At 35.3% G+C, this 72,089-nt stretch overlaps 1 protein-coding gene across 4 annotated transcripts; it reads left to right on the forward strand.

Moving 5' to 3' along the window:
- Nucleotides 1–7,745: 7,745 nt before the first annotated feature.
- Nucleotides 7,746–57,820, forward strand: LOC149551570 (ceramide synthase 1 LOH3-like). 4 transcript variants are annotated; one of them, XM_089787073.1, is made up of 7 exons: nt 7,746–7,991; nt 35,220–35,449; nt 35,583–35,738; nt 38,631–38,816; nt 54,360–54,541; nt 54,635–54,725; nt 56,503–57,021. In XM_089787073.1, exons 1-6 carry the CDS (start codon nt 7,878–7,880, stop codon nt 54,664–54,666), a joined length of 900 nt encoding a protein of 299 aa, XP_089643199.1. In that variant the 5' UTR covers nt 7,746–7,877; the 3' UTR covers nt 54,667–54,725; nt 56,503–57,021. The 4 variants fall into 4 exon arrangements, with proteins under 4 accessions (XP_089643199.1, XP_089643200.1, XP_089643198.1 ...); XM_089787074.1 differs by having other exon boundaries at nt 56,561–56,757; XM_089787072.1 differs by lacking the exon at nt 56,503–57,021 and adding an exon at nt 57,683–57,820 and having other exon boundaries at nt 7,747–7,991.
- The last annotated feature ends 14,269 nt before the right edge of the window (nt 57,821–72,089 follow it).

The following is a 72,089-nucleotide window of genomic DNA, read 5'->3' on the forward strand; positions in this document are numbered from 1 at the left end:
AGTATTGTACTAGTACTTTGGATATTATCATACAATATTCAAAGAGTATCATACCAGTATAATGAAGTCTATCATACAATAGTTATGGAAAGTATCATATTGGGTTTGTGGGAAAACCTTCTCAACCAAAGAACGTGTACTTTCTGACTTGACTAGAATGTTTTGAGACATGTTTTGGATACAATTTTGGGAGTTCTTTCTCCCTATATCTTGATCATTCAATTTTTTGGGGTATAAAATATTGTTTAAGTATACTCAAGATATATTTTACATATGTGACGATTCATTTGAGATAGGTTCCAACCCTCTAGGATCTAAGGAAAACAATTCTAGATTTCTTTAGCTGATAGGATTTTAGACTTAGCCAAATTTCAGGGCTTCAAGATTTCAGACTTAGTATTTCAACACTTATCTTTCAACACGGTGTCTAGTATATGAGTAGTTGTAACCTCAAGCCTTTTCCTTGTGCATGATTGTTTGAGGGTCTCTACTTAATATTCTTGATTATGTTATGGTTAGTTGGAAATGGACATGTATATTTAACCATGCTAGGAACTTTTACTTTGGGTTTAAAAAGATCACCTCCTTTGGGTATTCTCATGATTCATGTGTTCTTGATTCTAAGTTGGTAAGCAATGACACTTGGGGATCTTTGGTGCTGGTTTACGTTAGTCTTCCATTTCTTTCTGATGTAAGTTGTTGTTTTTGTATCTTACATTCAAAAACAATATTAGCCTTTGCTTATCCTTGTTTCAAGGATCTCTAGGCAGGGATTACAATCGTGCCAAAATAAAAATAAGATGATAAAAATACAACAACACACAATTAGAATTGAAATTGCACAAATTTCAAATAGGCTCAAAATCTCTAATTTGCTACTTAGTTTCAAATGCATGAAAATGATCCCCCTTTATAGGTAATTAATGGTTTTAATCCTAGGTGGAAGCAATCAATGACTAGAAATAAGACTTGAAGAAATGAATGGCCAAGATTTAGAGAGTTGAATGGTGAGTGAGAAAGTAGTAAGATGACTAGTTTATGAGAGAAATGTTAGGAGGATATTCCTCCTACATTGACAAGTTGGAGGGATATGAGGAAGGAGAGAAAACTTGTCATTATCCTCTCCATGTGTGTGAGAGAAATGAGGGAGAAACATTCCAAATTGTTGGAATGTGAGAGAGATACTAGGGTCTATGAGGTAAGTGTCTCATGAATCACCTTTGACTGAGGTGAACTATAGAGACCAATGTCTAGATAATTGGGAACACGGAGGAAGACTAGGGAATGTAGGACACATAAGCTTCTCCCTCCTTATGACTAGGGTTAATGGGTGATGATAATAAAGCAATTAAATATTGATTTTTCTTGCCACATGTGGATGAGGTAAAAAAAAGATGGTAGAAAATGTGGACTTTATAGGAATTTGTGTTAGGATTAATAGTAGACAAATAACCAATATTAGAAAATAATAAATCACATAGAAGAGAACACAAGACGCCAAGATTTAGCGTGGTTCAGCTAATCCTTGGGCTATGTCCACCAAACAATGAATCCAATATTATTACCATGCAATGATTACAACCTTATTACAATTTGTAATCCCTTACAACTCAATATCGCCACAAGAAGCAATTTTCACATCACACAATATGAAATCCCTAACCCTGCCCCTTTTTTATACAAGATTTTTGTCGCTTTAGGGTTATAATTAATTACAACATGTTTGCCCAAAATTATCGATAAAATAGGGCCCAATTTTTTAAAAACAGTTATGGAAAGTGTATAGTACATTCTTGATCAGTCACCACATATCAACAATCTCCCACTTGGGGATTGATTAGGCTCCACACTAAATAACAATCTCCCACTTGGAGACTAATCTTGTAGCAACACTGCTACCACATGGGGCTCCCACTAGATTGAACCACCCTGGACTTTGTTGTTCTTTTATTTTGTTCAGTATAGAAGACCAACCAAAGCTAAAGAGGAGTTCAACTTCTCCCTTGCCACTACCTTTGTAAACATATATGTTGGATTTTAATTTGTATGTATCTTGTCCAACTTTAACTCTCCATCATTCAAAACTGACTGAATGAAATGGTATCACAACTGTATGTGTGTTGTCTTTGAATGTAGAGTAGTTTTTTTGGAAGATGAATGGCAGTTTGGCTATTTGTAAGCAAATAATCATCCCTCTGAGGGCGTCCCAATTCTTTTAGGAAGAACTAAAGCCATATCATCTTCTTGGTTGCCTCTGTAGGAACAATAGACTCTGCCTCTATAGTGGACAAAGCATTAACCTTTTGTAATTGAGAAATCTAACTCATTGTTGCCCCACCAACAATAAATACATAACCTGTAGTACTCCACTTGGTATTAATATCCCTTGCCAAGTATGAGTCATATCCCTATAAATCAGCAATAGAGCCCCCAAAGTGTAAACACTTACTATATGTTCCTCTCAAATATCCAAGAATCCATTTTACTGCATTTTAATGCTCAATTTATGGATGACTCATATACCTACTAATGACTTCCACTACATGTGCAATATTTGGCCTTGTACATACCATAGCATACATCAAGCTTCCCATAGCTAAAGCATAAGGTACCTTTGACATCTTATCCTCCTCTTCTTGTGTCTTTGGACACATATCCTTAGTCAACTTCAAATGACCAAGTAAAGGTGTGCTAATAGCTTTAGCATTCTCCATAGAGAAACGTTGCAACAACTTCTCAATATAGTTAGCTTGAGATAATGTCAATTTTTTGTTCTTCCTATCTCTGCAAATTTTCATACCAAGGATTTCTTTTGCTGCCCACAAATCCTTCATAGAAAATGAATGTGCTAGTTGTTATTTTAACCCCTTAATGTGATCCATGTTAGACCTAGCTACAAGCATATCATCAATATACAAACATAAAATAATGTATTTGTCATCATCCAACCTCTTAAAATAAACACAATCATTTGAATGACACCTATTATATCCATGCTCATGCATAAAACTATCAAATTTTAGATACCATTGCTGAGGTGCTTGCTTCAAGCCATAAAGACTTTTCTTCAATTTTCACACTAAGTTCTCCTTACCTTTGACCTCAAATTCCTGTGGTTGTGTCATATATATATCTATTCATCCAAATCACCGTGAAGAAAGGTTGTTTTAACATCAAGTTGCTCCAAATGAAAATCTTTAGTAGCCACGATACTTAAAACAGTACAAATAGAATTCATTTTAACAACAAGAGATAATATATCATCAAAATCAATACCCTTTTTCTATGCAAATCCTTTTGCAACTAACCTGGGTTAATAATAATATTATTTGGTTATTTCATATTCAATTAATTTAGTGTTATATCTTAATTTAATTTGGCTTAGCCATAGTTTAGCTTACTTTACTACCCCCTGCCCTTGCCCCCACTCCATGCTCCCTCCCCCCCGCCTCTCTCTCTCTCTCTCTCTCTCTCTCTCACTCACACACACACACACACACACACACATGTACACATATTAACCCGGGTTAATAAAATTATTATTTCATTCTTTCATGTGCAATTAATTTAGTGTTATATCTTAATTTAATTTGGCTTAGCCATAGTTTAGCTTACTTTACTTCCCCTTGCCCCGCCTCTCTCTCTCTCTCTCTCACACACACACACACACACACATGCCTCTCCTATAATTACTATATTTCATATCATATCTCTCCTCCCCTACCTACTCTCACCATATCTGCCAACACCCTCCCCCTCCCCCCTCCTCTCACTCTCTCTATATATCTATCTAGCCCTAGTTATCTTGTTTCTCTCTCTTTACCGCATCTCCTTCCCCTTTTATACACACATACCCCTCCCCCTAGTTACAACCTTATTCAAGTTTTAGTTTCTTATTTTAAAGCATTGTCTTAACATCAAGTTTGACTTTACTTTAAACTATTAATTATTAAACTACATTTCTCCCATGCAAGAATGCCCAGCTTTAAAAATGAATAATTTTGAAAAGAACAAAAAATTTACTATAATATTTTATTAGAAATAAAAACAACTTTATATTTTTAATCTTTTTAAAACTTGCACCATTTCACTAACTTTGCCTTTTTGTAACTTTAAATCATTATGCTCTTATACTATTGGCAAGAACTATGACGCTTTGAGTCTGTTGCTTAAAATGTAATAATATTATAATCTCAATATAGTAATAGTGAGAATAGGAAATGTTGAAATATTATATGTTATATAGAAATGATATATTTATAATTAATTCTAGAGTGGTCATACATTTAATTCAAAACTCATTAGTAGTTTAGCTTAGAAGGACCTAATTTAAAGCCTCTTTGTATATATGTTCCTTGTCAATCTTTACTTTATCAAATGGAGAAATTTTTCAAATTTGTTTTCCTATCTCATATAGAACATTACAATGAGAGTAGTAACATTTAAAGGCACCTATTGCCAAAAATGTAGGATATTACTTTGATCTCAACTTTTGTATAATTATTCTAATTAAACACTACATTATATTTTAATATTTGTGAATGGGATGAAATAAGCCTTAAGATTAGAGCAATCAATATTAAAAAAATATGTACAAATCTTAGTCAAACATATTGTAAATCTAATGAATTTTAAATTCAAACCAACCAACCTTGAATATTGTTAAAGAGTAAGATGAAATATTTTGACAAAGCAAATATTGATGCATTTGTTAACTAGCATAGCTTATATTAATCAATATGTTTGTAATTATTTATTTTATTTTATAGAAATATGATATATTGGGTGCATTTCAAAAGTCTAGGTCATTTCATATAAGAGGGTAGGGGCATATGGGGGGATAAGGGGAAAGAGGTCAAAATAAGATGAATAATATGAAGAGAGAAGAGAGATATAGAAGTGAAAAGTTTGGTATTGATAAAAAAATAGGGAGGAAAAAATAGTGAGAGTGAAAGAGAGAGTGTATGTATGAGGGAGATAAATATGAAGGGAACAACAACGAAGAAGAAAGTGGGAGGGTGTAATAACCCCAACTAATTATAACTTTGACAAACATCAAATTCTTTTATAATTTAGTTGTTTGACATTTTGTCAAACACTTTGCAAGCAAGCTCTGATACCAATGTAATATCCCTTGCCCAAGCTGACTGATTTTAGCTCAAGGAATATTATCAAACACTTGTATGCTACCTTTCTCTTTTCTATTTTTTTTTTGTGTTTTCAGATTGTTTGATATAGTTTGAATGATGCTAAGAAATTTAAAATATTCACAAATGATATTACAATACCTCTTTCAATGAACTAATATGCAAGTGCAATTCTTTTTGGTATTTTCAATGCATATACATGGAAATTAGATATGGAATGCATACCTATAGCCAGCTGACATTTTGACAAACAATTGGCATACAACTATTATGCTGATCATATATGCTATTAGATGGACATTTCATCAAACAAATTGTATGCAACACATGTCTCCTTATTTGAATTCATTCCCATGTGCGATGTTGTTATGAATTTGCCAAGACAAATGGGTTTACAATAATGACTACAATAATGCCAAATCTGATTCTGAATTATCACTTACAACAATAAAATTTTATACCTAAAATTACAATGCTAACTACTAATAGTTACAAGGAAAAAAAAAAGATTACTACTAGCTGCCGAAGATGAATTTTTAGGTCTACACTCGATAGTCCTTCAATATTCTTCAAACCCTTTGGTTATTCCTTGACTTTAAGCAAAAATAGAACTCAAGAATGAAACTCTCCCCAATGCCAAATTCAGTGGACATTTCACTACTTCAAATGGTTGGAACACTGAAGAATTGACATTCTCCAATGGCTAATTGAAATCAGAAACTCTTAATTTCTTCTCCCAAGTTCATATAAAATGCAATGGACAATAATCAAATGCCTAGCAATGAAGCCTTCACCTCTATTTATTCTTTTCCCTCACCCTTCTAGAAGGAAATAAAATATTCTTTAATCATACTCTCCAAAAGCATCCCCCTTTCCAAGACAATAATTAGTTTTACTTCTAGAAAATGCACTCTCTAGAAGCTTCCCCCTTTTCAATACAATAATTAGTTGTGCTTCTAGAAAATTAAATTAATTAAATATAAAGTCACTTTTTACTTTTAATTTATTTAATGATTTTATAAGAAATTAATTTAATCAATTTCTCCTTATTTCTTCACTTAGCCTTCGGAGAATGTGAAGGCTAAGAACTCCACTGAGATGCTAAAAAGATGAGAACATTACAAAGGGAGAGGAATATGAAGAAGAGAGAGGAGAGTGGGGGATTGAAGAGATAAAGTAAAGATATTTGAGGTGATAGATGATATATAGATAGATACATATAGAGATCAAAAAGAAATAGAGAAAGTAAAATATAGACAGTGAGAGGTGCACCATAAAAAGAAGGGTATGATAAGATAGAGGTAGGGCAAGAGAAAAGAGTGTATGGGTGTATAAGAAAGATATAAAGGATAGGGAGGTAGATAGGGAGAATGTGTGAATTAGAGAGACATATGGATATAAAAATCTAGAGAGATAAATAAATATAGAGAAAGATGGAGAACAAGAGATATAGACAATGAGATAGAGATAATTTTAAATTGTCAATTTCAAATAGCTAGGTTATCCATTTCGTATAAGAAATAATAGTTAGAAGTATAGAGAATTATAATGGGAGATACAAAGAAAGTGAGGGGGTGGGGGATAACAAGTAAGATGAATAATATAAAGATAAAAGAGGGGTAAAGAGGTGAAAAGATTGACAGTGACAAAAAATAAATAAAGAAACATAGGGAGAGATAATGTATATACAGATGGATCAAAATCGAATTTCAAAGTGTAGGATGAATATGACGGGAGAGAAAAGGGGAGAGTAGTGGTAGGTAGAGAAATAGGAAGAGAAAATGAGGGAGATAAAGAGAGAATGTTAAAGATATATGAGACAATAAATGGATAATGGATAGATAGATAGATAAAGCACATAATTATAAGCCAATGCTAAAGAGGGATAAGATAGAATACAAATAGGGAGGGAGAAATGAGTGTCTATGTTTATAAATAAGAGATATAAAGATGGAGTAGGAAAGTAGACAGGGAGATTTTATAAATAACTATTCAAGAACATCATCAAAAGTATATAAGACTATCAACTAAACTTTTGCACTCTTCAAAGATGTAAATGCTAGTATTATTATACTCTAAAAATGATAGAAAGGAAATGTCATTACATTATGAAGTGTCCAACTTATAAAGATATTCATCAATTAAATTGAGATTCTAAATATAAATTGCTAAATGAAATTGAATTATCCCAACTTATAAAGATATTCATCAATTGAAGTGAGATTCAAAATATAAATTGCTGAATCAAACTGAATTATCCCTATTGCTAACTCTCCATAAGGTCATAATTTTTTTTTAGTTGATAGAAGATTCAGAACTGCAAGACAATCCAGTGAGACTCAAAATCACGCAGAGTATGATCTTGGCCTCATCCTTTATGATGTTGAGACTTGATCCCTGGTGGGCTCTTTGTGAGCCATTCAACTTCCCTAGTAGACCAAAGACCCATTGACTTTATTATTTGAAACATTCTTTCATTGTCTCATTTTAAAATGTATGCAATAAATGAAAGGTTATTTAGCCGTACAGATATCTTAGCGGATCTGGCATTGTAAAAATACCGAAAAATAAACCCTATAATGGATGATGTAAGAGCAAACTATACTTTTAGTCTCGTATTAGTATTTTTAATTCATAAATCAGGTCCTTGGGAGTGCTTCAATCACCGTAATGCGGCCGTCCTAAATTGTTCAGTCTGCAAATTCCATATTGAAATTTTGAACAGCAAGCATGATCAATTGGGAATTTGAGGCTTATCCCGTCATGGGCGACCTTGTTCTGGTGCCCATCATGGCTCTCATGTTCCCAATTGTACGCTTTCTACTTGACAGACTACTGCTAGAGGTAATCCTAAATCATTAACTCTTGCAGTTTATATTTCCATTTTGTCAGCATTCATCAATTAGTTAATTGTAAGCTGAAAAAGAAAGAATGACCAAATCCAATGCTGGATGGTTTAAGGCTCTCTATGTTGATTTAGTTCTTTACAAAATCCAACAACAGTGTTTGACCTCTCCACCGTAGATGAAAGCTCTCTTGAAATTAAGAGTAATTTAGACAGAGGTAGCAATCTACGTGAAGCCACAAAATAGGTTTTGTAACAATTAGGGAAGTTCTTCTTCAGTTTCTACCAGGAAATGATAATTTTTAAAATAGAAACTGAAGTGATTAACCCTGGAACTAAAAATTCCTGTTGTGACACAAAACTGACGAATACATAAAGTCATATATATATGTTTTGACATTTTTTGAGCCCTCTGGAGCATTTATGAAACCCTATACCCTTAGCCAGAATGGAATGGGTTAAATCTTAGGCTTTTTTTTTGAAAATTCACCTGTTCCTCGGTCCATGGGACTCAAATGGATGACCACGACCACGAGTAGTGTGTTCTTCTCATTATTTATTATGGCATAGGTTGACAATTATGTTTTCAGCATTCGGAGAGTGTATCCGTGTGTCTTGAGCCTAAATTCTTTTGGGCTGTATTTTCATCATGTAGGCTATGACAGATTCCAGCCATTAATTTTTATTTTTATCAGGTGAAGGTCTATTAAATATATATGTATTCTTTATGGAGGGTTCAGACCTGCGAGGCAACCTAGCAAAGTTTCGCCTGTGAGTTATCAACCAAGGCCACCACTGAAACGATTTAAGAACCTGATACAAGCCCACTTGTGCCTGAAAACTCTTTGGTTAGCCAAGGACTGTGGGGCATCCACACCATCAAAATCACCCGGGGCACGATCCCGGCCTCATCCCTTATGATGTCAGGGTCTTGAACTCAGGAAGATTTGATCCATGGTGGGCTCTTTGTGAACCATTCAACTTTACCAGTAGACCAAGGGTCCATTGATAGGTCTATTAAATATTGAGCAGCAGGTCTCTTTAGCTAAATGCAATAATCTGTCGCTGAGAAACTTATCACACCTCCATTGGAACACTGAATCATGAGAAGTTGACTCTACCACCAGTCTACACTGAGCTGCACTAGCATGGGAACAAACCTGTTGTTTAAATATTAGTTACTGTGCTTACAATTCCCTCATCTTGGAGCTCAACAGGCAGCAGAAGGCCATAAGTTTTTGTCAATTACTGAAAATTATTGTAAAATGGGAATGGAGATTAGGTTCAGCCCAATTAAGCTTTGCTTACCAATTAAAAAAAATGATGCAAGAAACATTTTAAGTTGATGTTGTTGTAGTCTGAGGTAGCTGCAAGACAGATCTTACCTATGCTAATTGTCTCTGCTTTTGTTAGTTCCCTTATGATACTACTGTGTGAAGTTCGTATTCTCTGTTCTCAGTTTGGTCTTACGAAGAGTTTCATATTTGTCTAGAGATTTGAGTGCTTCTCTTTCATTTCTGTTGAAGTGTTGCATATATGACTTCAAATGTCAAAGTCTTCATTCTCCTTTTGGCATTGGGTTTCTCCTCTCTTTTATATTGTTCTTATTCAGCCTACTTGTCTCATCACATATGCTGATTTATCTATTGTCTCTGCTGGACTCCACGTGGATGCTGATTTGGCTTCATCTCCGCTGGCATATTGTCTTCACTGTCTTCCTTTCTGGATTTGCATTTGTTTTGGTTATATCAATGAGTTAACGATATTTCTATTTACCTCGACTCATCTATTCTTTGGCACCGGTTATGAAAGTGTCACTTCTTAATTGCTGGAAGCTGTTCGTATTCTAAACGGCAGCATTGTATGCGCATATTAAATTTTGTGGTTACCATTTGCATGCACGTCTGTTTTCTTGCATAGACGGTGTTAGTCTATTTCCTGCATATCTGTGATAACTGCAAGAAGTCAGTAACCTTGGGGTTTTGTCTATGGAGATGTATATGAATTGAAGGGAATTCTGAAAATAGATATATTTTTATTGTATTGTGATTATTGTCTCAGGTCAGTGTACTGGCTACTGTTCTATGTGTCTTTCTTGTGTGTATAAAAGTTACATTCTGAGACTTTAGTAATTTGTATATTGTGTGTTTTTCATAGCAATACTTTGGCTTAGTATAAACTATGATCAATGCATGATCATCAAGTATTGAAGGCCCTGAAAGGAGTAGAGATTTTGTAATTTTGTGTTGAGAAATTTAATAAAGGAACTATCTTTTGGTGGGCTGGGTTGTTTCCCTCAGTGAGGAGGGTTTTTCCCAGGATAAATGCATTGTGTGATCTGATTGTTTTGAATTTGTGATTTCAATTGTTGCTATATTTATTTCTTGTTCCTAAATTTAACATGCTATTTGAGCAGGTGTAAGGAATCGATCCAAACACAGAAGTATTGTTATACTTTTTCTATTTGCTCTACTTTTAGTTGGTTGTGCAACTGTCATCATTGTGAACGTTTTGAAAGCTGCTTCAAATTTCTGTTCATGGTAGTTTAGGGTTCCGATTGCACTTGAAGAGAATGATCTTCTTGACTATGTGAATTCTGATCCAGCAGAACCTTCCAAAGAAGTTGAGAAAGTTCAATGGAAAAAGAATAAGATCGTGGCCAAGAGGATTCTGATTGATTCAGTTAAGGATCGTCTAGTTCCCTTATTTCTAAGTTGAGTTCAAGCAAAAATAGGTGTTTCAGAATCTGTAGAACCTGCACAAATTCAACACCTCTAGTGGAGCTCTAGCCTGGAGGCGTCAACTTCTGCATGTTAAAATGGCTAGAGAGGAATCGGTAGTTTCATATTTTATGAAGATCACAGAGTTAAAGGATCAGCTTAGTGCACTTGGAGAAACTTTTGCAGATAAGGATTTGGTTATGCTTTCCATGAATGGACTTCACACTCTTGGGAATCATTCTTTTAAGGTGTCAGTGGGAGAGATGGTCTTCCTCAATTTGACAGGTTGAGAGCTGATATAGAAGACTTCAAGCATCCTCAAGATTTAGATATGGCTGATCTGTATCCACCTTCAGAGATTCAGATGGAGAATACAGATTTAGAAGCCCATGCTGATCCAGTTGGTTCTACTGATACTTCAGCAGGTTACAGTAAGAGTTCATGTAATAAGAAAAGATCTTTGTGGGCCAAGCACACTATGGAAGAGGCTGAAAAATACTCAGCCCCTTGTGGTGCTTTTAGAGAGAGTACAAGGCTTCATAAATTTGCTGGTTATTGATGCAGGAGCATCCTGGGTGTAAGGGCAATCTTGCACCACCCAAAAATATTTTTGTTTCTGTCTTTTCAATAAGGGCTATTTTAGTGCAAAGTTACTATTTGCGAAAACTTACTATATTTAGTAAGTGGGTCATACAAGTTTGGAATATTTTGATATCACAGGTGGAGCTTCATCTTAGTCACATTAGCTTCACTGTCATACCATATGTATTGTAGAAGTTATTGAGGTGTTTTGGTACAAAATCCTTGAGCTCATTTTTGAAGGCCTAAATAGCTCCGGAATCAGGTCAAACGCTAACTAAGAATGCTCACACGGTTGGGGTGTCGTAGATCAGGAGTTGTCATTTTCGAAAAGTACTTATAATAGAAAATCAGAGTTCATTTGCAAAAGTTATGGCCTCTGGAAGTTGGGCTACCTAAAAGTATAACTTGTAATTGTTTTGAGACGAGCTCATGTAATAAATAGGAAAATAATAGTTATTTGGGGGTCGGTTAGCCTCAAGGGTTACGGCTAAATGTCTAGAACCTTCCTAGACGGTGGATAATTGCGTATATAAGGAAGGCCCATGTGTTGTCTAGGGCAATTCTAGGTGGTAGTTCATAGCTCTGTCTTGAAGAATATTGTAAAGAAAGCGCCCATGTGGCTTTGTATATTGTATCTCTAAAAAATTTTAATTCCATCTTGGTGGAGATAATAAGAAACCCATTTTCGGTTTATGCAAAAATTTTGTTGCTTCTCTATTTCTATTGTGTGTTTTTGGTATTAAGGGGATCACCCTTCATCAATTATATAGCTTTGATGAGTCACATCATAGTATCCAAGCCTTCCAGTGTTGAAGAGGCTTCGAATCAACAAGTGTGGAAGGATGCCATGATGGAGGAGCATAATCCATCATTAAAAATGATGTGTGGGACATTGTCCCTAGGCTTGAAAATAACTTTATTGTTTCTTCTAAGTGATTGTTCAAATTAAACATGTAGTTGATGGGAGTGTAGAAAAATACAAAGCCAAATTTGTAGCTAGAGTTTTTTCACAAAAGGGACACAGACTATTGTAACATACCATTTATACTAAACTGAAAATAAAGAACATATTCTAAAACTATAACCAAATATCATAACATAATGACATAAGTAGTTTGGAAACAATACAAAGAAACTACATTAAATAATGACTACATCCATTTCATATGAAAACAATTGAATTAACTTACATAACTGAATTCTATGATTTCAATTGAGCTAACTACATAGATATTTGTTGATTTCAAAGTAAAGAAAATAAAGTTACATGCAAGTAAAAAATTTAGAACTCACACATGAACTGAAATAACCATCAACAAGTTGTGCAAGCCTCTACATCCGGTGAAGAGGAGAAGCATTGACATGGGCTTAACCTTCCAACCGCGGACCTTAACACATTCCCACACAATTTCTTACGAGAAAGGCCATCCCTACCCCGGATTAGGCTTTTGTCACCATAGTCTTGCCATCTTGAGCATATTGGTGATAGAGTGTCGACTGAGCAACAGACAAGGCCGAGGAATTCCTTTGTCAACCTTTCCTCTGTCAGCTAGCACTCCTGACCTCTAGTGATCATTTTGTGGCAAGCATGCCTCTAATCTATCTTGGCCAAGGTTTTAGATGGGCATTAATCAACCCAATCACCATTGCTCAACTTGACAACCGATTATATCTTGGACAACCATGAGCTTACTTGGTCTTAAGCATTTTCTTTCTTATTATGTTCATATAATAAAAGACATTGATTACTAGCTTTTATTTCTTGCAGTATATCTTTCCTCTTCACCTAGTTGTTCTTGGCTCTACCAGCCTTGGGTGCATCCTAGGAGACTGCTGGTATGTATCTAGTTACATGGATATCAGAAAGAATACTTCAGGCTATTATAGCCAATCTTCTAGAATGAAAGACTTATTATGCATTATCATTTACTAAAAACTTCTTCCTCACGGGATTATAACAGTTCCAATTCCCACGAGTAGATACCCGATATGCATGGATGTGAACTTGTCATTTATAAAGAAAGTGTAGGACTGTATGCATCTGAGATGTAAATTGACTATGTGAACATGATACTATGTCAAATATATAGAATAGAGCAGATTTGTTGCTTCTTAGATATACATTTGAACATATGAACATGATATTTTGTAAACTATAAAAGAAAAGAGAGCAGAACCAATGCGTCTTAGATATGATATTGAGCATGTAACAAGATACTGTGACTTTCATAAGTGTCATGATAGTAAGAAAAACGACAACAAAGAAAATGAGAGCGACATGTGAAATATTCATGACTTGAGAATGATTACAAATGCAATCGCTGTCGTGCTCCCACCATGCACTCTATGATTTTGCCCTGTTTGACTCAGTACTGCGGAGTGATATGGTATTATGCTCCAAGTCATTGGTAAAGGGGTGTGAATATACCAGCTTTTTGAGAAGACAAGCAGAGTGAAGTGAGACAAGATCATATAATAACCAAGAGTCCTTCGATCGTGAAGAGAAAATAGTCCCTCGTTCGGTTTCAAGAAAGGAGCTTAATAGCAATTTCAAGAATTCCAATATAATTTTTAAAAGGTAGGTGCCAATAGGAAAGGTGGCAATGCTCACCGCTTGGAGTCATATTTAAACATAAAGATTATATTTTATCATGATTTAAGTTATTATGTTTTTACATATATTTATATATGTATATATGAATACAATGTCACTAGCTTATTGAATTCTATCTATATTGTACCTACATATATACATATATCTATATACGTGTGTATTTTTTGAGAGTATGTATAACTATCATTATATTCTCTCTAGATATGCACGCATATATATATATATATATATATAGGTGCAATTCTTAGATATTATCAGAGTATCATGGTGGCATCATATATATATATATATGTAAAATTCATAATATCGATCACTTCCACAAACTCAAGTAAGGAGAGGTAATTGTTCTTTCCATGATATTAAGTATTTGATATGCTTTTAGCCTTTATCAAAGTTGACCAAATAGCTCATGACTTGTCCAAAATATACTCCGTTGCCTAGTCGATATATCCTTTATCAAGGTAGTTTAGAGCCCATACTTGGTGATCTGACGATGGACTAAATTGGTGATCCATTCCTTGAATCCTGTTTAGCGATGCTTTCTCCCCTTCGTTTGCTACTGCAACCAAAATGCATATTCCACAATAATAACATGTTCCTCCATATACATTAAGATATCAAAAAATAAAATAATTGATAACTGTCATAACAGCTAACCACCACTAACCTTTATCTTAAAATATACGCATTCATTTTCAGTTGAAATAACAATCATCAATTAACAAGTCATTTATACATGAAATAACAATTATTAACTAACAAGTCATTTATCCGTGAAATAATAGTTGTTAACGAACAAGTCATTTATACATGAATCAAAACGGTTAATCATAACTTTCTTTTCACAAGATCATGATATCGAAGAGTTTCTAATTGACCCTTACAACAGCTATAATCTTTTTTTTTAAAGATAAAAAATTTGGGATGTAACAACTATGAAGAGACTTTTGTACCTCTGGCACGCTACACTTACTTCAGAAACATCATAGCTGTTGCAGCAATTAAGGGTTGGAAGCTTCATTAAATGAATGTGAAAACAACATTCTTAAATGGTATAATTGAAGAGGAAGGTTACATTGAACAATCAAAGGCTGAAAAAGGCTTTTTAGGTCTTAAACAAGCCCTTTGTGCTTGGTATGAGAGGATTGATCATTATCTTTTGAGCTTGGGCTTCCTAAAGAATGACGATCCAAATTTATACTTAAAGGTATGTGCTGATAAAGTGCCGATTTTAGTGTTGTATGCTGATCTTTTTCTCATTGGTAATGATGATCTCATTGTCAAATGCAAGAAGTTAGCTTTTGAATTCGAAATGAAAGATCTTGGTTTGTTGAATTATTTCCTTGGGCTTGAGGTATGACAAAGACCAAATGAAATCATATCGAGTCAAGGAAAATATGCAATTAATTGATCCAGAGTGTCCAAGGACTTCAAACTGAAAAAATAAAAAATGAAAAGTTTTCATATTTTAAAAAGTTTTTTCTAGGTCCTAGTGAATGGCATTTTCAGAGGTCTTTTGCTCAAAATTTGAAGTTGAGACTTTCATTGATCTCTAAAACTGGGCAGCCAAAGGTTCGCTATTTTAGGGACTGAAACTAGATTTTTAATTCTTTGTTCCAATAGTGTAGACGGTTTTGAATTTCAAGCTCAATGTGAAAAGTTATTACCTCGACATGTTGGGCTAAATAAATCCCTAGTTTTAAAATAGTTTTAGATAAATATTGTTGTTTTATTATAGCCACATATACATTTCAAATTCATGGATGTGGTGACTTTTGGTGTTCCATCATTTTATATATTCTTACATTTTTGAATAATAAGATGGCTTTTGGTTTGCATACAACTCTTTCGAATATTGATATTGCAGGTATTTGATTCGCACTAGATATTGTTGTTTTAGCCCATTTCATAATTTAAATTGGTGGAATCAAAGCGGGAATGCTCATGTTTGCCAACTAACACAAGAACCGCCTATAGAAGTTTAGGATTGGCCACACAAGATTTGTCTAAATACCCTCCTTTGCGACGCACAAAACCAAAGATGCCAAATAATTCATTAGACACCGTTAAGAAGATTGTTGAAGAGGCTTTGGCTAAGCAATGAGAAGAGACGATGAATCAATTTTCGCAAATTTTGCAGAACCAACAATTGCCTAGTTCAGTAGCATCATTCCATGGAAATACCCCTTTCAAAGTACAAATGAATTTTGATATCCCAAATTTTGAAGGAAAAGTTGATGTTGATGCTGTTGATAATTGGTTATCAAAACTGGATTGATACTTCTCTGTGAATTATTTCTTTGATGTAGAAAAAATAACATTTGCCCTCTTGAAAGTTGAGAGTCATGTGAATTTAGAATGGGAAACAAAAATGTTGAATAAATAAAGAGAATTACTTTCTATAGTAGGGTTGGGAATACTCTCTGATAACAAGTCCAAATGGGCAGAATTTGTGGAATACATAAAAGAAGCATACTTGCCTGAAGATATATATGAGCGGAAATATATAGAATGACAGTTGCTTTGACAAAAGAGGGACCAATCTATACAAGATCACACCAATACTTTCCAGGCACTTTTTGCAAAACTTGGTATAGAAGATTGAGAAACATCAAATTTTGAAATATTGCAGTGGACTCCAAAGATACTCAAAATGAGATGGAATTCTTGAATGTTGAAACATTGGCAATTGCTTTCAAATATGCTACAATAATTGAAGAAAAATTTAAATAGAAAGGGAAAAGAGATTACTTTTCAAATAATAAGCCAAGGGGTGAAGGTAGCAATAAATTTGTAGGAAAACAAGTGGGCAAGGACCCTTCCTTAAATCCACCCAAGAATATGTGGTGGGCTGCTAAAAAGACACAAACAAATACAGGCATGTGTTTGAGATACATAAGAGCCCAACGCATAACACAAAGGAGTGTCGAAGCATTAAAAGCTTGATGATAGAAATATGAGGAGAGGAAACCGAGCCTGAATGAACACCAGTAGAAACTTTTGAGAAACAAGAGAATGATTCAGTGATAGAAGTAGACTTGTATACCATAGTTGCAACTGTGAAAGTAGTGCCACATGAAGATGAAGAGAGATTAATCCATTCACAAATGTGGGTTGATGGAAAGCCTCTACATTTTATTGTTGATAGTGGTACTCAAAAGAACTTAATTTCTATGGAGACAGTCAAAAGATGAAGTTTAAAAATGACAAGACACCCACAATCATACTCTATGGGATGGGTTAATGAGGGGAAAGACATTTAGATAAATCAACTATGTCGCCTACCATACTCAATCAAAGCATTCTTGGATGAAGTAATTTGTGATGTAGCACCTTTAGATGTATGTGATGTTTTGTTGGGGCAGCCATTCATGTATCAAAGGCATGGGGTGTAAGAATCTAGATCACGTAGTTTCACAATCAAGCTTGGTGAAAAGAGATGTCGAATATTGGAGGTATGTCCAACTCAAGTTGCTTCTTTGATTAGTGATAAACAATGTAAACGTTTAATTTCTCAAACTAGAATTTTTGTCCTTCTCATGATTTGTCTTGAGCATACAAAGTCAGTTGTTCTTAATACACATGCTAAGGTGGCCACAACAATAGACCAACAAAAGGAGATGGATAAAATTTTGAAAGAGTACCATAGTGTGTTTAAATCACCAGTAGGGGTCCCAACACATTGTCAAATCAAGCACTCTATTGATTTAATTTCAGGGACACCATTACTGCATGAGCCAATATATAGGAGGTCAGTTTTGGAAAATGATGAAATTAAGAGACATATTCAAGAATTGATTGAAAAGGGACACATAAGGCCAACTGCTTCACCATGTGGCAGTCCAATTGTTTTGTCAAGGAAGAAAGATGAGACATGGAGACTTTGTATTGATTACATGGCACTTAACAAAATTACCATGAAAAATAGATATCCAATTTCTCGAATCGATGATCTTTTGGATATACTTAGGGGGGCTAAGTTGTTTACAAAAATTGACTTGAAATCTTGGTATCACCAATTACCAGTTCATCCAACGGATGTATGGAAGATTGCATTCAAGTCCAAGGAAGGTTTGTTTGAATGGTTGGTTATGCCTTTTGGCTTTAAAAATGCTCTTGCCACATTTATGAGGTTGATGAATCATGTGCTTAGACCATTCATTGATTCTTTTGTAGTTGTTTATTTGGACGGTATATTCATTTTTAGCAAAACCTAGTTTGAGCATTTGCAACATGTTGAACAAGTGCTTTTGACTATGCAAAAACATAAACTCTATGCCAAAATAGAAAAGTGCTCTTTTGGTATGTAGAACATCCAATACTTAGGGTTTGTCATTTATAGCGAGGGTGTTTATGTGGATCCTACAAAGATACAAATAATCAGAGATTGGCTACCTCCTAAAATTTCACCGAACTTTGCAGTTTCTTGGGTCTAGCCAACTTCTATTGTAGATTTGTATTTGGTTTTTCACTTTTATCAAGGCCTCTTATCAATCACTTTGGGGTGGAGCACGAACAAAATTTCAGTGGATAGACGAAAAACAACAAGCATTTGAGGAATTAAAACCGAGATTATGTTTAGCTCCAGTATTGGTCCTTCCAGACTTGCAACAATTTGTACTCATGCAACACGGGCACCTCGTTGCATATCATAGTGAAACATTTTCTGATACAGTACGAAGGTATCCCACCTATGACAAGAAGTTGTATGCCATTGTTCAGGCTTGCAAACAATGAAAGCATTATATCTTGGGAAAGGAAATTGTGATACATACGGATCATAAACTTCTTCAATTCTTGCAAACACAAGGTAAGTTGTAGAATGATAGGCATCAAAGGTGGTCAGCTTATTCACGACAATTTCACCTTAACATTCATCATAAAAAGTAGCAGACTATTTGAGTAGGTCTCCAATCATAGGTTGGGCAATGGTGTTAGATTCTTGTGGCCATCAAACAAAAAAATGGGCTCAACTATATGGTAATGACCCTGATTTTTGTGACATTTACAATGTATTTTTAGAAGGGAAGCATGTTCCTGATTTTTATATACATGATGGGTTACTTTGTCATATTGGTCAAATATGTGCCCCCAGTGAAGAAAGGAAGAAAGTGATATGGGAAGCACACTATAGCCGGGCGGGAAGACATTTTGGTATTAGTAAGACTACTGCAATTCTCCAAAAGTATTTCTATTGGCCAAAAATGAAAGAGGATATAAAATGTTGTGTAGCCTGTGTAATTGCAAAGCCTTCAAATCGTAAATTGGGCCTCTATTTACCATTACCTATTCCTGATAAACCATGGCATTCTGTTTCAATGGACTTTATGTCCAGACTTCTAACTAGCAAAAGGAGAAATGCTTGTATATATGTGGTGGTAGATAGATTTTCTAAAATGTTTGTCACGGTGGCTTGTAAAAAAATGATTTTAGCAAAGGAAATTGCGAAGCTATTTTTTGAACATGTTTGGGTTCATTTTGGGTTGCCAAAAAGCATTATAAGCAGTATTTTTGACAGGGTTAGTAGGTTCATTAGTAATTTTTGGTCTTCACTATGGGCTAGAATGGACACAAAGTTGACAAGGTTACAACATTCCATCCTCAAATAGATGGCCAAATAGAGGTAGTAGATCAAATGATTATTCATATCCTTCGAATGTATCACTCCAAACACCCACGTACATGGGATGAGAGCTTGCCTTATGTGCAACATAGCTACAACCATGCACTACATACTATTATAGGGCATAATCCATTTGAGTTTTGTCTTGGGTATCAACCATTGGCACCTATATATGTAGCACTACCTATCTTGCAATCTAGTAGTCCACTAAATACTGAAAAGGAAGCAAATAAAGCATAAAAAATTATTGAAAAAATCAGACAATTACAACAGCGAGTTCATGACATTTTAGAGTAGAGCAATAATAAGTATAAGGTTAGACATGATCAGCATAAAACTCCCCATCACTTCCAGATTGGTGACAAGGCTATATGTTCAGAAGGAGTGCCTTCAAGGACCTAATAGAAAGCTTTGTCCTATTCGTTATGGCCCATATCCCATTAAGAAATAAGTTGGTGAAAATGCTTTTGAACTTGATTTGCCACAATTTTTGGGGTTACATCTTGTTTTTAATGTGGAATTGTTGCGACCTTATTTTCCTCCATTATTGGATATCTCTCAAGCTGCTAAACATATTCATGCTACAGACTTAAATCCATCGGCTGCTACTCCATTACAATGTGATCATGTCACTTAAGTCATGCTAAAAGCTTTGAGAAATCAGAAAATTTCTCTATATCGGGTGCTTCGAGCTGGTCAATTCTTTCATCAGGGAAAATGGTTAACCAAGGAATAGATTGGAGCATAATTCCTTCATCTGTTGCAGAAGCTTGATGCAATGAGGCCATTGCCTCTTAAGGGGGGAGGAATGATCCAGAGTATCCAAGGACTTCAAATTGAATTTTTTTTTTTTTTTTTTCATATTTTAAAAGGTTTTTTCTAGGTCCTAGTAAATGGCCTTTTTGGACGTCTTTTGCTCAAAATTTGAAGTTGAGACTTTCATCAGTCCCTACTACTAGGCAGCCAAAGGCTCACTGTTTTAAGGATTGAAACTAGATTATTAGTTCTTCTTTCCAACTGTGCAGACAGTTTCAAATTTCGAGCTCTAGGTCAAAAGTTATGACTCTGCAAATTGGGGTAAATAAATACTTAGTTTTAAAATAGTTTTAGATAAATATTGTTGTTTCATTATAGGCACATATACATTTTGAATTCATGGATGTGGTGACTTTTGATATTCCAACATTGTATATATTCTTACATTTTTGAATAATAAGATGGCTTTTGGTTTGCATACAATTCTTTTGAGTTTTCGCAAGTTTTTTCAAAAACTAAACATTGATATCACATGTATTTGATTCACACCAGATATTGTTGTTTCAGCCCATTTCATAAATCAGATCAATTGATATTTTGAAGAGATTTGGCATGTTATAGTGTAAATTTATGGTGACCCTTATTGAAACAAATTTGAAAAAATTAGAGGATGCAACTTCTTCAGATTTAGTGGATCTTACCATGTACATGCAGTTAATTGGCTCCTTCTTTGTACTTGGTTAACACAAGGTCTGGTATATGTTATACAATTAATACTTTGAGTCAGTTCATGTGTGAACCAAGACAAATTCACCTCGAGGCTGCCAAAGACATATTGAGATATATCCGTGGTACATTGGGATATGGCTTAAAATATTCTTCATGTGTAGAGATGAACTTGCAGGGGTTCTTTATTCAGATTGGGCAGGGTGTCTGCTTGAAAAGAAGAGTACTTCAAGATGTTTCAGTCTAGGTTCAACCATGATTTCCTGGTGAAACAATCTTGTGTTGCTTAGGGTATTGCTGAAGCAGAATATGTTGCAGCTTGTGTGGCATTGCAAATTACTTGCTGTTTTGTTTGGGTAGCCTTTGGAACCTATAGTAATTACGTGTGATAACCAAAGCTTTGTAAAACTTTCTGTTATTCCAGTTTTTCATGATGGAACCAAACATGTGGAAATTAAATATCATTACTTGAGATACATGGTTCAACCGAAAGTAGTTGAGCTCAAGTACATTTCTACAAAAGAGTAGATTGCAAACACTCTCACCAGACCACTTTTGAGAGCGAAGTTCTGTTATTATTAGGAAAAGCTTGGTATCGTGGAGAATATCTCTCTTGCTAAGAGAGAGTCCTAACTTCAGTGATTCATTGCACATTGTTAATGTGTTCTCTCTGCGAGAGAGAAGTTCTAGGTGCAATCCCTTGTTAATGAGTTATTCTCTGTCAGGGAAGTTTGAGGTGTGTTAGTTGCATATAGAGTCGCCATTTTCCAAAAGTTTTTCCTTCAAATGTTTGCCCATTCAGTTATTGAAGTCCCTTACTTGTTGCCCATGTATTCACTGTCTCCCGAAGTGAATAGTTGAAGTAACTAGTGCCCGTAGTCACTGCCCCTTCCCTTGAACCAGTTCGAACCAGTTCGAACCTCGGTTTGAAGTAGTTCAAAGCAGTTCAACCAAAGGTTTTATACTAACGATCTTTTTGGCAGGTGATGCACATCTTCCGAATGGAGCTTTCTTTTGAATCACTTTGAACCTCGGTTCGAAGTAGTTCAAAGTGGTTCAACAACGGAGGTGTTTGGCCATTCCAAATCCTGAAGTACGGCGCACTGTCATCCCGCGAGACAGCTAATGATCTTGTCAGAAGATAATGATAAAAAGGACATTTCTATTTCCAAGAAGGGTAGTCATCATTATTGAGAAAGTGGAAAATCTTTAGCCGATAAAGTGATTGGATGTCAAGAGTATTTTAACTCAACAGGAAGTAGGAATGAATAAAAGAGCATTGTGGGTGGCTAAAGTTCAAGAATATGACTTGACTATTAAACCTACTTCCTTGGTGGAAGGACGTGGTTTGTGTAAAATGATGGCGGAAAACAAAGGTACGTCCCTTGATGAACTTGATGAAGCCCCTGTTGTCTTATTGGTCAGCCTTACAAATCCTTGGTTCTTAGATATTGCATACTTTCTGACATACGGCAAGTGTCCACCAAACATGAGCCATAAGGAAAGGTGAAACCTCAGATTAAAAGCTGCGGAGTATGTAATTTCAAATGGTGTTCTATATAAAAGAGGAATTGATGGAACCTTTTAAAGATGTGTCGGAACAGCAAGAAAAATTGTTAGAAGCATATCATTTGGAGGCTTGTGGAGGGCATTTCTCATTCACGATTACTGCTTTTAAAATTCTTAGGAATTGCTTCTATTGGCCAGGCATGTTTAAAGATGCTTATAAATATGTGAAGAACTGTGAGAAATGCCAGCTTTTTACTGGACGACCTCAATTAGCAGCGCTACCTCTTAGGCCTGTTGTTATTGATGAGCCATTTGAACAATGGGGTATTGATTTCATTGGACCCTTAAGTCCTCCATCTAGTGCTGGACATACATACATATTAACAGCAACAGATTATTTCACTAAATGGGTGGAGGCAATTCCAACCAAAAAGGCTAACTCTTAGGTGGTATGTGATTTCTTGATGGAGCATATTTTTGTCAAATTTGGGGTGCCTCAGAAGATAGTTTTAGACAATGCCACTTACTTTTCATCGGAGGAAATTTCTCTGTTTTGTTATGAGCATGGTATATCACTGGCCCATTCATCTGATTATTTTCCACAAGGGAATGGGCTGTTCCCGGGACTGGCATAAAAAACTTTATGAAGCATTGTGGGCAGATCGAATTACACTGAAAAGAGCTATTGGTATGGCTCCGTTTGAACTGGTATATGGAATTGGAGCCCAAGTATCATTGCCTCTGGAGTTATCCGCTGCAAAACTGCAATCAATGATTGAGGATCAATTCTTGAAGGATTCATTGGAGAAGAGAATAATGTACCTTCATAAGCTAGAAGATGAAAGGAACAAGCTGGTTGATCATATTACCGAGCATCCAATGAGGGTGAAACAAATTTTTGATAAGAGAGCCAGGCCACGCAGTTTCCTCAAAAATGATGAAGTACTTCTTTGGGATAAGAGGAGGGAACCGAAGGGTGCGCATGGAAAATTTGAGTTTCTCTGGAAAGGCCCATTCATTATTTCAGAAATTGTTGGTCCAAACGCCTTTCGTTTGAAGTACCCAGATGGAACGGTTCTGCCCTTTACTTATAATGGGCAGGACTTGAAGTTGATCAAGTTTTGATTTTAGAAGTCCCCTATTTGTACATAGCCTTTTTGTTGTGTTGTGTTTCCCTTTCCTGTTGTTTCCTTTGTGTTAGTTTAGGTCTTTTGTGCTTCTTGTTTTCTGAGTTCTCTGTGTATTCCACATACACAGTCCCTAGTCAAAGCCCTTGTTAGTTGCATATAGAGTCGCTATTTTTCAAAGGTTTTTCCTTCAAATGTTTGCCCATTCGGTTATTGAAGTCCCTTACTTGTTGCCCATGTATTCACCGTCTCCCAAAGTGAATAGTTGAAGTAACTAGTGCTTGCAGTCACTGTCCCTTCCCTTGAACCACTTTGAACCACTTCGAACCTCGGTTCGAAGTAGTTCAACCAAAGGTTTTATACGAACGATATTTTTGGCAGGTGATGCACGTCTTCCCAATGGAGCTTTCTTTTGAATCACTTTGAATCACTTTGAACCTCGGTTCGAAGTAGTTCAAAGTGGTTCAACAGGGGAGGTGTTTGGCCATTTCAAATCCTGAAGTACAGCAGCTGTGATCCCGCGAGACAGTTAATGATCTTGTCAGAAGATAATGATAAAAAGGACATTTCTATTTCCAAGAAGGGTAGTCATCATTATTGAGAAAGTGGAAAATCTTTAGCCGATAAAGTGATTGGATGTCGCATTAAGCAATCATTATTGATACATCCACAAAAGAAATCATTAAATAGAAATTCATGCAACAAGGTTTTCAAACGTGAGAAGGTTAACAAGAGGTGATGTGTCATAAATGCCTAATAATCATCTTGTACTTCCACATGTAAGCACTTTCTTTTAAGAAAAACTCGTTCAATTTCCTTTTTAATTATCATGCAAAGAATTGAAAGTGTGGAGAAGGAGCTGTTAAGGGAGATAGAGAAAATTGTTGATTTCTCAGCGGAATACAGGTGAGAATTTAGCAATCTTTATTTTGTTCTGCAAATCTCTGTATTTTCCAAGCTTTGTCTGTTCGAAGCCTTGTTGTTTGGTTGAGAATGAGGTCAGTTTTGCATTTCTTTGGTAATGTCTCGAGCCTAGAATGTAGAAAACCAGTCATCTGTGATACAAATTTGCATGGGTGAAGTTGGAGAATTTACAGACAAATTTTCTTGAATATGCCAATGAAGTGAATGGATGTATGGAAGTCTTAACTAGTGGATTGATTGAAGCTGCCGCTTTCCCCTTAGCCTTTGTGAGTCCTGAACTCCTACAAATCTGTATTGATCACTATGATGTTAAAAGGAAGGGTATTATAAGTAAAAATGGTAATGTAATACTCATAATCTCAAGAGACACAATCACCTCTGTGTTGCGTTTGCCAGAGAATGCCTTAGCTGCATTCTCGCATGTTCAAGCTCAGGCCGAATACCAAGAATACCCAAATCAATTCTGCAATACCATGGCCAAGAAATGGACCGGAACCATGTACGGTAGAGGTTCCAGGCTACCCAAGGTCATCACCAAAGATCATCTAAAGCCCCATATCCATGACCTAGTGGTGTTATTGCAATAGGGTAAAAGGTTCAGTTGATGTACTTCTTTTTGAAGAATGGATGTATAGGTATGTAGAAATCATTCTGAAAGGTGAACAATGGATGGATTGGGCAGAGATAATTGCTAGTTCAATGAGGTCTCAACTCAGACGTGCTAAGGAATTTCAAGAGGATTTTTATATGGCCTCTTATTTAACTTACTGTATTGCCTGTACCTGTGATCTTACTCCTCTTCCCCATGGAATATGGAGCGCGGAAATGACAGTTTTTCAGTATTGTCCCTTACTATAGAAGGATAAGGTCTTAGAGGATTTCAGAAAGGTTCATGACTTGCTAATGGAAAAGGTTTATATGTCTTTGAAGGAAGCGCCCATGCCTAGACTATCCCCTGAAGCTCAAAGGTTGATTCAGCAATATGGAAGCTACTTTATACAGTTCCCCAGGTTCATGTATTTGAGAATTGGTGGGTTTGAAGATGAACCTACGAAGTTGCCTCGGTATGCCTTCGATTGTTTTGTTTTGGCGAAAATATGCAGACAACTCTTCTTTGTTGTAAAGGATAATCTACCGCATTAAGATTGGGAAACAATCTTCCCTATTAAGTTGGGCTCATTAATTTGTAATAACATGGATAACGCTTCCATTATCAGAAGTAATTTACTTGGGTTCAATCTTGGCTTCTACCATAGCAGGAGGAACTTTGACAGTAAAGGGTATGCAGCCCAAATCCTTGGCCTTGAAGTCAACCCATTAGCCACTCCACGGTTGGAAGACCTCTGACATGATTGCAGGGATGAAGGAGAAGTTCTGAGGAAGGATCATTCAAGACTAACCCTGCAACAAATCAACTCCTTCAAGTTGAAGTTCAAAACAGAGGGAATAGTTGATGATGGCTCGGATATAGTTGAACCTGGTTGGGAGGAACCTAATGAACTAAAGTCCCTAGCAGTCGACTGGAGTAAGGATGAAGAGGAAGATATCAACCTAAGGGTTAGGCTCATATTGATATTCACAGATGATTGGTTACAGAGAAAGAACACAAAAACCATCAATGAACCTTCTCCAGAGGTGATTTCTTTCCCCGAATCATTTCCATTTGACATCTCACTTTCTCCTGTTGCAGGTAATATATTGGGTCAAGATAAACAGAAGAAGTCACCTCCTTAGTTGCAAACTATGGCTCCAAGAACAAGATCTCAATCCAAATCTGAAGCCTTGAAGCAGCATAAAGTTCAGAAAGAGAGAATGTCTACTTAGGGGCAAGATTCGGGTGATGGCCTCAATTTCTCTGACAGTGCAGATGGTAATGTTCAATTCATTGAAGTTCCCAAGATAGATCAGCTTAGGTTTCTCACTCCTACCAGGGACGCCTAGGCAACGTTCGTGAGCCCTGCTGTTCCTTCTTGGCTAACTAACTCAATCAACAAGAAGAGAAATTTGCAACTGGTGTCTACACCAGTGAAAAGACATTGTCACTAAATATGTAGCAAGAGGTTCGAAGACAAAGAAGCTGAAAACAAATGCCCACCTCACTAAGGACCTGGCAACAGGAAAAATCACTGCCGAAATAGCTACCTACAAGCAGAAGGAGTCCGGGGATATTGATGATGAAGGGTTTAAGGTAACCTCGGTTGAACTGGGAACTATCAACAAAAGCACCGGCAGTCATTTCTTCAAATTCTTTGCTCATCATATGCTCACACAATCTGAAAAAGATAGTAAAGAGAAGAAAGAATTGGAAGGCATGGTAACGACAATGGCTACATACATTGATTCCTCAATGAACCTTGGAGCTTTACCAATTGTTCAAGTTCTACAGCCATTTGACCCCCATTCAGTAGGAAGTCAACAATTGATGAAGCAAATGCAGAAGGGGAAATTGTTAGCCGATGCTGTGAGGAATTGGGTAGACATCATAATAAAGGAAGGTAGTAAGTTCATCTCTGAGTTTACTAGCATTTATGCTAAGGGAGAGACATTGTTGGGAGAAATTCAGACCTTGATTCCAGTTTGGGAAACAGAACTAGGTTGATGTCAAGCAATCGTTTTTAAGGTAGCGGAGGTTGAACGGTTTGGGGTCCTCAAGTTCTTAAACGAGAATCCGATGAAAAATTTGGATCCTTGTATGTTATTTATTCTGAAGAACAATATGGGTTGGAAAGAAGCAGTGTACAAGGAAACCATCAAGGAAGTGCAAGGTATTGAAGGTAAGATTACAGAGATGCACGAGGAGCTCTTAAAGGATATGAAGATTGTAAAACCCACAAGAGTCCTGATGTTTGATGAAGGGAACATGGACGCCGAGACGCTAATCAAGAGCTTCAACGAAGCTATGGAATGAATCAAGGATAGTGAATCACCAAGTGCCGACGACTTAACTGCGTTGGCAAGTGTTGAATCAATGTTGCGTCTTAATAAGAACTTGACGCCACGTCAAAGTTTGAAAGTAAAGGAATTCAGGTGGCAGAAAGATGCATGTAGGGCCCGGTTGCTAAGCCTAAAGAACCCTCACTCCCAAGCGACGCAAGAGTTTATGAGCACCTTCCGAAGTTGGAAGCTGGTACGTCAAATTGTTGGTGAGGAGGAAAAAACTGGCGAAGATGCTTGAACAGAACTGTTGCTTTAGTTACTTTTTGGCGCTTCTTTTGGATAACTGTTTTCATTTTGTAACTGTTTCTTGTATCATCCGAAATGGCTGGGTTTTGATGGGGGCCTTTCGGATTTGGAAAAACTATAAATGCTGGGGCATTGAACTGATTTAGGTTTAGCATAGATAGCTAGAAGGTAGATAGTAGTAGAAAAACTCTGTTAAAGTAGATAGTTTAAAGCAGTAATCAAGGATGATATATGGATTTTTGGGCTTTCAAATGACTGTGTGCATGGAAAGGTTTAATTTACATATATAAATCGCCTCAGATTCTACTTTGGAACTTGGTGTTCAGAGTGTTCAATCATCGTTACTTTGTGAATGTTGATTTGCTGATTCGAGATCTTGGTTGCTGTTCACTTTTTAAGTTTATTTCAGTTCTGATGTTTGAATGATTTATGTCAGTTTGTGGTATAATTCATTCTTTGAAGTAGGATTTTGATGTTTGAATGATTTATGTCAGTTTGTGGTAGAATTTATTCTTTGAAGTAGGATTTCTGTATGAGTAAGTTCAAATGGATGTTTCTTTGAGAAAGTTGTATTAATATTCACCTCACTGCCTAAGAGTAGTCGAGAGATCCTTATGCACTTTCAGGTAAAAGTGTAAAGATAATCTTAAATTCATTGCAAATCTGATAAGGGAGCTGTACCTTTAGAAATTCAGAGAGAAAGTTAAATAACATGAGGCTTTCTCAACTGCTGTGAACATTTCTTGTACTTTCATAATTTTGGGTATAGAGGAAACTTGGTAAATTAGTTGAAAGGACAATCTGTTCACTAACAAGTTGCAATCCCTTGTTAATGAGTTCTCTACGAGAGAAGTTCAAGGTGAAAGCCTTTGTTAATGAGCTCTTTGTGAGAGAAGTTCATGGTGAAATATCTTGTTCCACTTGGATCCACTCTGGGAGTAGACATGGTGAAAGTCATGTATGGGACTCCATGACTTAATTTTCTGTTTTTCTATTTCACCCTCTAGGAGTAGCTATGTTCAATATTGTTATGCTGAGGCAACAATGTTTTATTGAAAAAAATCTATGACGAGATTTGTTTTTTGCTGACATTCTTTTTGGTTGCAGCTATGTGCACTTGCCATGAGATGACACTCTAAAGATTTCTCTTGCTAAGAGGGAGTGTTCAAGTCTAAGGTAGATATGAGACAATCTTACCTGTGCTGATCATCTCTGCATTGGTTTGTTCCTTTTGATGTGGATGTGTGAAGTGCCTATTCTTTGCTCCCGTTCTTAGTTTGGTTTTATGAAGATTTTCATATTTGTCTAGAGATTTGAGTGCTTCTCTTTCATTTTTGTTGAAGTGTTGCATATATGACTTCAAACGTCATTCTCCTATTGGCATTGGGTTTCTCCTCTCTATTATATTGTTTGTATTCAGCCTACTTGTCTCATCACATATGCTGATATTTCTAGCATCTCTGTTGGACTCCACGTGGATGCTGATTTGGCTTCATCTCTGTTGTCATATTGTCTTCACTGTCTTCCGTTCTTCTGGATTCACATTTGTTTTGGTTATATTAATGAGTCAACGGTTTTTTTATTTACGTCTACTCATCTATTCTTTGGTGTCGGTTATGAAAGTGTCGCTTCTTAATTTCTGGAGGTTGTTCGTATTCTGAATGACAACATTGCATGCATCTATTCAATTTTGTGGTTACCGTTCGCATGTACATCTATTTTCTTGCATAGATGGTGTTAGTCTATTTTGTGTGTACCTGGAATAATTGAAAGAAGTGAGTCATTTTGTGGTTTTGTCTTTCTTGCAGAGATGTACACGAATCCAAGAGAATTTTGAAGATAGATATATTTTTATTGTATCGTGATTATTGTCTCAGGTTGGTGTACCGACAGTAATATTGTTCTACGTATCTTTCTTGTGTACGCGTAAAGGTTACATTCTGAGACTTTAGTAATTGGTGTATTGTGTGTTTTTCATAGCAATACTTTGTCTTAGTATAAACTCGGATCAATGTGTGATCATTGAGTATTGAAGACTTTGAAAGGAGTAGGGATTTTGTAATAAACAAACTTTCTTTCGGTGGGCTGGGTTGTTTCTCTCTTCCTAGGATAAATGCATTGTGTGATCTGATTGTTTTGAATTCGTAATTTCAGTTGCTTTATTTATTTTTGGTTCCTAAATTTAACAGTTGTCAATCCCAATCAATGGGAATTTTTTAACATTCCAACTAATTTTGAACATTTCAGTGTTAATATTTTATCAACCTATAAAGTTGTAAATGATTAGACATAGGGAATCAGCTATTAAAGAAGAGTTATTCACCCATTATATATTCTCTACTAAAAAGAGGAACTTTGAATATGCTTCCAAAATCAGTCGTGGGAATCAGTTGATTTTTAGCCACAAATAGGAAGTGGTGATAAAAAAAATTAGTATGAAGCAACCCTTTCCTACTTGATGGTATTGTATGCTTTAAAATTGGTAGTTAGCGAGTTTAAAATCTTAATAGGCCCTTGGTTAATGAGTAAACCAGAGATCAAGTCTTGTGAAGTGCAAGGCTCTGACTTCCTAAGTGATGAAACCTCTTGGACAAATTCAGCAAAGTAAATAAACCTCAGTCCTTGGCGCATGGCTGAAAAGGCTGATGCTTCTGTATTGGGTTGCTAAAAGATCTTTGTGGATGAAAAAATATCCTCCATCAAAGAGGCAGAAAAAAATCTCTACCATTTTTCTTGTGTAAATTTTTAGGAAATAATCTGCGATTTCCAAATCTTTCTTTTGAAAAAGGTCAAACACGTACAGTTTCAAATGTTAGGCTTATGGGTAATATGTATTGTGATGGGGCCATCATGATAAAATCAATATTGTGTTTTCTTTATTAAAATTTAATAACTAATAATATCTTCAATCGTTTGTATGCCGTTGGTAGGATTTGCTTATCTTGCAATCTGAAATAGGTTTTTTCCCATCTTGGTGTAGGAATGAAACATAAAAATGCAAATTAGATGTGTCATGAGCCCTAATTACTGTGTATAATACAAATATAATTTAAATCCGTACACTTTATTTAAATAACTTATTACAATTATAATATCCCCAATAGAATAAGATTTATAATTAGATGAATAATTAATATATAAAGAAAGATAATATAATAAATAATGATATAATTATAATATTACAATCATATTATAATATGACACAATATATTACATAACAATAATAATGGAATAAAATTATAATAAATTGTATAATATAAAATTTACATAATGACTAAATTAATAATCTAAATATATAATTTGAAGAGTATAAAATTATATATATTAATATCAATGATATATTATTAGTATTAATAAATAATAATTATAATATTAAATAAACTAAATGAAAGGACACACCCTTTCTCACACTAAGGTATATAAGAATATTATACACTAAAAATGCGACCATGGATTAATCAAGTTGATTAAAAAAGGAAAATAACTAGAAATGTCTGACAAGGGTCATCACAGTGATATTAGAGCATGTTCCTGCCATTTTGATTGGAAGAAAATATGAAGAATTAAAAGAATATGAAGAATTAAGAAGATCAACAGAAAAATCACTTCATTACCATGAAAGAATGTTACAAACTTCCAAATATTCACTCTCGATTAGAGAACACCCATCGAATTTGTAGCAACGTGACACCAATGAAGAAAAAAGGATATAACTATCAAACATATATGATATTACGGAATTTCATAGATTATAATCTCATATCGATGGTGGGTAAGTTGATAATTAAATTATATGGTTGGCAGGCTATATACATCATATAATATATTATTTGTTAATAAGTACTTCTGATGTACCGTTTTGAATGGGCAAGTAATAGTATTTAAACTTACTGCAACATAGCTCTTTCTCCCTTCATTACCACCATTTGTAAGACGGATCGATGTTGGTGATATAGAAACAACTAAAGTAATGAAAGTGACGCACTAATGCTACTGGTTATGAACTGATCCTATCTATAATTGTGGAGTTTTTATGAGATGAGCAATTCATATTAACAATGGGCTGCACAATTAGAAGGAAGAAAAGAAACAATATGAGGAGAGATTCATGTCTGAAGAAAAGGGCATTGAATTAGTGGATAATCATCACAAGCTCAGCGACTTGGATCAAAAGCTTTGAATGTGTGGATCCAAGAGACATCAACAAAGAAGAGGACTTACGAGAAGCATCATAGTTGTAGACTACATTTGGTGTGAGATCAGAGAGAGCAGCTGATACGCACCAGAAAGAAGAAGGGCTGAGGCTCACGCAGAAAGCTATTTGAGCTGTCTATACAGGGGTTAGTGAAACAAATCTTTAAACTGAGGCACAGAAATAAGTCTTTCTAGCTCAGAATAAAATATAGTAGAAGAACATATGCTGCTGGGTTGCTCGATGGCCTAAGAGGAGCCCCTTCATGCATGACTTGGAGTGATGGGTTCAAGCTTCTTGAGGGTGAATATCTGTGAGGCATCTTCCTGAAATAAGCTCAGATAATTAGCCTAAACTTAACCATTATGAAAATCAGTATATATGTTATTCGGTGTTGAAAATCCATGTCAAATTTAGGTATAAATATCCACGTCACGTTGCAATAGAACCCAATATAATAATCCATAGAGATTAAAGAATATATGTAACAATTCCCAAACATGGTGGTCCTATTTCGGGTGACAATAAAGGAGGAAATAAGTACCTACACAGAGTAACCAAAATAGAATTTGGAAACATAGACATGCTAAGTAAGAACATTTTCAGGGATCGCTTACCAATATCTTCCATAAAAAACATCGACAATATGAAAGGAGAAAATGGGAAAAAACACGGATTTCATTCTCAATATTAATAACGGTTGAAATCTACGAAAATATTTATTAGGAGGTGTCGTTTCTTTCATATGGGTTGTAATATTCAAGAAGGTAGTTAAATCGTATATTATTCCATTTTAAAATATCACTATATCTGCTTATTGGCGAAGGGGCTTGGCATAATAGGGATGAATATATCACTTCTAAGGTATAAATCCTTTGGTGACAAATACATCATAGTGTCAAGCAGTGATTAAATCATCCCACAATAACCAACTAATCAATTAGAAGGCAATAATCTTAACTAAAATCATTGTAAGAATGTTAGTGGATGTTAGAATGAGTGATAGGTATCCCCATGAAAAGGGCACTCAAAGCATCAGCATTAGAAAATATACAAGATGCGTAGATTATAAGAATTAGAATGTGTTGCATAATCTTAAAGGAGTAAAGCAACTAGAAACATAAAATTAAGAGATGCAATCTTGAGTAATAATGAATGAAAAGGTACAATTGATTGTACGAATTATGTAAAGAATTGAGAGGCACATCTCAAAATGGATGAGGCTAATATTGGATACTAAAACTGAGGCATAATGTCTATCGACTTAAGGGAAACAAATTGGAATGATTAGTGGTCTATTGACATATCAGTAACAAAGGGATATTGATTATGAATACAAATGACAATATATGACTTATATAATATTGCTCAAGCTAAGACTAAGAGTAATGCAAATAAACTCATTACTAATGAACAACATATTGGGGATCCTAAACACTAGTTTTCCAATAAGAGTTGTAGACTCGAAAATAAGAAGAAACAATTCATCAAATATTGTGGACATAAATCAAGATAAGTTTATCTTCTAATTTATATATATTTTTTGAATTTTAAAGATAAATTTTATGAAGATCCTTTATCTTTGTATTGTTTAAATGTATTAAGATTCTCACATTATGATTAAATTATTGTTTTTTATAGGATCAAATTAAAAGAAGATCCCAAGTAGATCCAATACAAAAAACTGGAATGAAAGGTAGTTGCGACATCAAGGAACAAACAATTTGGAATTATAAAGAAAGGTCTCAGAAGGGGACCTTATTCCAAATCTTTGTGCTTAAATTCATGATGGATAGGTAGTGTGCACAAGGGGAGGAGTAAAGCGGTCGCGTTAGGGGAAGAGAATCCTAATATGGATAAAGATCTAAGGGAGTCTCAAGCTGAACGTGTCCAAACTCGAGCAGTAGTAAATCTACCATCTACTACTGAATCAAGCATGTATCGAGGGGGTGGGGAGTGTGCATAGGGGGAGGAGTAAATCGCTGACTTTGGGCTGCAAGAGAACCCCAAGTAGATTGTGTCCAAACTCGAGCAGTTGTAAATCTACTATCCACTACGAAGCTAGCACATACCAAGTGGGTAGGGAGTGTGCACAGGGGGAGGAGTAAATCACTCACGTTGGGGAAAGAGAATCCCAATATGGGAACCCTACGTAGATCGTGTCCAAATATAAGCAACTATAAATCTACCATCCACTACGGAATTAGGCATCTTCAAGAACTTTTGATTTCCAGACAACGGAAAGGAGCACAATATTTATGATTGAAGTTGGTAAAACATTTCGTTAACCTTTTCTTATTTCAAAGTGTAAAAAATAAAATAATCTAGCAAAGCTTTAACATGTATGCTCTGCGTTTACATCATGTCTTCATGCATTAATGTGTTTACTTCACGTCTTCTTTTTGTCTTTTTTTTCATTCTTGTGTCTACCTTGTGTTTGCATTGTGTCTTTATGCATTAATGTGTCTACTTGTGTCTTCATTCATATTTTTTGCGTAGGCCATCATATACTAACACGTGTGCTTTTACAAGTGTTTAACATATAGGGAGGTAAGATAATGAACAAGATTGTAACTTAAACCTCTCACATCAATTGCTTGAGGACAAGCAAATTTGAGAGGGGTGGACTTGTCATGAGTCCTAATTAGTGTGTATAATATAAATATAATTTAAATCCACACTCAATTTAAATATCTTATAACAATTATAATATCCCCACTAGAATAAGATTTATATAATTAGATGAAAAATTAATATATAAATAACGATATAATTATAATATTACAATCATATTATAATATGACAATATATTACATAATAATAATGTAATACTACAATAATGGAATAATATTATTCTAAATTGTATAATATATAATTTACATAATGACTAAATTAATAATCTAAATATATAATTTGAAGAGTATAAAATTATATATATTAATAATATGAATATTAAATAATATATTATTGGTATTAATAAATAATATAATATTAAATAAATTAAATGAAAGAACACACCCTTCCTCACAATAAGGTATATAAGAATATCATACACCAAAAATGGGATCATCAATTAATCAAGTTGATTAAAAAAGGAAAAATACAAGAAATGTCTGACAAGTGTCATCACATTACAATCTTAACCAAGAAAACTCGACTTACCCTTGAATTATCTGGAAGATTTTCAACATGCTCCTTATTGAGGATATGATTTGCATGGTATCAAGTTTTTATGTTTATCTGAGATGCAAGTCGGTGGATATTGTTACAGAGAATGGGTAAACTGCTTCTACTGGATCCTTCTGAAGGTTCAGATCAGCGTGGACAAAAGAAGTGGAAGAAAAGAAATGGAAAGTTTAAAGAGTCTGCTTGGAAATGCTTATATTTTTTGTCAGCAGAGCTGTTTGGATTGGCTGTTCTTTACAATGAGTCATGGTTAACGGACACTCAAAAGTTTTGGATTGGTCCTGGTGATCAGGTGTGGCCTGATCAAAAAGTGAAGTAAGTTGTACTATTCTGAACAAAAGTACTTGAAAATTAAGGTTTCAAAAGTTGACAGCACTGAGGGTATGGCTATAGGTGCAGTTTCCTTAGATTTGAACTGATTGTTATCATACAATGAAATGCTTGGCAGGACAAAATTAAAGATATTATACATGTATGCAGCGGGTTTCTTTACGTACAGTTTTTTTGCAACATTTTTTTGGGAGACAAGGAGATCAGACTTTCTGGTAACCACAATGCATCATGTTGCAACTGTAGTTCTCATTATATTGTCATACATGCTAAGGTTTGTGACCGAGGCTTCTTTTGCTGTAATATGTTTTACATCTTTGATGGTTTCCTACCTTGCTTCTATGTTTTGTTCAGGAAAATAAAAACATATGCATCACTTTGTGTGCTTACAGAGGATGAAATTCTTCTACAATTTGTTTGATATCAAATACCATTTTGATGTACAATGAAGTAGATTAGCCTGTATTATAAGAAATCAATGTCTGTATCACTCAACTTTGTTAGTATTGTTTTGTTGAATATTGCATTGATTTAGATTTTGACATTTTACAGAGGTTTTCTTCTACGATACAGGTTTGTTCAAGATTTTTTCTTACTTGGTAATTGCAACCATACTGATTTGTTTGTGTATGGAAAAGCGATAAGCAGAATATTATATCCATATATAATGTTGCATGCATACATGCACTCAAGTTTGCTATCTGAAAACTACCGCATTCTTTTGATGTCTTCACATAATATAAGGATGATATTCTTTGATTAATACAATTGTTATGTAGAACAAATTAGACATTCAATTCCAAGAGAAAGCTTGAAAAAAGGTTACTAATCCTGAGCCCAGGTGTAATCTGGGAAACAACACTTTGAATTTGCAGAAATTTAATGTATTATAGATAGAATCAGTTAACAGCTACATGTGAACAAATCAGGCAATGCAATTGAGAAACAGGAAATGATACCAATGATGCAAAAACAAACACTAGATGTTAATTTTTGATCAGGACTGCATTTACTGAAAGTTCAATACGTACATACTACATCATAGCAGGAAAACTCATCTGGATTCACAAGTAAATATCTGAAATGTGCTGCAGATCGTCTGGACTTTTGTACCGAGTCTTTATGAATTCTATCAAAAAATTTGCTGAAATTCAGGCATGGACTATCTCGTGTCAAAAATGAAAAAAATTTAGTGTTAAATTATTGTAATGATTCATTCCTTTGCTCATTTGGTCATCCAGAGGTTCAAATTGAGCTGAGGAGTGATTAGAAATTGTATTTGAAGATTGAATTGAGTTTGGAGTGCATTTTTGTATTATTTATTTTTATTTTTCATTTCATTTCATTTAGTTTTGCAGAGTCCCGAGTTTGAGTAAAAAAATTGGGATGCTGATTCTTTGCCAGAGTTCGAGTTTTCCACTATGCTACATATATATACAATTGTAGATGTCAAATTTAGAAATAAATAAATGTAGACTATAGCTCATAGAGCACTGATATGGACTTAAATGTCACTTTTATCATTTATGTGCAATGTCCCAGCAAAGAAAGTGAGAGTGTCTCAGGGAAGAAAAAATGGTTTGTCCACCCTAGCATGAGCTGTTGGTGCCACTGCTGAGTATTGATGCTAGGTCTGGCAGTGATGGTAGCTCTAACATTTTGCAGAGAAGGCTAGTTTAGTGCCCTATAGACTACTAATAACAAATTTTATCCAAGCTGAAGCAGAATACATTTTTAAATTATATGAATCAACCTAGCTCTCATAATAAATTACATTTTCCATCCAAAACAACTATTGTAAGCACATCACAAATGCAACAGCTACAAGGTATACTATTCCATGCGCATTGAGCATTGTGAAGAACCATTAATTACACTTGATTATGTTTAGGGATCAATCTATCTCTTCTTAGATAAGGTTCTAAAATTATCTTCATGTAGATTAAAAAGTTATTGAACTTTTTCATGTACCAACTAGGATTCGAACCTAGAACTACACATTTGCTGCTGGGCTCTATGACTGAGCTACTGACCCACTTGTGATTGTACCATCCATAGTTTGGGCGAAGCTCATTTTTCCGCCCTCCCATGAACCACACTGTGGGTGCATTGGCATCCAGGCTGGCCTGGGTTTGATATCATGATAAACATTTTCATGGACCAGCTGGGACCACCCATCTGTTCCTGTGTGCTCTAGTTGAGCTATCTGTCCACTTGGTGACTGCTCAATCCATTGTTTGGGTGTCACTCATTATTTCAACATAAGCTGCACAGTTTTTTTGCTTAGTCCACAAACTATGAAGCTAATCTATAGCACCACATATAAAGAAATTCAATTCCCTATGCCATGCATTGATTTGTAATATTTTGAAGGGCCAAAAAATATGGTTAAATGGCCAAAAAAATTGAATATGTTTATATATTCACATTTCTATACAATGCATTTACAAAAAAAGTCACCTCATTTGGGTTTGTATGCAAATGTTATGGTTTTCAAAAGGGTAGAAGTTGTCAGTAGTGGTGGTTTTGAAAGTGTAATTAGCAGTCCTGAAACCCTCTTTTGTTTAAATTGGCAGTTTTGCAACCATCTCCCATTGAAAGTCATAGTTCCACTTACATCAGAAAAATAATGAGATTCTAAATCATGTGTGACCCTATATCTTTGGTTTTTTATTTGTCAAATTTACAATTGATCCATTAGTTTTGATGCCTTTAGGTGTAATGGTGCAATTTGTTTTGAGTTATGAAGCATTGGAAATTGATCTCTGTTGAAGATTCAATCTTGTAATCTTCAAACTTCAGAGGACTCAAACAAAATCCTCTGGTGGCTTTGAGGCAATGCAAGCTATGTATATATAGGTGAATATGTATTCATGTATGTGCATACGTGCATGTTTTGTATATACATAATAACACATAGATACTCATATGCATGCACACACATGTATCCTTGTTAACTAATTTTAGGGTCATTTCAAGGTTGTGATTTATATGGACTTCACTTGGTAGGAGGATATGACACAATGACTTCAGCTTGGTAATTTAGTATGGAATGCTCACATCGTGTTGGTTAGAACTTCTTGTATTTATATTGATTGCAGATAATTTAAGTTTTTCTATAGTTGTTCAACTTCATATAAAATAATACATGTTTATCATAACACAGGTTTGCACGAGTTGGTTCTGTGGTTCTTGCTATACATGATGCTAGCGATGTGATCTTGGAGTTCAGCAAGATGCTCAAATATATTGGCTATGATTTGCTCCCAAGCATCACTTTCGTCATTTTTGTTATTTCATGGATTGCCTTACGCCTCATTTATTTTCCTATTTGGATCATTTGGAGTACAAGGTAAGCTTTCATTTTTCCAATTTGTTACTCTGTAATCTCTCACATATGGTGTTATGGAAAATGATAGCTCAAAAAACCTAAGAAATGACACATTGGAAAATATATAATTGTGAATGTCTCTGAAAATAAGATTTAAATTTTATTTAATTTTTGCTTAAAAGAACCTCATATTATTAGATAGAAATCAAAATGTACGTATTTGACTGTGCCATACCTGAAAGCTATCGGTCCAAGCATGGACACTATAAAATAAGTGTATGTCATCATATATATTATAAGCATATAGTAGAAACATTAAAAAGAAATTATCACAATTTTGCACCATTAATTTTATTCACAATTTAAATCCCACCACAAATATAAACTAAAAACTCAAGCCTATAATAACTTATAAAAGCAATATTGCTGTCAATAAAGGCTAGATAAAGTATTAAACATTCACAATCAGCTCCATGTGATCCTCAACAACTTTTTATTCATTACCAGAAATGCCTGGTTGATTTTCTATTTTGTCACCTTGCATATTGACATGGAAGCTTTTGTAGATAGAATATAGATCCCTGTGCCATATGACTACCAATGGTATATTTAACATTTCTTAAATTAGTATCTTAGTTTCTTGAACACACACACACACACACACGCCAACACCCACACATATATGTTAAAGAAAACAGATACAACCAATTCATCGTCCAAATCAACTTGTAGAATTTGTCTGTCATTGCAACTTGAGGTAGAGGTAGATCAATGACTTGGCTTTTAACAATTATTGTATTTCTATGAAGAAATTCACCCAGGGACAATTTAAAAGAAGAAAAACAGTTCAGGAAGGAATGTTGTCAGAATTGCAGATTTTCTTCCACAAGGACAAGTATATGGAAGTTATTAACAACAGTTTTGTAAGGAATATAATTGAAATACTCAGACCTGGCAGCTTCTTGCCAAGGCCCAAAAAGAAACATGGCAAAAATTTGACAACTTAAAAAATTGTTTAATTTTAATTAGAAATGCATTTTTGTTTTGCAAATTTTAACGAGGAGATACATCTAATGACTCTGTAAATGAGTAAACAAAAGGAAGAGCTATTGGGTACAAAATGACATCCCCGTTTGGAATGCTGATGGCTAGTAGCTTGATAGTTTGAAACAAAATTAAAATTGCAAATTGTCTCTGTAAAACTGAAGTAGATGCAACATCAAAACAGTTACATTTTCGTCTTCCCCTCCCCAGCAGCTTTCCTAAAAATTACGGGAGGGGTAGGGGGTCTAGTTCTAGGAGGCTGCTATGGCTGTGCTTCCTTGCTCAATACAACTGTCTGTGATTCAACCTCCATCCTGGATGTAGATGGTGTTGGTAATGGAAATGACTCCTCATCATCCTCAACCTCCTCATCCTCGATGTCATCTAGCCCTAATCCACCCCCCTTGTCCATAGCCTACCTCTCCAAATCATAGATCTCATTTTTTGTAAACAATGGAGGCTGCTGTTGTGACATCCAATCACTGTAAGTATCTATATCATCTAAATTAAGTGGACCAGTTGATGTTTCCTCTAACTTCCTTGTGCGCAACCAAAGATTATATTGCGCAATGACAAAGTCCTTGAGGTGTTTTTGAGCCAGCTTGTTCCTCTTTGTGTCAATAACCTCAAACAAATTCAAATTTATTTCAAATGGATGAACTACAAGGCTGACCTAAGACCTAGAGGGCAATTTTTTTGGCAAATTTGGGGTATTTCCACCCCAATTTCATCACCAAGCATCTGCAAAATAAAATATCAAAGAGTTAGAAAGCAAGGTGAAAACATATATATATATATATATATATATATTTTTTTTTCACTTATCATGCATGTGAAAGACTCCAAAATTCCAAATATTATACTTGCAGTTTGAGTGGTTCTTCCTCTCTTGGCCAAGTTTGAAGAGAATAGCTTGCCCTTTGCATTCTGGTAAATGCCCCAATTTGAACACAATGAGGCTGCTCACCTCAACTTTGGGTATCATTCTCTGAATGTATGTAGTGAGGCCCTCCATGACCTCTTCGTTGGATTTGAGTAGGATGGAGATAAGTGAAAACAAGGGTTGAGAAAGTATCCTCTTGCATGAATGGGTTGGTGGAGCTGATTATTTCACCTCCTATCAACAATTTTCCATTTGGGGTCACATTTGAGGCTATTACTCTTGTAATTTTTGATAGACTCCTTGGCTCTATCCATGACTTCATGAAGATACCCCACTGGGGTTTGATCCTCATCTGCTAAGTGGAGAGCTTTAAGTAAGGGCTCCAACACTTACGATTGAAAAATACAAAAAGATTAATCATTATAGTTATTAATTAATAATGAAAGACTTGAATACAAAAAAATTAAATAATTAACTTTTCTAGTTACCTTCACAATTTGTGTAGCTCTTTTTGCAAATTGGTTGTTGAAGATAATGTATACATTGTACAACACTCTTTTCATCAAACCTCTTTGAATAACTTGAGTCTAGCCATGCTTGATTCACAAACATTTGCTTTAAATTTGTCAAAAACTAGGAAACTTTGCAACATTAAGAAAATTGTTGCAAACCTTGTGACACCTACCCGTACCAACTCCTTCCCTTGGGTCTATTCTTTCTTCAAGTGAAGAACCCAAGGATGACTGTAGATGCATTTTGTGATCTTCCCTGCATCCTCTAGAGTCGGTGTCACCCTATCTAGTTTTCCTACATCCTCCAAAAGAAGGTCAAGGACATGTGTTGCACAAGTTGTCCAGTGCACTATGTTTGTCTTGAAGGATTCTACTAGCTACCACATATGCCATTGCATTATTGGTTATTATTTGCACCACATTATCAATTCCCACCTCTATGAAAACTTGCTCTACATTAAGTCAATAGTTTGTTGGCAATTTGGTTAAGAGGATGACTTAGGGTTGTCATTTATGGCAACATATACCTTGTATAAAGAAGGCAAAACATATTATGAAGTTTTGTAAACCAAGACTCAAAAAATTGTCAAGTGTCATGAAGGAAAACTGTGAATAGTCGCAAAGGTTGTTTTGGGGCTTCACTGGAGTGACTTGAGCATGTGCACTCTTAGATGGAGATAGTATGGATAGTATAGAGCATGTGGGTAACAACGCTTAAGTTTTGGATATGTATCAACAAAGTTATAAACATTTTACCAGGTATAGGTCAGATAGATAGAACAAAGTAAAAGGTAGAATAGAGGCATTTTGTTTAAGGGATTGTTTTGGTTTACCAAAACATTGACTTAACAATGTTGGGACAACATCCTAGATGTTAACCCACACATGACAAAAGATAATTCAATTTTTTTAGCAAAGTATCAAGCAACAAGGCCGACAGGATGAAAGATTTTGGTATAAAGGAAAAACTTTGTGTATGTAGTAAAGTGTTGCATTGTAATGTAATGTTCTAATGTTATTTTGGTGCAGTATGTGATTGTAAAAGAATGTGAATTTGATAGTAGAGCAGAGCAAAGACAATGCATGTACATTTTGTGAAGCGGAACTCAAAGGACAAATTAGATATTGCAGATATTAACACAATCATAAAGGTTTTTGTATACACACCTTTGCATACAAAATATATTGTTGTATATGCATGTTTGGGCAGTGGGCTTAGCTTACTCTTTGTATTGTAATACCAACTCCTAATAGGGCTAAGGCTTTTAACAAGGCCTAGTCGTTTAACAAGGACAGATACACTATACTGATATAATAGACTCCTAACAGGGTCAATATCTTTCACAAGATACTTTTGATTTGTGGATCATTTTGTGGGTACTATCCCCACCGGGGTTTTCCCTTGGCCAGGGTTTCCCTTGTTAACAAATAATGGTGTTATGAGTTGCATTGTGTTATGGTTATGTTTACTTTTCAGTTTGATCATATATGCAAGTTTAAAGATTGTTAATAATATCCATGGTTGAGCAAAGGTTTGTGGAACACTAATTCACTCCCCCACCCCCTCTTAGTTTTCCATGTTTCTAACAATTGGTATCAGAGCATAGTTACTTAGAGGAGGCCTAGCAGCTTGAGTAAGATTTCTTTGGATATGGATCAATTACAAAAGAATCTTGAGGAAGCTCTTGGGGAACTTGATACAGTTATAAATGATAGAAATAAACTGAAGATCAAACTTAGAGATGCACATGACTTCGTTCAGAAATTGAAAGAGGAAGATTGAATCATCTAAATCCAAGAAGAAAGAGTTACAGAATCAGATCAAGGATAATGAAGCAGTTTCAAGGCTTAAGAAGGAGAATGAAATTCTGAACCATGAGCTTGAGATTACAAACTTGAAGATGGGCATGATGGAAGATGAAAAGAAACGTCAATCAAATTTGAGATCGGAGAATGCAGATCTGAAATCCAAACTTACCAAGGTGACATGAACTTGAGACTACAAAGTTATAGTATATAGAACTTGAGAAGTACAACACTATAGTTAAAGGAGAACTTACACAAACAAAGCAACACCTTGAGAAGTTATATTCAAGCACTGAAAAGCTTGATGAAAAGATTATGGCACAAAGACCTGTTGGAGACAAAACAGGGATTGGATATGCTAAAGGAGAATCATCTAAAGGATCTAAAGTTACTGAGGAACAAGATCTAGTGAATAAACAATCTAATCAGCAAGAAGATCTGTATAAAAAATTACCTTTAGCCTGAAGAAGTAAATAAACAATTTAATGGAAGATGCTTTGCATGTAATCAGCCTAGACACATGAAGAAAGATAACATAGGTAAGTATACTAAACCCTTTTTTGGTTATTATTATAGTTGCTTTGCTTATGGACATAAATCTAATGAATGTAGGAAACCTAGATATAATAATAATGATAAAATGTATGGAAGTACTAAGCCTGTAACTAGTAGACCTTTGGGAACAACAAATGTCATAAAGAATGGAATTATGTGTTATAAGTGCAATAACTTTGGACATATTGCTAGGGATTGCAGATTACAGACTAATTAATTTCAATCTAGATATGAAAACAATTTTATAGTATGTCAGATTTGCAACAATTTGGGACATACACCAAGGCTCTGTAAAATGAACAACATGAGAACACCTAATATGAGATCACAAAATATGAACTTTAGAAGGAATGCGAACAACAGTGTAAGAAGGAATGAGAATATTGGAGGAAAACAAGTTGAAAGTCTTGGTAAAACATTTGCTAAAGAAGGAACACTTTGCAAGCAATAAGGAATGGGTAGAGAAGACTAAAGACACATCAGAGAACAAATTGAAATCAGTAGTTGTAGCTGAGAACCCTTTGTCAATTTGAGAAATCAATTAATTAGAGAAACATGGGATAATGCACTTGAAAATTCATCAGACCCTTGAATGGTAAGCAATTTGGAAGAGCGTGGAAATGATACTAGAAAGCTATGCTTAAGAGTGCATAAGAAAAAATGACTATATATAATCACGGGAAATGGAAATAAATTTAGTCTACTGGATACATTATCAACTTTTTGAGTTATGCATACATGAACAATTAATGCAGATGGGAATTGAGGTAGCTTTAAGGGTTAAAATCAGATTAATTGATCACAATTTGATCATTTGGAGCTAATGAAAACTTGTGAGAGTGATTCAGAGCAATTAGGATGCGAATTCAAACTGATTTTCATCAATCCCTAATTTCACAATATCAAGAAATTTCCCTGCATGCCTTCATTTGATAAGTGTACAATGGAGTTGGTGAACCATTACTGCAGGAAAACTTCTGTGGATTACACGACCAGTAGTATACCAGGTGTGATAAAGTCATTTTAGACAGATATGAAAAGGAGAATGATGATTCCTAAATCAGTTGTGGACAAATACAAGGATGATATCTGTTTCGTGATTGAAACTGACAGAACATGCATGAAGCTGATTAACCAAGAGTTATGTTTGTAGAACCTTTGAGTTATGAAGTTATAGAATATGATAGATGGATATGCAAAAGAAATTTCAGAAAGTGATATGGATGATAACGGTGATAGATGGGGTATAGTTGAGGAAAGATTGGTAGAAGCACAACAACTACATATATCTAAAGCAGCTAAGAAGGAAGTGGAAAATGTAGTAAAGAAGATGCTTAAGGATACTCAAATGACTGAGCAAGAATTTGTTGAAGCCAAGCAAACGTCATTAGAAATGAGAGCAAGCGGATAGTCAAACATTCAATTGGTCCAACCCTTGCACCTGCAGTTAGTCCACCAGCAACATCTACACCTACAACATCGTTGGCAGATCAGCCAACAGAGGAAGAAGTTAGAATCATTGATCAGCCTGTACCTTCTACAAGGAAGTCTTCAAGGACTTTGCCTGCAACAGTACTCACACTTGAGGTTACAGTCAAGCAAGAAAAAGAGGAGCTAACTCCTAACAGGTCAAAAAGGACCAAAGAAATGGCTACTGGATTAGGTCCTAGAAAGAAACCAAGAGCAATAGCCACTTATGTTGGAAAGAAGGATAAATCACAGGAAAAGGAAGAGACACCAACAAAGAAAATGAGAGGACATATTTCAACACCCTTGATTGAACGTCAAGATAAACCTCAACAAGAACAGGGAGGTGAAAAGAAAAAGAAAAGTTGGAAGCCAAAGATAGGCAGAATGAACCAGATGATCATAAAGGATGGTAACTTGACACAATTAAACAAATATTATGATTTTTATGATCCTTTACGGAAAAGACAATTGGAAAATGCAATAATTAGATACATGGTAGATTTTAAACAACTATTCTTACACTTACATGGAAACGTACCAAATGAACTTTATGAGAGATTGAAATTAAAGAAGAAGAAAGCAAATGAAGAGGAAAAGAAGATAAGAGAGAATGCTGTACAAAAACTTTGTATTAGAGAAAATGAAAATCAACTTGAAGTTATTAAGAAAATATTGGAGCCTTCATTGAGAAAAAAGACAAGAGCTATACAAATTATGAGAGGCCTATATGAGGAGGTGACAAAAGAAACAGAAGAAGAGCTTGCTATAGTTGTGGATCTTGTTAGAAAGTAAAGTCCACCAAGATAAAAGGAGAGGGGGGGGGTGTGTGTGAATCAGTTATCCAACTATTAAAATATTAATCAACCTTATTAATCCTTAATCATATAAACAATATAACGAGCAACTATAAGAAGATACACATACACAATAACACTAGATATGTTAATTAGGGAAACCCTTGATTAGAGGGAAAACTCTGGTGGGGATGGTACTCGCAAAATGATCTAATATAAAAGTCCCTTGTAAGAGGATGGACTTTGTTAGGAGCCAATGAAATACATTCACTACATATTAGTCCCTGTTAGGAGGTTCCAACCTTGTTAGGAGTTGTAGAAGGCAAAAGGACCCACTATCCAAACAGCTTCAGGGCAAGACCCCCTAACACATTGTCCAATTGATCTCTGCATTATTCCTTGTAGAATAACAAAAATGAAATAACTCGAACTCCTTTGTCCTCTTGACCGGACGAAACCTCTTCTGATCTCAATACCAGATCGTCAACTTTGCATCCAATAATCCCTTGGATTGGTTACGCGCATTTACCAACTTCGCATATCACTTGCTCACATGCAATAGAATTCACACTTCATCACAAGGAAAATAACTTTCCTTTATACCATATCCTCAAAATAATTCACTGGGTTGGCCTTGAGGCTTTCCTAATTAATTATAATAGGACCTCATTAAGATATTACAATTCTTTACATCTTTTCGCAATTACAAAACACTGTTGGCTCATAGTAAATACAACTTCTCATATGTGCGACCTTGAACCTTGCGCACCCACTGTCTAACTTCGCTCATCTCAATTCTATCTCTGTCAAGAGATACAATCCAAACATCAGAAACCACTTATTAGGTACTTGGTCTACACATTGACCTCTGTAAATTTTGAATAACTCTCACATGTCTTCGACTCTTTGTATGTGCACTTGTCCACTTCATCAGGATACAATGTAGAACATATCCTCAACTGTGCTTGACCTCATCATCAATACACAGTCCCTACGACCTCGTTCTCTGTTTGCTACACTTCCAGTCTTTACAGAAACAATATTATGTTGACATCAATGACCAAGACAGTCATGAATGCAACATGTCAATTATGCTAATAAACTCTCCAATGCTTTGGACACTCCCCCAAAGGAATACCATCAGCATTCATGCTAATAGATCAACCACAAGATGTTACTGAGAGGAAAAGAAAGGATAACACCCTTTTTAGCACAGATATGGACACCAATGATGCGCAAAATCAACAAGATGACGGGGAGCAACAATCAGAATTGATACCAGTGAGGTTCCTTTTGCTAGCACATCAGAGAATCCTTTTGTAAATTAGCAAGATTTCAATGCTGGCAATTTGGTTACTGATAACAATATAGATTACTTCAGCACTGATGATTAGGATGAGAAAGATGGTAAGGAAAAGAACATTGCACTTGAGAAAAACATTCAGCACAGTAATCAGCCAATTCAAGGACTATTCCTGACTTGGCCACAATCAAGTTTGACAACAGTGGCACCAGCTATTGAGAGCGCGAAGACCAGTTCCACACCACAGGAAAGAAGGAAGAAGAATAGAGAGAAGAGGAGCAAGAAAAGCAAGATCAGATCGATACACAACCATCATAGACACTAGTGGAACAGAAACCTCAGCAAGAGGATGGAACCAACAAGGAAAAGAAAATAGCAATATTGTACATCCCTTCTAAGGCAGCAGAAACTACACTTATAAGCACTCCAAAATCACCCTTTGAAGCACTTTTGTCAGGCTTGCCACAGGACGTAACAAAAATGTTTGAAGGGAGTACAGACATACAAAAGTATATTTAGTTGACAACATTCTCAATTGGAAAGTTCGCTGAAGAATTAGGAAAGCTGAGTAAGAATGCACAAAAGTTATTAGAGCTTTCTATTGAGAAATTGCAAAGCACTTTACCTTCACCAGTACAGATAAATGACCAGAACATTGAGAAGAGAACTGAGAAGGTTATAGAGGCATTTGACAGTCATTTTGCTACACTTGAAGAGCATGATGCAAATTTAAAAGCAAAGACTGAGCATGATGCAAATTGTTTATCATAGTATGTGGTAATATCAGAAATGATCTTACTGCATTAGACATACATATCAAAGAATTAAGAAGTGCACCATCAGAAGGAAAGGACCTATATGCATAGTGTGCTCTTGCACATAAAAGAGATCTCCAAGAGGATTGAAGATAAAACAAATGAGTTGGAGAAAGCTGTGAATGAATTGAAGGATCCAAAGGCAAGCATTTTGGACATAGAACAGAAAATCAGTCAGATCAATGAGTTGAGGACCCGTGAGCTGAAAAGAGAGAGAATCCTGAAAAGATTCTCATTTTTGAGGGAACATCTCACACTAAAGATTGACATTGTGAAGAAACAGTTGGATATCTGTCTAGAAAAAAAAGAATCATATGCAAAATTTACTTTTTCAGACCTTCAAGCAACAGAGGTAGCATCTTATGGACCACGTGCCTTAATAAGCATAGCTGATGCAGTAAAAGATGCATGGGACAATGAGTTCGCCAGCCTAAAGAAGTATTTTGCAGATTGCATTACTCTTCTATCCAGCTAATCAGCTTGAAGACATCAAGGGAGGAGAACAATTTTGACATTTATATATCTTTTTTGACTCACCTTTAATATTGATGTCAAAGGGGAAGAGAGAGTAGTTGTATGGAAAATTCTAATGTATTAATGTAAAGGGAGTTATAAGCATAGTCTAAGAGGAAGCATAATATATGTAGAAGATGGTAATGAATAATGATGATCCACATTTTTGAAATTTTGTTGGCCATTTGAATTACTTCACAATTTTGAGAAGTTTTGCAATTCTGTAACTTAGCCAATTTTCCCACATGTTGTTATCAATGCCAAAGGGGGATATTGTTGGCAATTTGGCTAAGAGGATGACTTGAGGTTGTCATTTATGGCGACATATACCTTGTATAAAGAAGAAAAAATATATTATGAAGTTTTGTAAACCAAGACTCAGAAAATTGTTTAAGTGTCATGAAGGAAAACGGTGAAAAATCACAAAGATTGTTTTGGTATGCTTCACTGGAGGCACTTGTGTTAGAGTGGAGTTGCCGTTACACCAAAAGACCGATTTGTCAATGCCAGATACAGCCACTCAACTTATAGTACACAGGAGGCAGTTAAGCCCTTGTCACGAATCCCAAGGGGATTGTTGAACGAATTTATAACAATCTCCCCCTTAGTGTTACCCGAGGGTCTGAGGATTTGAACCTGTGACCAAGCTCTGATACCACTTGTGAGAGTGGAGTAGTTGTTACACCAAAAGACCGATCTATCAATGCTCGATACAACCACTCAACTTATAGTACACAGGAGGCAGTTAAGCCCTTGTCTTGAATCCTGAGGGGAGCATTGAATAAATTTCTAACAACTTGAGCATTTGCGCTCTTAGATGGAGATAGTATAGAGCACGTGGGTAACAACGCTAAAGTTTTGGTTATGTATGAACAAAGTTATAAGCATTTTACTAGGTACAGGTCAAAAAGATAGAATAGAGTAAAACACAGAATAGGGGCATTTTGGTTTACCAAAACAATGACTTAACAATGTTGGGATGGTATCCTAGATGTTAAAACTTAACTCACATGTGACAAAAGATAATTCAAAAGATTTAGCAAAGTATCAAGCAGTATGGCCGACATGATGAAAGATTTTGGTATAAAGGAGGAATTTTTTGTATGTAATAAAGTGTGGCATTGTAATTTAATATTATAATGTTATTTTGGTGCACTATGTGATTGTAAAAAAATGCAAATTTGATGCTAGAGCAGAGCAAAGACAATGCATGTACATTTTGTGAAGTGGAGCTCAAAGGACATATCAGATATTGCAGATATCAACACAGTCATAAAGGTTTTTGTATACACACCTTTGCATACATATTATATTGTTGTATATGCATGTTTGGGCAATGGGCTCAGCTTGCTCTTTGTATTGTAATACCAACTTCTAACAAGGTTGAGGCTTTTAAGAAGGCCTAGTCCTCTGACAAGGACAGATACACTAGACAGATGTAATAGATTCCTAACAGGTTCAATATCTTTCATAGGATACTTTTGATTAGTGGATCATTTTGTGGGTACCATCCCCACTTGAGTTTTCCCTAGTTAGCAAATAATGGTGTTATGAGTTGCATTGTGTTATGACTATGTTTACTTTTCAGTTTGATCATATATGCAAGTTTAAAGATTGTTAATAATATCCATAGTTGGGCAAAAGTTTGTGGAACATTGATTTACCCCTCGCCCCCGCCCTCAGTATTCCAGTATTCTCTATTTCTAGCACAGTCTTCACTTTGTTGGAGGCATCCATGATGTTCAAGAACACCACACCATTCTTGCAAGAAACCGAAAAATTAATGATGGTGCAGTTTTTGCCATTTGTCCACCCATTGGAAAAAGTGTTGCAGCCAATTTGTTTCCATTTAATTCTTTGCTCTTCCACCACTTTTGCTCTAGCAACTGTATTTGTGAGATACCTACAAGTACAAAGTAAAATTAATGTAGTACAAATTTTAATTAAAAAAATAACTTAAATTCAACAAAAATTAGTAATTACTCTAAATAAAAAAGAACATAATTTTATTCTGTAGTCTAAAAATCATAACCCAAGATAAGTGATGAAGATTCAAACTAAAAAGTTAAAACATTACAAAACTAAAACAACCGAACTAACCTCCCATTCAAGTCAAGATGAGAAAGTGCTTTGTTGCCTTTCCTGCTACAGTCGTTGCAATAACCAAATTTAAGCTATGTATGTTTTTGTGGCTAGTTTTCCCCTTTCCCCTTTGAAATTTTTCCTCTTCTTGGGCAGGAAGGTATTTTAATTTCTCTTTTTATCTCATCCGTGGTCTTCTCACAAACCCTTGCATCATGCTTTGTAGTACCTGCAAGGTGGTATTTCAAGTGGTGTATGCATCTGTAAATTAGTTTTTCACACTTGATGCAAATTGCAGTATTATGTTCTTGGTCATTCAAAGGTATACTTCCAAGCCTTGTCTGTAACCCCTTTAGAGTGCATGCTTACATATCTAGATGGGCATGCATCTACTAAGGCATTTGACAAACCCAGAAGCTGATCCAGTTGTAGAAGAATATCTATATGACATTATCAATCAAATTATCAACCTGCACATACAAATTGAAATCACAAAAATATTTTAATTAAAAAACAGCAAACAAACTAAATTAGTTTAAATAATTTTAGATAGTTGAAACTTGAAGAAACCAACAGAAAAAGTGTCAGGGTTTGAGATTTTTAGGAAAAATTGAGATTCTTAAGAAAACAGTGAAAAAACCAGAGAAAATTGTCAAAAAATGGTGTTAAATCTTGTTCATTACACTCAAACAATTTAGAGTACTTAGAAAATGCTATTATTGAGTTTGTGTAAACCTAGATGCAATAGAACGAGATAAAATGATTAAAAAAAGAAAAAAACAGAAGAATCTGAAAACTTACCTAAGAATCAGTTTTTGCTTCAAAATCCTCTTCAAATCTGCTTCAAATTGGCTTAAGTCCTTGCAAATGACCTTGCAATACCTTGGAAGAGTGTTTTGTGGCTTGAGCAGAAGACAGGAAGTCATAAAAACCAGAAAAAAACTTCTGTTTTGACACTGAAACACCTTACACAGACACGGCCAAGAATTTAGCATGGACTTGCTAGAGTTTTAAAACTTGCAAGTAAAAGCTGCAAAAGTTCACTGGCTCTAACTTCTCATGAGAAATTGTTATTCATGCTGAGTTCTCTGCGACTACTTCAACCATGGTAGAGATGCTAGCTTTCTACCTTTTACCATCCCATTATTGATTATTGTCAATTTGGGCTGTACTGTAAGGGACTTTGAAAAGGAAGGGATATAATGTATATCATCATAATTTTATATTAACATTAATAAATTGCATAGTGTTGATCACTTGATTTATTGTTGAGTAATTGTCTGCCTAGCTAGTGCAAAACAATGTTCTGTTGTTTTTATGAACAGGTGGATGAACAGTTGTGTCTTCATTGATACCAGTTGGTTTTATAAACAGAAAGTCCAATGCCTGGTTAATGGTTCTACAAATAGGAAATCCAATATATGGTTAAGGGAACCATTTTATGAATCCTTGCACTAAACAAAGTATAGTACTGACACCACCCATGCAATAAAACCTATGTTTTCAATATTCTTTTGTATTCTATTCAATGATTATTGTATCTGACTACAGTTCTGTTCTGCAAGTAGATCTACACTAGTGTAACAATGTAGAGTGAACAAAATATGACCCCTTTTAGGACTGCAATACATTAACTTATATATAAGATATAAATAAACCTCCGCCCAATTTGAGATGTGCCTTAAGAGATGGTAATAATAATAAAGCAATGTAGAGGCTAAAAGTGATGAAAACAGAAAGGCACTGTAAAACACACACGGGACAAATAAGTAGAGTCAGATTTGTTGAAAATAAAAGAGAGGAGGATTGATAATTAAAGCAACAAACATATCCTTTGCAGGGTGGAGCCACCTCAACAGATAAATTATTAAGTGACAATATCATGGGAAGTGCAAAACTTAGGAATCCAATTAAGAGCTCCTGTTTTGCAGTTATGTAAAAAAGAGGAAAAAAACCAGAATCGACTCATGTTAATTGAAATGTTTGCAGAAGGTTAGGAATAGGCTAATGGAATTTCCACTTCCATCCTATAATTTCTCTTATATATAGATCATGATTATATATGAATATTGTTTTCCATTGTATACTAACAAAGTAACAAGGTATTATGCAAGTTTAGGGTCCATTATTAAGTTCTAAATTTTGAAAGGTGAAATTGAAAGGATCCTTGTTTGATAATACATCTAAAAAGCATGGTTGCTCGGGGACCTATCTTTGAGCCCCCTGGGACACGTCTCAGAGACTGAGACACGTCCTAGTATCAGAGGCCTGGCCTGAGACATCTCCAGTTGAAGGAGATCTTCACTCATAAACTCTCAAAAGACTTCCAATGTCTCCCACACTAACTAAAGGTACTCACTCCGACACAAATATAACAAAAATCCCTAAAAATTAAAAATTAAATGTACCAGGAAGCTAGAAAATTAACACACCACAAAAAGGAAACAGGAGCCAATGCAGGGCAGGAGTCAACACAAGCTAAGAAGACCACAAATATTTGCCACTTGGCTAATTTCCAATTTGATGCAAAACTCAAATGCTATTCATATTTTCTATATTTCTCGTTGTTCTTTTAATTCCTATATGTAGACTTTATGATATTATTCAATGGGGGTGGATTCTATTAGATCCTTGAGAGTTGCAATCTTTTGTTTCATAATTTTCTATTTTCATCCTTGTATGTCTATATTCATATTCGTATAGATATAATCTACATTTATATTCTCATATGTATAATCACATTGAATAGAAAAAGGATTTGTGATGTTGGAAGATTTAACCTGTTGATTTGGACCATTGCCTTCAGTTTCCTTATACACTTTGTCTATATGCATATTTAGTTTACAACTATTCACCTATTTTCAAATTATCTATAATATTAAAAAAATTTACATCTCCAAGTACCCCATCTCCTATTCTGGAAAATAACCATGCTGGTACCGGTACTAGTTTCCAAGTACCCTCGTCTTTGTGCAGCCTTGCTAAAAAGTGTTTCACTTTAATCTCATTTCCAAAGTGCATGAAATCCACCCTTAAAATATGTCAAAACACTCTAATCTGATTTAAAAATGCATGGAATCCATATGTAAAATCATGTTTTTTAGAGGGTAATGAAGTTTGTTTGCTATTATGTTTGTTTTCTTTTTGTGCTTTCCCTACTTCGTATTGTTGGATTTTTCACTAGGGCTTACTTCACTTGCACACTAATAGCAACTAATTGACCAGGGATAATATTGCTGAATGTTTTATTACATTGATTATAAGCACATCCTGTTGAGAGTAGAATAATGAAGTTACCGAGGACAAAAAGTTCCACCATTTGGTGGAGAAACTCTTTACTTCAATGGTAAAATTGGTTGCCAATGAATCTGCAACGGTTATGTGTGTGGAATTTGTGAATGATGCATTCCTTGTCAGGAGCAGAAGAAAGAAGGACGGGACAATAGACAAATGATTTTGCTACAACATTTTCAAGTCATCGTGTAGATTATATTAATCTCTGCTTTCAATGGCAATCAATTTGCATTTACATATGGGAATTTATATTAAATATTCTCATTCTCTTTCCCAGAATGTCTCTCATTTAAGTCTTTTGTTGTGATTTCTATTATCACTCAAATAAAGACACGTATTTGTTTCTTCATGGCATATTTCACCACATTCAATTTTGTAGTATGTGTAAAGGGCATATGATATATGTACAAATCCTTGATGTGGGATTTTAACATTTATTTATGGAAAATATAGATGCTGTCATACTTATCTCTCTCATTTTGACATTTGGCAGTTATGAAGTTCTTCTTACCTTGGACAAAAGAAGATACAGGGATGGGCCTATATATTACTATGTGTTCAATACATTACTTGTCTGTTTATTTATTCTAAATATTTACTGGTGGATTTTGATCTATCGAGTGTTAGTCAAACAGATAAGGTCAAAAGGGAAGGTTGGTGAAGATGTGAGATCAGGTACGTCTGCTCTGGGACTTAAAATTTCTATGAACAATGAACTGAATAAATGGTTGTATGTAAGCATTTTATTGGTGTACGCAAATTTTGCAGATTCTGAAGAAGAAGATGAGAAGGAAGATTGAAATACAGTGCTATTTGTGTTAAAAAGGACAATTCAATTGATTGGAGCCATGGATATCTTGTATGTTCCTTTTCACCTTGTGGTGTTCTGGTTATATAATTATCAATTTCCTCTTTTGGAATATCTATTAATTTCATTAATAATTATGTGGTATACTACATTCTTGTTTTCATCTCATGATAATGGCCAACTTGCATGTTGGGAAAATCATTGATATTGACAGCCCAGTTAAAAAAATGCCATCTTCTCTCTCTTAGTACATGCCAGTTTTTTGTGAAAATTGGCCACAAAATACCAGATTCACAAGGTTACCCCTGCACTTCTGTATTCAGCATATGCAATGTAGATTTGAGTATGGATGCAACTTGGGAAAATACAAGATACTCAAACTTTTTAAAGTTTTATCTGAACAGGCACAGTTGTGTCTACATTGCATTTGAGCCCATAGGACTGTTCATAGAGTATAGGGTTTTTGTAAAAGCCGACTTTCAGGTTTCTTTCTTTCAACCCATACACATACCTAAAGTTTCAACTTCATGAGGTGGTTTTCTATAATGTTTGATATTGTCCCATGTCACCGGTTTTGTGTCATTTACTATTAAACATCATTAATTACTGAAGCCATTGGATTCACACTAGAACTTCAGTTTCTATGTGCTGCTCTTTTTCATTTCATTTAAACTTGAAAATCCATCTTGGTTTATGACGTTGAGCAGGGATCACATGGTTTTGTAATATAATACAAGCATGTGATGTGAGGTACTTATTCGCCTTCCATTTTCTACCATGCAACTAAGCAAACAAGAGAAGAAAAACTAATTCTATCAAATACTTGCAGTCATTTCAAGACTGCTTACCATTATTCATCATGAATAAAACATAATGAAGGTTTTTTTGCATTACTGGGATGACAATGAGGGAGCAATACACCATCTCCTGCATAGTTTTATGTGCAACATCTTTTGGTGCAACTGTACCTTGCGAATTACTAAAAATTCTTACCAAATCTTTATTTAAAAACAAGAATGAGGTACAACTACCTAACAAATATGCATGCACAATTCCCTCAGGGGACATGTACTTATTGCCTAGGAGCCCTAAATTACATTCAACATATTTGTTCAGATCCCCCTGACAAACTATAGGAAATAACATGAATTACAATGACTTACTAGAAATCACTTTATGCTAATAGATTCAAACAATTAGTAGCCTCTCTATTCCGGGTTTCAGCCTGTCTTGCTTTGTCTTGTTTTATCTAGTGAGTACTCTTGAATATCTTTAGTTGTGGGGTTGCAGGGCCTCTCAAACCTGTTTTGTACAAAGTTTCAAGGCCCCTTCAAAACCTGTTGTCACCTAATAAAAAATAATTGGTAGCCTCTCTACACAATGCCTATCTGTTTCCTAGGGCACGAACATTGGTTTCTTTGGACGCTTAATGACATAGGGATGAAGATTGGTGGATGGAAACACAACAGTCGGGTTCCTTTGCGGAAGAGAGGAAAACCTAGTAAAAAATCAACAATCTTGTGGAGGATAGAGACAAATGCAATCAAAATGCATTGAAGCCTTTGAACTATCTTGTTTCCTTCAATCGTGCAAAAAGTTTCATTGCTTCTAAAATTGAATGAGTAAATGGAAATAAGCTAGAATTTTCTTGACCAAATAAGTGAAGAACTCTTATTTATTGATGTTAATGGTGATTGGAATAGATAGTCTTTATGTATTGTTTCTTTGTTTTGTGCTTAAATCTTGGGTTAATTTTGATTATTGCTAAATATGATAGTGTTGTAGAGCTAAAAAATAGACATTAAATTGTCATGTTATTTTAATGAAGCGATGATGAGAAAGTCCAAGGCTAAATGTTCCAAGAATGTGGTACATTTTTAGGGAAGGCCCAAGCACAAAAGTGGGGCTAAATGGGAATGAAAGAATATATATCCTAAGTCAAGAGGATGGTCCAATGCTCAAAGTGTTGGAATTGTGAAAAAAAAGTACATGGAGGAGGAATGTAGAAACAAGAGGTTTTATGTTTCCTTAATGAAACTATTCTTCAACGATTATGATGATGATTTATTGTTTGTTTTTGTTAGTCACTAGCCCGGACTCTTGGCTAATTGAAGTTCCTCTTATCATACGAGTTGTCACAATAATTGATTTTTATTATATTAAGCTCATGGCGGAAAAGTTTCAGTGATAACAATATGGTTAGGATGTTGGTAAGGAAAGTGTATCATTATGTTTTAATGATTTGGGAGTGAAAAATCTTGAGGTCTTATGCAAATTCCAAGTTTATTGAAAAAATATTTAATGTATCCAAGTTGAATGATTATGGAATGCATGTGATATTTGGCAAGTTCGGTTATAGGCTGGTAAAATAGAATTTTGTGGCAATGAGTCTCATAGTGCAAGACTATTTAATGTTTGGTATTTACATAATTTAATGTCTGGTATTTACACAATTTTAAATCCTACCAATCTAATTGATATTTTGAAAACATGAGTATGTTGTGGAATGCATGTTAAGGCAACAGTGGGGAGAAAATCTTTAAATTTGACAGAGAAAAAGAGGGTAGATAGTATTCTTGATGCTTTTGGATTTTGATTGTGTCCTTTTTTAGAAGCCAATGTTCGGGTCACACTCATTGAACCATTATTAGGGCAAGCAAGAGAGAGCACAAATGAGATAAGATAATAGATAGTTTATCCATTTACTGTATTAATTATTTTAGTTCCTACAAGTATTGTTTGTTTAGTAAGTAGAATAGGGTTGTTACATCCTATATTTCATTTATAATTGAAATGTTGTATATAGTCATTGAGAGTTCATATGAATTGGAAATGGTTGGTTAAATTGGTTTTTCATAATGAGTTTATGAGAATTAGAAATATTGGTTATTCGTTATGATTTTATATGAATTGGAAATGGTTAGTTAATATGGTTATTTGTTATTACAACTTTAACCACATTTGAATGATTTGGAAATGTGCTTTCACCATGTTATTTCTCCTTGTAGGAGCGCGACGAAGGGGGGAAAGCATTGATAGAGAGGAAATAGAGCATGAGCACCAACTTGCCACTGAGTTATTAAGTGTTCATCTAAACTACTTTGGTCAAGGAGAAGCAAACTAGGACAAATCAGACAATGCCAAGTGTCCACTATGTGCTCTCTAGGTCATCTAATCTATAACAGGCACAGGCACAGGCACAGGCACAGGCGCACACACATTCATATGAACATTAAATGAAATAAAATGGTTACTTTTATTTGGAATTTGGATGCTTTGCACCATTTGAGGATGGATATGATATATTATAAATAATAAGCGTAGTACTTAGATATATTTGTACGTATTACATTATATATGTATGTATGTATACATATATTTTGATATAACGTATGTGTACATATATATGTATAAATAACATGTACAAAAGTAGACTTAGGTAATATGAGTATTACTTATAATAGTGTGGGATAATTTCAATTTCCTAATTAATTTAATTTAACTCTGTGTCTTTCGACCCTTTATGATTTGCTTTTAATATTTCGACCTCTTTATGATTCCTTATAATATTTTGGCCCTTTTCATTTTTAATATTTTATCAAGATTGTAAATGCATGTCTCACCACCTCACATTCTTCATGCACGTAACTCCTGCTTGAGCTCATTCATTCATGAGATGGTTGAACCTTTTTCTATATATTTTGCAAGCATAGTTATTGAGAGGCTTGCTCTTAGTGTGCCCTTTTATTATTGCCAATCGGTAAAGTTCATTTTTAATGTACACAGTAATTCGCTCTGCTAGCTTATAATGAACAATGCCATCCGACTAAGTCTCATTAGATTTCGTAGTTTGGACAATAAAAGAAAGCAAGTGATACGTATACATCACAGTGCTTATATGGCCATTTTCTTCTAAATCTTCCATGTTAATTCATGCTAATCAAATATTAGATTGTTGTGCATAAATTCCTCAAGATGACACAGTCGAATTATGTAATAATACATGCAAGCCAATTCGAACTAGAGTAGGATTGTTATATAAGTCACGCAAGGACCTGTAGGCTTATATTTGATCTCTATTTTTATGATATTTCATTTCTAAATGCTTATTTATTTTAACGAGAAGAATCTTGTGTATATGTCGTGTGCTTCCAAATACAAAGACATTGACTTCATATGTCTCTGAGATTGTGGAAGCCTATCCATCACTGAAAGGCGTCTAGCTACATATAAACCATAACACTTTTTCTTTCTCACATTTAGAAATCTTTTTGAAGGCAAAGGGTGATACTTGATATCATTTAACAAACATAATGAAAGCTGGAGCTTGGAAAGTTACACTAGGGATCATCAATGATAGCCAAGAACGACATATATGAGCAATGTAGTCCATGTAAATTGGAAATAATGAATAACCTGCAAAAAATAGAAATATATATCAAAAGTAAGATGAATTACAAATTGAAATTAGTAATCGAGTCAGTTCAAGGTGGGAATTGGGTATTGTTTGTTTGTCAAGTTGAGTGGTTGGTGATTAGGCATCCTCGAAAATCCTTAACTAGGGTGGGTTTAGCGGCGAATGCTGTTGCTGCTATGATCATTATAGGTCATCATATTTCATAGTTGGATGGATAGTCTGTTAGGAGGGTCCATAGTCTAGTTGGCCATGTATTTGACAACTCTAACACTAGGATGCTCAGGTGGCAGGACGAGATGGTGTACGCATGCCTTATCGCAGCCAGGGTAGGGCTATTCTCAAATGAGAATGGTGGGGATTACACTATGCTCGTGGTTGGGAGGTTAAGCCTCTGTCAATGCTTCTCCTCTCCACCAAATGCCAGTGTTGTACAAAACATATCAAATTCTACTTCACTTGACATGGTGTGCTCTGGACCTTGCTTCAATATAATTTTCTTGTTTCCTTATTGCATCATATTTCAGTTTCAGCTATATGTCTTCTAGTTGTACTATCTTAAATATATCATGTGCAATATATTTTAGCTAATCTATTTGATCAATTTTTCTTGTCATCAAAGAGTAGTTAATTTTCAATTGCTAGTTAACACCTTAACATGAGAATGGAATTAAACAATTATTTTTCGTTATTTCTCTTTCTTGTGAATGGGTAGCTAGTTGTTTATTATTTGTTAAAGATGCAAAGTATATTAAAGGCTTGGAAATTTTAGGTGTCACAAGATTTCCCTTTTCTATTGGAAGTAACATATCAATAAAGATTATTAATTCATTTCAATTTGGTCCAGTGGGTGTTAAACCATTGTGTAAATCTTATACGATATTACATTCACGAATGATTACTGTAGATGCATCTTAGATTATATTATATTTTAAAATATGAATTTGTATCCAAATTTAAAGAGATTAAGACACTTGCAAATAAATAGTTGTACTAGAAGGAAATGGAAAGTTCCTTTTATAGTCCACGATACCATGTGTTTTTGGGCTTGCATATGGTGACAACAATACGAGACTACCTTGTCTTTGTGGGAATCACCTAATTGTGCTACAAAGGAGCTATACATACCCTACCCCCTAGTGGGATTTGAACTTGTGACCTCTTTTTCAAGAGTACAAGTTCTCCACCACTAAGCCAACTCAAGTTGTACTAGCCAACTCGTGTTGAAATATGAGTAGAGGTGTTGAAATTTGACAATAGTGGTAAATGTTTTTTGTTAAGGAAAATAGGTTTTGAAGGGTGCCTGAAACCTTGTACACAGCTTTAGATATTCAATAAGCACAGAGACAAAATTACAACAAACCAAAAAGGAGCTGGTCACCCCCAAAAAGGGGTAACTGTGGTGACAGAAAAGCTTATCACTAACCAAAACAAAATAACCAACTAGGAAGCAAAGATCTAAACAGAAGGATCTGCCTCTGAAAAACTAGGCACCACAAGGGAGCTCATGATACACCCTTTGATTTAGAGTCTCCTTTGCTTCGACTGAAGATTCATTTCTAAAGGAGGAGCAGAGGGTCTAGTTTTCTTTCTTTTTATTGCAGTCCAACCATCCTCCACCTTCGCCACCTCATCAATCCAATCCTTAGAAGAAACCGAAGAGTGGAAGCCAGGGGGAGCAGGAGCAACAACAAACTCCCCAGGAGAATCCGTAGAGGGATGGCCTCCCATAGGAGCATGAAGATCAACCGAGACAGGGACAAGGGTAGGAGAGGAACCAGGGGCCAGACACTGGCCTTCCTCAGCAACCACTACCACCGAATCATCAGCAAGGGGAGAGGACCTGACGTCCTCGGCAACCACAGGCTTTGGGATGATGTCAATAGCATGGGGTGAGCCAGAATCATCTGCAGCCTCCGAGGAACCTTCCGAGGACTTAAACACCATGTAGTGCTTAGGGGATCCCCCTGACCACTAGGAAGGTGAAAGCCTTGGTTTAGTCTTCCCAGCAGCACAACGAGCAACAATGTGACCTTTCTTATGAGATTTTCTACAGTAGAAGGGAATACCTTCATAATCCAATGTTTGGGTCTAGGAGCCCCGCAAAGAGTCCAAACAAATCTCTTTTGGAAGGCCCTTTGAGACATCCATCTCAACAAGAATTCGTGCACACGTTGAATGGAGAACATCAGAAGTCGCTGAGTCCACATATAAAAAATCTTTGAGAGTCTCCCTGATAGTTTCCAAAACAAAGTTTATCCAGAGATGCATAGGGAGGTTCGGGAGCCAGACCCAAATTGGAACCTTATTAAAGGATTTAGTAAGTGGATCGAAATCCATATGCCACGGTTTGGCGATAAGTGGCTATTTGTCTTGCCATGAAAAACTATTATGACACAAAATGGTCTTCCTGTCCTTAGCACTTTCAAATTTTACAATGAAAAAACCTCTGGCATTTGGAAATATTTGGACAACATGCTCTAAGATTGGTTCCCATAGCTTGGAGATCCAAGCATTGAGATCAACTAAAGAGGGCCAAAAACCTCGAAAACGAAAGATGGCAGCAAGGGAAGAGAACTCCTCTTCCGTAAGAGAACTCCTCTGCCATATTGAGAATATCATCAACTATTTCATTGTCTAAAAGGACCTGAATAGGTTTGGAGACACTTATAGGGACATCTTCACGAGGACGAGGAGGCCTAGAACTAGCACGAGCTGCACCATGAAGACCCGCTTCAAAGGTGGCCATGTCAGCATAAGAGGCAACCCTACCCCTTGAAGGCGTAGGAGAAGCCAACCCAGAAGACCCAACAACACTTGGAATAGTCGCCGAAGGAGTGTCGACAGGAGGCGGGCTAACCCTACTGTTCCCTGAGGTTGATGCAACAACAGACTTGATCAGGGACAGAAGGGGGCGAAGTAGCTCAGGAGCACGTGCATTAGAGACATTTTGAAATTTTGGCGATGCGCACCTAGACACGTGAATAGGGGCGGAATTGGCGACAGGAGGCATCGATAATGTTTCTCCCACTATTCTAAATTTGAAAGTGATTATAATAGTGGTAAATGTTGTGGTGGGGAGCTAAATGAAGTTTTGCCCAAATTTAAAGAGATTAAGACACTTGTAAATAAATGGTTGGATAAGAGAATGAAGGTGTTGAAATTTGACCATAGTGGTGAACGTTGTTTTAGGGAACTTCATGGGATTTTTAGAGGTGCAAGTACTATTTGATAGAGAACTATCTCTAATATAAATTTGTAGAATGAGGGTGTAGAAATGAACTAAACTATATGTAGAGATTTCAAAATATGTTAGTGGTACATCATTAGATAAATGCTTTTAGATGGAGGCCATGGTATTTGTGTTACTTTATCTCCATGTTCGAGTCTTGTAGAAGGGGAACAAAACAACCACCTTATTTTACATTTAATAGTATTTGGCTACAATGACCGTGTTTACATGTCTAAAGAAAATTGAGCTAATTAGGGTTTGGAAGCACACAAATGAATTTTCATGGGTTGTAATGTGAATGTAATGCAATGTGTTTCAAAATCCTCCAATTTTGGAAATGATTTATAGTATTGATATGATATTTAGGGAACTTTAAACGTTTCTAGATTCTATTGGAGGGAAAAAATGTATTTTAAGATTCATGATTTTTTTAAAGAATGACACACATTTTGAAGAATGTAATGATGAATTCTAGGATAGAGTGGGAAACATTCAAGTAGAATTTAGCAGGTAGAGGAACATACAAAGATCCTTATATTTGTTATAATACATGAGTAAATGAAAATCTAATTGATAGTTATAACCTACTGCATTATAATTTGTTACTTTCTCTATTGTGTACTTTTAGTCAATCGGGATCTTCTAGAGAAGCTCTCACTTGAAATGAACATTGTTTATTGGTCAAGGCCACATAAGAGGAGAAATGACTTTATGTTGACATGACATCTTAGATCTTGCGAGTTTTTTTGAGGGAAGGAAATCTATTGCTAACAAGTGGATATCTAAGAAGAAACTTGACGTAGATGGTAGGTTAGAGAGACACACTATTAGATTGGTGATCGAGGACTACTTTCAATGAAAGGAAGTTGGCTTTGATATATTTAGTCTTTTTTGTCAAAGTATTTTCTATCAAATTCTTACTATTTTTAGTTATATACATATTTTTTAGTAGTGCAAACTTATGTAGAAATGTTTCTTGCATGAAGATCTTGATGATAATTTATATGTATTAGCTATATGGGTTTAATGCAAAAAAGAAATACATTTTGGGTTGTAAGTGAAATGATCATTGTGTTAAAATAATTGCTCTTAAGGCAATATTAGAAGTTTGATTCTATTGTACAACCCCTTTGTATGTTTATTGCATTTTTATTGGCAACAAGGTGATCTTTTAACTTCAGGTCAATATGATCATGAGATAATATATGTATATTATGGCAAATGAAATTTCATCATTCCCCAAAAGTAGAACTACGACATGATGGAAGAAAGACATAAAAGTTACAAATAAGAGTCCTTTTGGACCACCCTAATGGAGAGCAAAAAGAATTAGTGCTACTATGTCGCATATCCAAGTGGACAAACAAAAGGACACATTTGCAGACACTAACACATGTACAACATAACATATAACAACATATAGAAGAAGTGAGATACAAATAGAAGAAACATAGGACATTTTCGATTCCTTTGTCACCTTGCACTAATGGAGCAACAAGGGTCATTTAAAGAAAGCTAACCAAACAAATAGCAAGCACAACATGAGTGAAGCACATCACAACAATCAAACACACAAAAGCTACAATGTTAGAAATTACTCAAGTGCATCACCTACCTCCCCAAGCTCGGTTTGTGTTGATCAGGGAAGGTGGAAAATTTGCAAGAGGAGTAGCATCTATCACAATAGGAACAACAACTAAATCCAAGCAAGGACTCTCTTGAGAGTTACAATGCTCAAGACTAGATGTAAGTGTAAGTTGTTTTAAAAGCATTATAAGCGAATCATTGTCAAGATCAATAGTGTTATATTCATCTATCATTATCAACAGGATCATCTAATGCATCTTCTTTATCGAGAATAATAGCAATAGAATCATGTTTATCTATTGCATCATTATGGTTGTAATTATCTTCCTCCACATACACAAGATGGTCAAAGGAAGAAGAAGAGGAATAAGAAGCTTGCACATGAGCCTTAGCTCTAGCTTGACACTTCTTTTGACTATTACAAGCATGTCAGTTGCATTTGGTTTTGCTAGAAATTGGTTGAGAGGAAGAAAGATCAATAAACATAGGTTCCTTATTACCATGTGATGGGAGAATAGAAGGAGCCACAATAGGGTGAGATGGAGGAGAAACCACACTAGAGAGAGCATTTGATGTGAGAGGCGATGTCTCATTAGAAATTGAAGAAAGAGGCGTAGAAGGTGTAGGGAAAAAGATCACGAGTAAGATCCTTAGGCATGCTAAACTCATCAATATTTCTATGTTTCTAAGCTTGATATGATTGGTAAAGAAAATCATGATGAGCTGGAGGTGTAGTAGGGATAGAAGGCCAAAAGAAGTCAAGCACAGTGAAATTCTGAGGCCTAGAAGGATGGTAAAGACTGTGATTGATTGTCTTAATCTCACCATCATGAGGGAATTTGGTGCACTTCTGAATAAGAGAAATAATGGCTTGCATGGAAGTCAATTAAGATAAACCAAACTTCACTTGGAATTGACCAGAAGTAGGGATGACAATAAAGGTAGTATCCGCCACTTTACCACAAAGTTCAATTGATAAAGAGATGGAATCATGATTCCTATAAAGGAAACCATTACAAGTATGAATCAAAGTATCAATTGAATTATAAAAGTCACAATAAATGTTTGATAAAAATATGTGCTTCAGTGATGACATTCAGCATGGAAGTATGACCAACAAGACAAGCATGAGAAGGTGACTTAGCAACCCTAACAACAAGGTAAAGAGAACCATCAAGAACATTAATAGTCTCAAAATCATCAAATGTAATTATAAGCTCTCTACCACACTTAAGGACAAGTTTAGGCTTAGGTTGAACTTGTGATTTAGGTTGAAGCTTAGATTTAGGTTGAGGTACACACTCCATAGTATTGATAATATGGTTATCTTCTTCCATTTGGTGATCGTAAACGTGTGTAGCATAGGAAGAAGAGGGTAGAGTAATCATGTTGGTAGTGTGTTTAGGTTAAGAATGAGTATGGATTTGAAGGTTTTGTATAGGAGGTGCGACAAATTTGTTACCACTATCATGATTATCACTAGACGAAGCATGGAATCAATCAAGTTTTGAATCTTATGTTGCAAGGTAAAACATTGCTCAGTATCATTGCTAGGTTGACGATGATATTGACAAAATGCTTTGGAATCAAATGCAAATTTGACATTGTGGAAGGAAGAAGAGTTCTAATAGGAAGAAGTGTAATAACATTAGCACTTATGATGCAGTAGTATCCAGTGATGTAAGGGCAATCCTATATCACCAAAAAATTTGCTTAGTATTAGTTTCTGTTTAATGTGTTTGTATTTTTGGATACCCATTTGGCCAAATAGAGATTCCAACTCTCATAGTTCCTCTATTGGTTTTCTGGATTAGTGTTTTTGAGCACCTGGGGATATGTGACAGTGGAGAAAATAGGCTATTTTTTAATTGAGCCATAATTATGATTTAGAGGGTGTAAGTTGGAGGTATGATTGTAATTGTAATTTAAAGCATTCTAGAAAAAGAATCAGGTCAAAAGGATTTATAGTTTGAAAGTTATTGCAGTTTTAAGTTGCTTGCAGACCCCTTAAGAACACTTCAAAGTCAGATTTGAGGCACTAAATGACCTTGTATGGGCTTGCAAATGGGGGATGAGCAAAGCTAGTTTAGAGGGCTATAGAGCGCTTGGAGAGCTTTCCGAAAATGTAAACAGTTTGTCAACCGGAGTCCCAGATCAAAAGTTATGCCTCTCGGAAGTTGGACTACCATTTCTGGATTCTTCTAATTTTGCACCGGCTTCTAATGTGTCTTCTAGAGCCTTCTGCTTTGGCGGTGGATGCTTAATGGCATATTCTAAAATGTATTCCTAACCCTAAACCTAATTCGGGTTACTTAAGGTCATTGCTTGCACTGTAAAGGCAGTTTTTGTGGAGTTTGGGAGAAAGTACTGTGAGAAGGGTTTTTCTCTAGAATATGATAACATTGTAAGCCCATAGGGCATGTAGTTGAGTCTATTTTTTTGTCCTGAATGTAATAGCATATCATTTCTGATAATAATATTCTCTTTTTCCTGTTGTGTTCATTTTGTCTTGGGTTGTGCACTCATCAACTTACTAACCTTCTCATAATAGAATGCAAAGGCTCATAAAGAGTAAACTTATGATTCATCCAAAAAATAGAGGAAGGAGTGATACTTTTGGATGTAGCAGCTACTTGTTCATCTAGTGTATTCATAGCTTTGTTAGTCTTGACATAGTTAGGTATATGAAATTTGTTGTTGCTAGGTATGACATCAATTTTATCAATGAGTACAAGAGTCAATGGAGTGGTGCTCTCAAACTCACTCACTTGTAATTGATAATGATGAAGTGTTGCACAAAGTTGTAAAAAAGAGGTAAATTTAGTAAGCAAAATCTTGTCTCTAATGTCTTTTTGAAAATTAGCAATAAACATATGTTGAGTATTAATATTAGACACATGATGAGAAATCTAAACATGGAAATGCTTAAATCTACCAATAAAACCAGTCTCTTTTTCCTTAGGATCTTGTTTACAATGCATTAAATGAGTCAAGACCACTTAAGGACCAATGTTGTTTTGAAATTGTTGGATAAAAGCACTAGCAAGTTTATGAAAGGAATCAATAAAATAAGGTGCCAAGGTCTAATCTTCATCTGACCAAGAGCAAGCTGATTCAGGGTCTCTTGCTTTTGATGGTGCAGGGGACACTTCTCCTGATGCTTTGGTTTAGCCTTTTTTGGAGGAGGCTCTTGCTTCCCAGTCTGTTGAGCTTGATATCCCGATTGTTGAACCTTTGGCTATTGTTTCTGGACCTGCTATTGTCTTTGGACTTGATGCTCAGACTGTTTTGGATCTGGGTCCGCCCATTTTGGCCTCTCCTAGGGAGAGTGCTTTGTTGGATGTTTCTTCTTCTCCTGTCTGCCATGTGGTTTCCTCCGTTTCTTCTGGGGATTGGCAGAATGATGTGGCTAAGCTTGAGGATGGATGGACAATGGTAAAAGGTAAGAAATCTAGGTTCCCCATCCCTCCCCTAGATAAGAATTTGCAGTCTCACAATGGAGGTTCTAAATCTCAACTTAAATCTTAAGTTCCCTTTTTGTGGTTGTCTGGTGTGGTGGGAGTTAGTCAGTTGCTCCCTATCTTTGTTTGGTGTTTCACACTATTGTATTTGGGCTTTATATTGTTATATCTTTAGATTTGTTATACAAGGTTTTGGGACCTTTCAAAACTTGTTTTTACTTAATCAAAACATTGCAAGTCGTTGTTAGGAAAAGTGCGAGCAAACGTCTTGGCTAAAATCCTATGGTCATGGGCATAATGACTACATAGGACTTGAAAAGTTTTAAGATGAGTCACATAATCACCCTTACCATTATAAGTATCCAGACGAGGTTCACCAAAATGTATAAGGTGAAATATGAAGCAATCAGAAAAGGTCTCAAGTACTCCATATTTCGGGTTGACCTTATACCTTAAAGGGAAGTTAAGGAGATTGATCCTTTCAATTACAACTTTAAGGTTATTAGATCCAAGTGGATTAATACAATTCAAATGATGAAGAAGCACTAATGTAAACAAATATTTAATGATTATAGAATTGGAGAAAGAATACAAGATGCTTAAAACCCTAATGTAGCAAGCAGCTATGATATGCACTTAAGACTATAGATATAAATAGTAAGTTTGTTGAAATGGATAACAAACAAGTGACTAACATTGAATAGTGAATAGAATATTGTATCTGAATTTATGCCATATGTAATTCTTTAAATAGCGAATATACTTGGTTTCGAACCTGAAATCACAAGATCTACAACACCTTGAAATTATTTAGCTCTAGGTCAGAGTCAACCTATCAGGGTAGTTTTAATCTAGGACAGGGTCAATATATAGGGACGGGGATGCTGTGCATCCTTGATTTTCTTTATCTAATCGCAAAATTGATTTTGGAATCTTTGAAGTTCTTCGAAAAGGGTATCTGAATCCATGCTCTATTATGCCTTTCGAGGTCTGTAACCTATGAGAAAAATGGTTTTATTTTGTTGATAGGGGTTTTGCCTTGGTTAAACCCTAGTTTAGGAATTAACCTTGAAATGGAAATAATTGCAATTTTTGAAATGTAAACGAACTAATTTTCCTTACAATAGTAGGATTTCTCAATCAAATGCAATAAGCTCACTTTACCAAGTTGATTGGATTAAGAGGATGTGACTGTAGAGAAGAATGAACGATGGAACACTCTCTTGATGACAAGCTCCACTATCACCAATGGAGGAAGCTATATCTTGAAAGGTTGTGGCATGAGCATGAAAGATTGATGATGAAGCCCCTAAATGAACTCCTTTGAAGCTCCTTGAAAGCACCTTGAATGCAAGAGATATCCACTCCAATGGGTTGCAAAAAGGGTCTCTTTGAATGTAGTTGAAGATTGCTTGAATGCTTTAAGTGTTTGTGGATGTACAAAAATCTTGGATGCTTTCTATGGAGATGATGGATGCAAAATGGAGCAAATGCGTGTGCTTATAAAGGATTTGAAATAAACTTCCTCCTGTCAGCAAACCAGGCAAGGAAAATAATGCCTCAGACCAACCTCAACACAAGGGCCTAAAAGGGGACCCAAAATAGGTCTTGGGTTAGGGACACGATATGTCCTTGACCTTGTGTAGGGACATAATACACCCTCGACCCAAGACCCTAGAAAGCTCTAGGATACCCTCAGGTTCTTGGAACATGCATTAATTACGAGAAATTCCATGTAGATATTGAGAAAAATTTTGTTTAGGTGTGAAAAATAGATTTTGGTGATTGGAAGATGAAAAAGGACACCAAAGGGATAGGTCCTACCTCAAGCTTTGCGCGATATAATAGGAATACCAAGCAGGATCCTTTAGATCTTACCCCAATTCCATCTAAGAGGAATAATAACAGATAAAAGAAATTGGAAAATGCAAATCACATTAAATGAGTGCCAAACCATCATTAAATTGAACTGCTTACAATATAAGACGAAGCATTTAAGCATTCAGTTGCATTAGTTTAGAATAGTTATATTTATGAAATGGTTTTAAGCTATGTTTGCACTGCTCCATTTTCTATAAGAAAGGGTACCAAGACCTTAGATAGAAATATAGAAGAAATCTAGTTAATACATGATATAATAGAACATCAAAACCAAATGATTTTGAAGTTTTGAATAGGCAATGCGATTGAACACCGCTCAATTATACTTCCTTATTTTGAAGTAATATAAAAACTTTTTTTTTGTCCGAATTTGAGAAAATTGATTTCAATAACTTGCATTCAATATTGTCCTCTTGGATTCATTACTGATGCTGTTTGATAGATTGAACTTGATATTTTCTCTTGATTGTCAAAGTTTGCATGCAATGCCTTCTTTGTCTAATTGGTCTTGTTTGGTTGAAGTTAAATACATTTAGACTAGGGTTTTAAATTTGAAGTTCTATATCCACTAGTTGATGGTTGTGCATGCTGTCTCCAAAGAGTCTGATTATACTAGGTCAACATAAGCTTGACTCTATTTGCCCATAACTGGATAAGGAACTAGTCTTGTTTTCTTTGTTAAGCTGATATACCTTTGTAGTTGGTAGAGTTTATTGTCCCATCTACCTGCATATCACTAAATCATTCTTATTTGCACTTCCAATTTACCTTCGACCATTGCAAAGCATCCAAGTTTGTAATTTTGATTTTTCTTCAGAACCACTTGCCATCCCAAGAAAAATCACTCAAATATTTCACGAGAAGTTTCCAATAAAAAGCCTTGAACCAAGCTTGAAGGTTTAGGCGTGGGTTTACCCATCTAGGTCTTGTAGACCCTGAAGAGTAGGGGACTTTGATCTTGGAAGGTAATTCCCGTTTGTTGGGTAAATTGTGCTGGAGATCCCAACATTGAGTATACAAGCTCATATGATTTGTGACCAACCACTTTGGGCACCAACAAGTTCACCAAAATGTATAAGGTGGAATGTGAAGCAATCAAAAAAGGTCTCAATTACTCTACATTTTGGGTTTGGGGTTGGCCTTATATCTCAAAGGGAAGTTAAGGAGATTGATCCATTCAATTCCAATGCTAACTTTATTAGATCCAAGTAGATTGATGCAATCCAAATGATGCTAGAACTAGAGGAAGAAATTAAGATCCTTAAAACCGTACTGTAGCAAGAAGCTATGAAATGCAATTAAGACTACATATATGAAAAGTAAATATGCTTTAATGGATAAAGTAAATAATTGACTAACCTTAAAGAGAGAATGAAATATTAGATATGAATTTATACACTTTGTATTGTTCCAAATAGTGAACATACATAGTTTTAAACTTGAAACTCCAAGATCTACAAGATCTAGAAATCATTTGGCTCCAAGTCTAGGTCAACCTATAGAGGCGGTGTCAATCTCCAAGGTCGGGGATCCAGTGTGTCCTTGACCTTCTGTGTTCGATCATGAAATTGATTTTAGATCTTTGAAGTTCTATGAAAGGGGTATTCGAATGTGCACTGTGTTCTGCCTTTTGACATATGTAACTTACACAAAAAATGGTTTTGTTTTATTGATGGGGATTTTGCCTTGGTCAAACCCTAGTTTAGGAATTAACCTTAAAATGGAAACAATTGCAATGCTGAAAATTTAAAGTGAATTAACAAATTCAAATTGCATTAGTAGGATTTCTCAATCAAATGCAATAAGCTCACTTTACAAAGCTGATTGGATCAAGAGGATATGAATGTATGACAATGAATGATGGAATCATCTCTTGATGACAAGCTCCACTATCACCAATAGATTAAGCTAGATCTTGAAATCTTGTGGCATGAACATGGAAGATTAATGATGAAGCCCCCAAATGAACTCTTTGAAGCTCCTTAAAAGCACCTTGAATGCAAGATATCTCCTCTCCAATGGGTTGCAAAAAGGATCTCCTTGAATGCACTTGAAGATGGCTTGAATTCTTCGTGTGTATGTGGATGTACAAAGATCATGGGAGCTTTTTATGGAGATGATGGATGCAAAATGGAGCAAATGAGTGTGCTTATAAAGGACTTGGAATAAGATTTCTCCCATTAGCCGATTGAGCAAGGAAAATAATGTCTTAGATCAACTCTAACACAAGGTTCTAGAAGGGGACCCAAAATAGGTCACAAGGTGGGGATGCACTACATCCCAAACCTAGGGTAGAGACACACTATGTCCTTGACCTAGAGTAGGGACATAATACGTCCCTAGCCCAAGGACCCACAAAGCCTGGGGATTCTCTGACGTCCGATAATAGGAGCTAATTTGGGAAAACTTCTTGCAGATCTTAAGAAGAATCATGTTTCAGTACGAAAAAGAGATTTTGGTGACTGGAAGATGGAAAAGGAGGATACTAAAGGGATAGGTCCTATATTTAGCTTTGTGTGATAGGATAGGAATACCAAGGAGGATATATTAGATCCCATCCCAATTCCATCTAGGAGAAATACAAATAAATTAGAACAAATGGGAAAATGCAAATTAAATACAAATTTACAATTAAATCATATTAAATGGGTGCTAATCATCATTAAATTGAAGTGCTTCCAATTTAAGGTGATACACATACATACATAAATATTGTAACAAAAAACAACGGGGAATGATATGCATGCTAATGATTAAGAACTCTATATTAAACCCCCAATATTAGATGTACATTAAGGAAAGAGAAATAGGGACCTTCAAGTATAAACTTCCAAAGTGAC

This window comes from Cupressus sempervirens, chromosome 6 (genome assembly GCF_028749045.1).
Source record: "Cupressus sempervirens isolate cs-2001-9-10 chromosome 6, ASM2874904v1, whole genome shotgun sequence".
Taxonomy (NCBI): Eukaryota; Viridiplantae; Streptophyta; class Pinopsida; order Cupressales; family Cupressaceae; genus Cupressus; species Cupressus sempervirens.

Excerpts from the sequence above, each read along its gene's own strand:
- LOC149551570 (XM_089787073.1), top strand. The coding sequence starts at position 7,878 with ATGATCAATTGGGAATTTGAGGCTTATCCCGTCATGGGCGACCTTGTT. Across the intron at positions 7,992-35,219 it reads TTGACAGACTACTGCTAGAG|AGAATGGGTAAACTGCTTCT; the intron begins GTAATCCTAAAT and ends ATATTGTTACAG. Across the intron at positions 35,739-38,630 it reads ATATTGTCATACATGCTAAG|GTTTGCACGAGTTGGTTCTG; the intron begins GTTTGTGACCGA and ends ATCATAACACAG.